Raw genomic sequence first — 58,828 nt, 5'->3', positions numbered from 1 at the left:
CAGCTTTCATCTCTTCCTTCACTTCCGCCAAAGTGTTAGGACTGAAAAACAGGTTTGATTTTTCCAAATTGACAGCTTGACCCGAGGCCTTGCAGTAAGACTTAAGAATTTGGCTCACCACTCTGCAATTTTGACTTGTAGCTTTGAGAAATAGGATGGAGTCATTTGCGAAAAATAGGTGAGTTAGAGTTGGGCCCCTCCTGCCAAAACTTAGACCTTGAAGGAAACCTCTCGCAGCTGCGTGGTTAAGCATAGAAGATAACACATCACTGACAATTATGAATAAATATGGAGATATAGGGTCCCCCTGGCGAATTCCCCTCGATGGCTTGAAGCCACCCCTGCCCTTCCATTGATTATCACAGAGAATTCCACTAAAGAGACACAGTTCATCACCTTTTGCACCCAAGCCTCTGCAAAACCCATTTTCAATAACACTGCTTGGAGGATATCCCACTCAATTCTATCGTAAGCTTTGTTCATATCCAGCTTCAGCCCCATTTCAAAAATGCTAGTAGCTCTTCTAATCTTCAGAGAGTGGAAGGCCTCATGTGCAATAAAAATATTATCTTGAATCTACCTTCTAGGTATAAACGCACATTGTTGGGGAGAAATGATTGCATTTAAGTGGGGTTGAAGGCGATTAGTGAGAATCTTCGAGATTACCTTGTAAGAATAGTTGCACAGTGCAATAGGGCGGAATTGAGTGACCAACTCCGGACTCAGCACCTTTGGAATAAGAGCAATCTATGTTACATTCATAGCAGAAATATTTTCGTTCTCTGAGAAAAATCTTTTAACCATCCCACACATATCCTCACCAATAATGCTCCAATACTTTTGATAAAAGATACCAGAGAAACCGTCAGGCCCTGGGGACTTTAGGGTCCCCATTTGAAAAACAGCATGTCTAACCTCCTCATAATCTATTGGGGCATCAAGCTTGAATTAATATCCTCAGTGATTATTGGAGAGACAAAAGAATGCATCCCATTGGTGTTACCTTTTTTGCATTGGGATCTATATATAATCATTATATTGATTTGAGACTTATGAAAGAATGTACAAATCTGGATGGATAGCACAGCATGTGGGGGATGTATTCAATTATTCTTGCTAATGTATATTTTTTTCGAACATTCTTGCTAATATTTATGTCTATGTGTAGCTGAAAATTATCATATAGAAAACTTAATATAACAAAAGTTTTCGGTCATGGAATTGCTTGATTTTCCTTTAATTTGTGATGAATTAGTAAAATAAGAAACCGGAAAAGTACGAACAAAATACGTACGTGTTTTATTCAGCAAAATTTTGACAAAATACAAATGAAAAGTTCGGCCACTATATAATATATATTTTTTCATTTCTTTACTTCAATAATATGTGAAAAATATGTGAATTCTGTATGTATTATTGACAATTTTGTAAAAAATACGTGTATTAAATGTGAAGAATACATACATACATGTATAATACGTTGTATTGTATGTTTGATTTTAAAAATGTATATTTTATTGAGTCTTTAAGATGTGTACGGAAAATAACAGTATTTTAGAAATATAAGTATGTATGAGTATAATACAAGTTTAAATGAAAAATGCTACCTAGTTATGAGTAGGGGTGGGCATTTAAACCGTAAAACCGAAGAACCGAGCCGAACCAAACCGGAAAAAACCGAAAAAAAACCGTGTTGACCAAAACCGGACCGAGTTGACCAAAAACCAGACCGGACCGGTTCAAACCGGTTCCAGTTCCGGTTTGCTGTTTTAAAAAACCGGATTAGACCGGACTGGACCGGTTATTTATTAAATATATCATTTTTAAAAATTAATTATTTAAATATGCCATATTATGATTAGTTGGTGCACCGATTCTACATAATTTATATAGAAAGGGCTGCACATAACCTCACCCCATTTATCTTTTAGTTGCTAACCCTAACTCAGATCTCTCCTCATCTCTTCTCCCCTTCATTATTTTCTCAGCCGCCCTTTCTCTATTCCCTCTTCCTCCTCTCTCTCTCTCTCTCTCTCTCTCTCTCTCTCTCCCTCTGTGACGACAACGCTCAACTAGGCAAAGCTCAAGGTACCTATTTTCCTTGTTCGGTAGTTTACAATTTTAGATTTATGTGGATTTTTGGACTTGGAATTGGTTTTGGTGAAATGGGTTGTTTTTATTTGTGTAGGGAGAGCTTGTGCGTGCTTTAGGAGGCGCTGTAGCATCCACTTTTCTTTTGCTCCAAAGGGCCATGACCTAGGTTTCCTTTCTCTCTTTTACTACTAAAGCTGCAAACTTTGAATTGTTTTTTGGTTAATTTTGACCGGTGATATGTGTAAATTCTTTATTTTAATAGGCACTTTTTATATTCATGAAAGATCTGCAATTTAGTGAATTGCTTGTTGTTGTTGATGACGTCTTCTTTCTTTGTGGTTGTAAAGCATATCATAGGCCATGTTGGTTGTCCATACCTTTTTGACTTTCTCAACATATTTCTCTTATGTTTAGCTCAAAGAGATTCATGTGCTGGTGGAACCCAGAACAAGCAAGAGGAAGAGAAAGAAATTACAGGTTTATTGGATGGAAGTGGGGAATATATTAGTACTCTAGTATGTGAAGATAATAAAGGAGACATGATGCTTGTTAGGATGTCCCATGGCAGTGAGCATCGATCTTATCATTGTGTATTTGATGCAAGACTTAGATTATTATTCTCCTTCTCTTTCTTTATGCATAGAAATCATATATAGTTATGTTTTTGTTTATGTAACAATTCCCACAACGATTACCACAACACTTGTTATTTGTTTATGTTTTCTCTTGTCATCTGTTATTTGTTTTTGTTTGCCTTTTTGCTCATGAATTCTCTTTTTCTACATGCAGGGGCTGGGAGAGGATCTTAATAGAGAAGGCTTGAAGAAAATGCCTCTTCGTGTTGCCAAGAGACCTCCGAGAAGGAGCAAGGGGAAGATGGAGCATTTTTTTTTTTCACTGGAAGATGGAATAGTTTGAATGTTATTTATGTAATTTTATTTGCTATATGTGTTTTTCTTTTGTTATTGGGTTGTAATTTTAAATTTAATGTTTGCTAAATTTTGTTTGGGACAATTGGAAGGGAATTAGGCTAATTGTGAATTTGTAAGCCCAAAAATTTTTAAAAATTCAATTGGGCTTAAATCTCTTTAAAATTCCAAAAAAAAAAAAAGGGCTCAAGAGCCGGTCCAAATTGGAAAACCGGAAACCGAACTGGATATAAATAGGTTCGGGTTGGTCCGGTTCTATAAGGTGTTTTAATGAAAAACTGGACCGGACCGGACTGGATGAACAGTACCAGTTTCGGTTTCGGGTTTAAGAGAGAACCGGGCCGAATCGGACCGTGCCCACCCCTAGTTATGAGTCATGACTAACGTTTTAGCTTGCAGTTAGATATGATATGCATATTTCAAACGTGCTAAAATGTGAACAATGATATGGTCTATAATCTATATGCATTGTGAAGGCTAAATAAAGTAAAAGACTAGTTATTTATATGTATACCTTGTGAGGCTAAATAAAAAATGTAGAGGGGAATGTGCTCAAGTCTATAAAGGAGTCATCAAGGGAGGTAACCCAATTTTTGTGATTGGAGACCCCATGAAGAAAGTTCAATATGGTAGAAACCATTCATACTGTGTGGCTTATATATAGCACTTATATTATTATGCAGATATCATTGAGATATTCTTCCGCTCATCCTTAGGACGTAAGCGCTATTTTCTGTGATGTTAGGAAGGGTCTTAAATGTAAATGAGTTTTATCTTATTATTAAAATGTTTTAAAATATTTTTTATATTTAATTTTGATTTTGAAATTTTTTTAATAGTTAAAATTACTAAAATACCCATGCTATGTCATCAAGTTAACGGTTTTACTGACCAATTTGACGGAATGGGGAAATGGGGGATGCGGAAATAAAAAATAGGATATATTGACTCAGTTTGAAATATAGGGGGTAAAGTAGGATTTTCGGTGAAGTACAAGGGACACATTGATAATTAAGCCTTTAAATATTTATGGAGGAAAATGGATTTAACCCTAATAATTATTTTTTTGGGTAATATCCGTGCATGTAATGGTAAAGGTACCAATTGGTCCAACAGTGAAAGCCCAAAAACTGAAACAAACCAATTTGTTAAAATAGTTTTATGGCCCATTTCTATTCCATGGGCTCTATCCAGATTAAAACGGAATAGTTATAATAAGCAACTCTGCTTTTTCTTGTAAGAAATTGTTTGTTTTCTTTTCGTGCGTAAGACTTACGAGCGGGAACTGAGTAACTCTGCGTTAGAGCTACGACGGGGAAGAGAAAACATGCCCTCCCTCACGCATCCCCCTCCTCTATTTATTTGCTCCTCTCCGTTTTCTTCAAGCAATCAGCTCCTCCTACTTCTCGTTCAGTTTCTTCTCCTTCCTTCTGCTCAGATAACTCTCTCTCTCTCTCTCTCTCTCTCTCTCTCTCTCTCTCTCTCTGTTTCGGATTTTACTTGTATGGTGAATGCTCACTGTTTCTTTATCTTTTGAAAGTCGACAACGAGCCATTGTCACTATACCACGCTTGCTTGAGTGCAACTTCAATGTCGAAGTTCATGGCTGCTCCAAATGCAAATTTAAATTCAAATTCAAATCCAAATCCAAATCCAAACAACTCCTTTGAGGTAAATTCATTGTCGATTTTTCTTTGCCTTCATGTATTTATTTTCTGAGTTAATTTAATTTGATTTTGTGTGTTTTTTAGGTCGCTCAACCTCCAAACGACTCCATATCAAGCCTAAGTTTCAGTCCCAAGAGCAACATTCTGGTCGCCACCTCCTGGGACAACCAGGTTCATGTTCTTTTTCTTTTCTTTCGTTTTTTTTTTTTGGTTTTATCAGTTATAAAACCTTAGGTTTTGTTTGTTTGCTAAGAAATTTATTTGTAGAGATTTTGATTGAATTTCTGTGACCATCTTATTGAACTTGTGGTTTATGGACAACCCAGAATATAAGTCAATATGCTATGAGGTTAATATAAATTTTTTTGGTATAATCTGCTTATGTAATTTATGTTAACTGAAATAAGATAAACAAGGGGCATTTATAATTTCTTTTCTTTTCCGTTTTCTTTCTTTCGCAACCAAACAGTGTATTGTTAGGATTTACTAATGACTGGTGGTGTTCCCTTGTTTAGGTGCGATGCTGGGAGATACACCAGAGCGGAACAAATCTTGTCAGTCAGCCCAAGGCAGCGATATCCCATGACCATCCGGTAACATATCTTATTGCTCATTGTTTAGGCCAACTTGCTTTGTTTTCGATTCTCAAGCTTGATTTTGAACCTCTTTTACAATTATGGATATATGCACAGACTGGCTTACAATGAGTCAATTATAACTTCCTATCACAGCGATGGTGCGAGTTAGAAATCCCTGTTCAGAATTTAAATTCTAGATCACCTGTCTTTACTTGTAGAAGGACAGAATAATAATAGTAATTATGGTAGGTGTGCGACCTGTTTGCAAGATCTTAGGTTTCCAATGAAGATGTCAAGGACAATTGCATGTGCAATTGTTATATGGTGCTGATTTCAAAACAAGTAAATTTAGTAGTATTTTTATGCAATATTATTTGAAAAGATAGAGGGTTTTTTTGGAGTAATGAATGAACATGTGCATTTAATTTTAGACTACATGGGATCAATGTATGTCCTTTGAGGAAATTCTGTGATATCACTTGCAACTTTTCTTTCTTTCTTCTTTCTTGTAAGCTGGTCAGAAGTTTATAATATGATTCATGACTTTGTATATAATATACTCCATCTATGTAGGTTTTGTGCTCAACTTGGAAAGAGGATGGAACAACTGTGTTCTCTGGAGGTTGCGACAAGCAAGTGAAGATGTGGGCTTTGGGTGGCCAACCAGTAACGGTTGCCATGCATGATGCACCCATTAAAGAGATTGCTTGGATCCCTGAGATGAGCCTCTTAGTCACAGGAAGCTTGGACAAGACTATGAAGTAAGTAAGACATAGCCTTTGTTCTTATGTGTTTTGAGCTATCTGAAATTTATACACCAGAAATTTGTGTGGTATTCTTTCTAAAATAATTCTTTTAAGGTTATGTGAGAATGTTGTGCTTTGCTATTGCCAGTTTGGCACCCTTTTTGCTCATATATTTTCTTCTTTGTTACAGAATGTTCTCATTCATCTGAGAACTAAGTTTCTTGTAGTTGTTGATGTGTTGTATTGTTTTTCTACCTTAACTTATTTCATAAATTACTAAAGCTTTGTCATCTTGCCTTGATACCAAATTTTCTGTTTTTTTTATTTATGATCTTCTCTGCCTATCTTTAGGTATTGGGATGTGAGGCAGCCAAATCCAGTGCATACACAACAACTACCTGAGCGCTGTTATGCTCTATCAGTGAGATACCCTCTAATGGTTGTTGGCACTGCAGACAGAAATCTGATTGTTTTTAACTTGCAGAACCCACAGGTAAATTTTATTTTTAGGAGTTATCAGATTAGATTTATTTTATCAATTTCATGCAAGAAAATCACATTAAAAAGAAAATCAGGCTTACTTATTTAGTAACTTTGTTCACTCCTAGTTTCAAAAATTAACATTTATATAGGCTGTTTTTTATATTATAAAAAATTTGGCGGTACTATGATGATAAGCTTCTCTAGTTTTTTAGTTTTCAATTCCAGTAAATCACTTTTCCACAATAAATTGCAACGGTGCTGGGATATATTATCTGTGTGATTTGATTACCTCCATGAGTGTTCTCTGTTTTGCTTCTAAATTTAATTATTTCCAATCACCAACAGACTGAATTCAAGAGAATTCTTTCGTCCCTAAAGTATCAAACAAGGTGTGTTGCTGCATTTCCTGATCAGCAAGGATTCTTGGTAAGTATTTTCTCTTGTGCTCGTAGTTTTCTGTTTGGGTTCTCTCTGAAAATGTAGTTCTCCTCTTTTTTAAATAGCTTGCTTAGAATGACAAACTATAATATGGTATTCTTGCATAATTATTTCCACCAAACATGAATTCATGGTGTGCTTTCTTGTTTATGACTAGCAATTGATTAATGTGATAATTTCTGGAGAGTGGAGACACAAGTAAATCTTAGTTATCTAGGGGATATAAAAAATACAAAGTGGTGACCAGTTTATTTAAATATTGTAATTTCTCAAAATGAGATTAAGAAGAAAAAAAAGAGAGGTTTAAACGTTTGTTGATTGTTGATATGCCTCTTTGTCATCAGTTCTTCCATTTGCCACTGTACTTTCTTTTCTTGACTTGTGTGATTGTTGATCATGATGTAAGATCATTAATACTCAGTCTTTGCTTCATAATTATTATATTCTCTGAATAGTTAACTAATTATGATTCTGACATTATGATGTAACCAGGTTGGCTCTATTGAAGGGAGGGTTGGTGTACAACATCTGGATGAAAAACAAAATGATAAAAACTTTACCTTTAAGTGCCATAGAGAGGGCACCAGGATATACTCAGTCAACTCTCTGAACTTCCATCCAGTATGATTTTCCTTTGTCTTTTTCCTTTTTCATATCGATATTTTTTTTCTTCTGGATAATGCACTAAGGGGCTAAATAATGTTTGTATTTCTTCTGGTTGATTACCTTAAACTTAAGAAACCTCTTCATTAATTTAGTGTTCTCATATTTCAGTATCCTAGTTAAGAAAAAATCGCTGAGATTGTTTTGAACCTTGTCATCCATAGACTATGATGTTTTTGTAGAAGTATGGTATTAGTATCATGGGTTCAGTCCTCACCTTAAGATTACACGATTTGGATATTATTCTATCTATCGTTCAGGTTTCAGATTTTTGATATCAGTGGATTTATTGGCATATGCACGAATTTTAGAGTTTCCTTTAAATATATTTCAGTTGATTTTGTTCTATTATATGAGGTAATGAGTCGTGTTGGAAATTGCCACCCCTACTTTGAGTGCATTTGGATCAACTTTGTTTTACCCAGAATTATGACTGGGAATGCCTAATTTTGATATTTTCTATGATCAGTCCAAACTCTTTTTTGTAGCATTCATTATGGTTCTTGTTAGGTTGTTCAAAGAAATGATGGATAAATCTGTGTTTTCATGTTCTGTTACTATTATTTGTAATTTTAAAGCTTATTTGAGTCCCTTGTCTCAGGTGCATCACACATTTACTACTGCTGGTTCTGATGGTTCTTTCACTTTTTGGGATAAGGATAGCAAACAGAGACTAAAGGTTTCTCCCACATCTATTTTCTATTTCTTTTCTCTTTGTATTATGTGCTTCTTAACTGTTATTTCTGTTCTGATAAGTAAAAGTTGCTGCTAAGCTGGCAGGCTTACTTTGTTGTCTTTAATTCTGCAGAATCCATATTCTTTTTCTGGCATGTCCTTGCCAATTCTCCTACTCTCTCCTTGTTTATATGTTCAGTCTATGACTGATCCTCTGTATTTATATGCGTATAGGTGTCTGATACAGCTTTTTTCTGATTTTTCAGGAAATGTCAAGGTGCAATCAACCTATACCTTGCAGTACGTTCAACAATGATGGTTCCATATTTGCATATGCGGTAATTCGCTTTCTTCATGATTGCACAACCAATATGAAGACACTCTCTCTCTCTCTCTCTCTCTCTGTGTACTCACACGCACCACCTGCGCACATAAATTCACAGCACTCACACATACCAAGGGAGACCAATCTATAGCAGTGTTTTCACAACACTAACGCATAAATTCACAATACTCTCACACACACCACCTTGCGTCATGACTTCATTGATCTATAGTGATATTCTGAGGGTTCTCTTATATACTTGATGCTTAAATTTCCACTAAATTAGTGTCATGCTCTACTTAAGATCATTCTGGACTGTTAATATCATTGATTCATGTGACTGAGTCATCGTGTAATGTAAATTTAGAAAAAAGGAAATACCATCCTAACTTTTCTGGGTTTCCTCTTTCAAATCTGAGTTCGGAAATGACTTCTTGTGCACATGTATACAATTCATGTTCATCAACTGGTTTAAAGTGGTAAAAGTAGTTATGTTAGATTACATTTTGGGAAACAGAGTACGGCTAGCTAAACCTTTATGAGGAGAGGTCATTCAACTGTACACTATTATGGAATTCTTTTATTATTTGGTTACAAAGGAGACCAGAGGGAGGTTTAAACTTTTTGCTTGATTCTGGGGGTAAATGTCCACTACCACTGGAGCTACAACCCCCCACGTCTATATATAACTTTATAGTAAACCATCCTTGAATATTTAGATTGTCGTTGTACCAAAATTTCAGGCAATGCTTTTTGTGGATGCATTTTTATATTAGTTCTTGCGATGATGATCAACCTTTCTGCAATCTCAATTTGTACCTCCAATAAACCTTAGCTCTCGCCTTTGATTAATGTGTTTTTTTTCTCTTGTTGTGTGCCATTGTACAATGATGTTTCTTTCTGTACACAAGTGACTAAGTGGTAGAGTAACTAAATGCCCCGCATTGCACCTTTAAATTGATGGTTATGCTTTCTGTACAAGCCAATATGACTTGAAAACTGATTGCACAAGACTCAAACAAACTCTCCCTCCAGATATTTTCTTGTCATAATTTTAAATTGCAGATCTTTTCCAAACTTGTGTTTGCAGGTTTGCTATGATTGGGGCAAGGGTGCAGAAAAACATAATCCAGCTACCGCAAAGAACTACATTTTCCTCCATGTGCCACAGGTATATTCAGACAACACATTTCAACAATTTTGTTCATGATTGCCTGAAAATACTGAAGACTGCACGTTTATATGTTTCTTTGGTTGCAGGAAGCCGAGGTTAAAAGGAAACCACGAGTCAACACTGGTGGAAAAAGGTGAAGCTGGTCAACCAGCCGTGTCGGTTATGAGCTATTTCTGTACATGGAAGTTTTTAGTTACCGACGTTTGATCAAGGCTAGCCCTTCTGACAGCTCTTAAGAGGATATCCTACAGATTTTATGTAGAGAGAAGAAGACAGTGTATGTGAGTGGTGTTTTTCCTATGTGTAAGAGAGAGAGTTCAGCTAGTAGAGTTCGTTCTTTTAAGTCATTCTCTATTGATTATAGAGATTAGTGCTTGTAATCCCATTTAGAGATATTTAGTTATATGCCCATTCTTAGCACTAGTGATAGCAGAAGATCCGGATCCAATACCCTACACCATTTAATTTTTGTAAACAACCCCGAAAATGACAGCTGGCCTTATTGAATTTAATTTTGATTATTAAATTACTTTGATGCCATTTTGAGTGTTTTGGTTTTTTTTTTATATGATTATGGGGTTGGGCTTGTTTTAAGAAATTAATGGAATTTTGTAATTTATAAGAAGTTCGAATTTCTTTGTTATGTTGTAAATGAACTTTGGGTGTGTTTTTAAAGTTCATTTCATGTAGTTTTTTTTTTATAATTTGGATATGTGTAATAGTGAATCTCCCTTTTCTTTAGTAGAAGAAATTTCAAAATTTGTCCCGTGGTTTTTCCCTTCACGTTGAAGGGTTTTCCACGTTAAATCTTATGTATTTAAGCTCTCTATTTTTCTTATTGTATTTTTCTTATTTTTCTTATTGTATCTAAGCCCCTGCATGATCCATGCGGTTGAAGACGATCTTCCAAGAAAGGCTAAAATTGGTTCTTTTTTCGGGGAAGAAGTAAATTAAAAGCAGCCACTCTTTGCTGAATTCAACCAGCCTTTATTGGTCACTTACCAATTATTTATCGGATTTCGAAAAAAGAACCAGATTAACTTAGTAGATCGATAACAATATATATTTGTGATGAATTTGATATCTAAATATAGTTAATTCAATTATGTTTTTTTTTCCTTCTCATTCTGAGAAGATATAGATGGTCCTTCTCTTCAAAATTCAGTAGATTGTAGCAGATAGTCTAAATCTCTTTAGAAATAATAAAAAATAAATAAATAAAAGTTGACTATCTTCTGATCGACCTAATAGCTTTTTAAGTCGGCTTTCATATAATTACAAAGAGTAGGGTACATCTGCAATATCCAAAATTATGATCTTAAGTCTAAATTGGGCCAGCAAACACTCCAAGCTTTTGCTCTTCATCCCACTTCTCAATCTGCAATGCAACCAACCGAGAAGGCAAGGCAATATCAAATTGTAAGAATGCAAAGAGATTCCCACAGAAAAATAAAAGACTATATATGTAAATTTAATGATTGACAAAAAAAAAAGATGTAAATTTAATGGCTATGGATCTTTAGGTTTAGAATTATTTACCCATTCAACAGGACATAACCTCCTGTAATTCTTTTCAAACCTCTCGCATTTAGGTGCCTTACCCTCCTCCTTGATACACCTGAATTTGACGTTCTATAAACCATTAGAGATCTGAAAAGGGTAGCAACCACCATGTTGCATTTTTTTAATACAAGCGATATTGAGAGAGAAATCAAACTTAGGACCTCTCATGCAAAGGTAAATGCTCTTAACCACTTGAGCTAGAAGCCCCTGATTACCACTAAATTAAAATAAGTAGTTCACATATATATATATGATTTCTTTTTCTGGAATGGTAATGGAAATTCATTGCGTTTTACATCTTCAAGTGTTGGGAGCAGCCAAGGAGGAGGCAAGTAAATCCCAATCACACATGAAACACTAGTTTAGAGGCAAAGTCGGCCACCAAATGAGCAGCCAAAGAACCGAGGGGCAAGCGATGCCAATCCCAATCACATCTTTTTCAAGTTGTTCATTGATCTGTTTAGACAACCGAAATAATCGACCCGCGGCCGAATAGATTTTGGAGGTCAACATGATCACTTAATTATTGATAACCATATTTGCAAGATTCCACTAGTAGATGACAGACGTCAAGATTTATTTATTCATTTTGAGTACGTAAAAACGATTAGGGAGGTGGTTTATACAAATATTCATTGGGTGTCTGGCGTTTCGAACCTCGGCCCACATAAGTGGAGGTAGCTAGAGCTCAACCAATTGAGCTATACCCATTAGGAAAGTGAAGATTCAATTATTTAGCGCCATGTGTAGAGGTTAATTACTAGTAATAACTTGGGACAAGAACAATATGAGTGAATATGATCAAGATATGTAGTGATAGGGTTATTTTACTCACTTGTAGTACTGCAGGTAACTTGCATAGCAATGCCTCGCAGGTGGGTTATCTTCAACCTGCAGATTATCAACATCCTTAAACATGTTTTTAAGAAATATATGTTGTCACATTCGCAATAGTTATTATCACTCCAAACGAAGCTTCAGGCACAAATTATAACAAAAAATGTAGGCACCTAATCGTGGAAGCGTCTTTTAAAATCAATGATCGGTCAAGACTCATGATATATCATATATGTCCTGTAGTTTTTCTGTTTTGCTATTTAATTACATCATTTTTCACACACAAACACACACACACACACACACACACATATATATATATATATATATATATATTTCTTCTCCTACGGACGTTCGAACATAATTACCGGATGCATGCACATGTATAAATATATGAAGAAATTAAGGAGGAGAAAGAGAGACCCTGATTTCGGCTGCAGCAGGGTCCTTGGGTTTGGGTTTAGGAGGGGCTGAATTGATGGAGCCGTATTCATGAGCAGGCCTAGGAGCTTGCTCTCCTCTTGCAACCTTGTTCACATCTCTGGCTCTCATCTCGTTATGTGGATCTACTTGGGAAGCCGCCGACATCTCTCTCTCTCTCTCTCTCTCTCTCTCTCTCCCTCTCCCTCTCTCTTGATGATGCTCTGCTCTGGAATTTGCCCAGAACACGGATTTATATATATATATATATATATATGCTTTTATGTGTCTATTATAGCAGCTACGTTTATGTGTTTTTATTCTATTTTCCTGTGCAAAGCCACGTTGCAACGACAGAAGACACTTGTTGATTGCCAAGGTAATGATCTGTCCCTGTGTGGTAGACCATGCAATTCTCGTATTTTTTATTATTTGTCTTTTTCTTGTTTAATTAGACCCAACGGCTACGCTAAAGTGTTTATGACGTACAAAATAAATGAATAATTACTTAATTATATCACTTTAAATTTGTGATAACCACATTAGCACAAGTCCTATGGATCTTACAAGCCACATTAGGGTTTAGTATGAAAGGTAACTTCTTTTTCTGTCATTTTAGGTTGCTTAGGCTTTCACACTCGTAGCTTAAAAATGTGGAATTTTAAAGACCAAAGCCAAAACCTAAAATGCTCAATTCTTTGTATATTCATTTCATTGAAATATTGGACAATGAAATTTGATATTGTTGTACCTTAAGGAGATCATCTTTTAAGTATTTAAAATGACAAACCCCTTATGGTGATACCTGACTTTCTTAAGGCCGATTGAATGAGTCCAAGAACCTCTTAAAGCAAAAAGTCCAAAAAAATGGATAAAATTGAAGTAAAGAAGGCCCACAAGATGAACTGGCACAAATACTAGGCTGACAAGCCCATGGAACGAACAACCAAAGGTCTTAACCGACATTGGCTATTGCCCAAGAAATGAGCAAACCCTATAAATTGAGCGACTTAGTACTAACCGTCCACCTTGAAATAGCCTGTCAACATATATACGCTAGGGGTGGGCATAATTTCAGGTCAACCCAACAGAACTGCCCAACCCAATCATAGTGGGTTGCGTTTGCCTAAAAATGAACAAGTCTTGGGTTCAAAATCATAACCTGCTATGTACAGATTTGGTTATGGGTTGGAACTAAAACTTAAAAATATGCTTAATTTACCCGACTGAATTGTCAAATCCGATCACAAAAAGCTTGAGTTGGATTGGCCTAATAATGAACATGTCTTGGGTCCAAGAAATCATAAACCGCTATATATCAAGTTTGGTTATGGGTTGGGACTAAAACCGACCCAACCTAACTCATACCCACCCCTAATATACGCCACTAATCCTACATCGAAGAAAACCAAAAGTGGAAAGAATCACCCCTATAAAAGCACTATTGTACTTGTGCTTGAAAGGTACACTAAATGCATCTTTCTCACAATGGGGGCTAAAAATGGTGGATAGAGACCCATTTAGAGTTCAGATGGAATATTCTAGAATTGAAAGGTATCTTTCCCAAAATGGGGGCTTTATAGGTATTTTTTTATTGCATATATTGTATTGTATTGCATAGACATCAAGTTATTTTTATTCATTTTGTGCATTAGTGGGCTGCACGTACATTTAATTGAGGAGAGTAAAAAAGAGATCACATGGGTCAGCATTAGGGCTGGGCACGGTCCGGTTCGGCCCAATTTTGAGTCCAAATTGGAACTGAAACTGGTACTGTGCATACAGTCCGGTCCGGTCTGATTTTTATACAAACTGATAGTAGAACCAAACCAGACCAGATTGGTTACAGTCCAGTTCGGTTCCCGGTTCTCAACGGTTTGGGCTTGCTGGAAGGCCCATTTAAGTTTTTTGGGTTTTTAAACTTTAAAACAACCTGAATTTTTAAATTGTTGGGCTTACATAATAATTGGCCCAATTTTTACACCACAATTGGCCCAAATACTGAAACTTTTAACAAAACAAAGACATAAAATGATAAGTTCAGCAGTAATCAAGTCTGCCAAATTAAACTACAACAAAGTTGAGCAGCAAATTAAATTACACAAAGTTGAGCAGCAAATTAAATTACACAAAACAAATACACAATTGGCTCCATTATGTCATCCATTATCAAGTTGCCAAAAATTTGAGCAGCAAATCTCATATCACAAGGTTTACCAAGCTTTGCTCTAGTTGGATGAACTGCATTCATTCAAACAAAATCTTAAATTAACACAATTATTTTCTTGTTTTACATACCTCAAGACAGAAAATTAACACAATTAGTTGGATGAGCAGCAAATTACATACCTCAAGACAGAAACCACACTCAAACAACCATGTAGTCTCATTGGAAAGTTGCATGAGTTGAATTGGTTGGTGTGCATGGCCTCCTAAGATCTAGAAAATATAAACATAAAAATATAAATCATATATCCACCATTAAATCACATTAAAAAAAATAGAAAAATATATCATTAAATCACAAAAAGAGAAAGAAAAATAATACCTGTCTCAATTGATTCATAAAACTCCATCTCTTGAATGCTTGGCTCATACTCTAAAGAAGAGATGTCATCGGACTTTAACCAATTTTGGGCACAAATTGAGGCCTCCACAATGGTAGGAGTCAATGAAGTACGAAAGGAATTAACTACTCGACCACCCGTGCTAAAGCATGATTCCGAAGCTACGGTTGATACCGGGATGGCAAGCACATCTTTTGCAATAAGTGTCAAACCCAGATATTTAACCCCATTCAATTTCCACCACCTCAAAATATCAAAGTCAGGGACCACATTTTCAATAGGATCGGTTATGTACCTATCAATTTCATGTGACAATATCACAGTATCACTTGCTTTAGATTCTTTTATCCAATTTTCCACCAATTGCCTTCTTTTCCTTCCCCCTTGGTGCATGCTAGTGGTCATGCTAGTGGTCATGCTAGTGGTACTAGTATAGTATTACTAGTTTCATGAGTTTCACTAGTAGCACTAGAATCACAACTTTGATTAGGTGGTGGTGGTGGTATAACATATTCTTCATACCGACTCTTTAAGACAAACTCCAAGTTACCCAACTTATATCGAGGATCAAGTACAAGTGCTACCAACAAAAGTTGGTTCACTTTATCAATGTTACCCCAATACTTCTCAAACTTTTTCTTCTTGCTTTGTGCCATCTCATTCAATACCAAGGAAGTGTGGGTTTCGGTTAAAATCATATCCTCTCCTATGAACAAATCATCAATTTCACCTTCCATGGCAATCAAGTCATGAAAGGTGGTGTGGGAAGCCGGATGTAAGGAAAGACTCATCTTCAAAGTGGCCTCATAGAAAACCTTTAGAAAGTTGACAAAGATAAGAGCATTACTCCAATCTTCATCATTTGGTGGCCCCACCCTCTTTTTAGGCCTATGAGAAGGAATCACCTCCCCATCTTCCACCAACGGTTCTTCTTCACCAAACCATGACATATATGGGCCATCATCATCTTCACCCATTCTCACAAAGGCTTTTTCAAACCTCAAAGCGGAATCCAACATCATATATGTAGAATTCCACCTAGTTGGCACATCCAACACCACAAGCCCTTTGCAATCGATTTGCTCCTTCTTGACACAAGCCTTGAATTCCTCTAACCTTTGTGGAGAGGATCTTACATACTTAACCGCATTCCTAATACACAATATGCTTTTGTCCAATCTTTTCAAGCCATCTCTCACAATCAAGTTCACTATATGAGCACAACACCTAACATGCAAATACTTTCCCCCCAACACAACCTTACCATTTCTCCAATGAATCATCTTCGACTTCAAGTACTTGAAGAAGCATTATCGGCTGTGATTGTTAGTATCCTTGTCAAACCCCAATCAAACAAACAAGTCTCAAGAAGCTTACCAATTGAGTTCCCTTTGTGATTAGAAATCACACAAAAAACTCTTTTGTGCAAGTTCCACTCACTATCTATAAAGTGTGCCATAATCACCATGTAGTTGATGTTTTGAACGCTTGTCCAAGTGTCCGTTGTAAGACATACCCTATGTGGTGCTAAATCTTCTTTCAATTTTTCTTTCATGGCATAATACATGGTCATAAAATGCCTCACAAGTGTCCTACGAGATGGCACTTGGAAATAAGGATTCAAGGAATCACAAAACTTCCTAAACCCCTTACCTTCAACCACGCTAAAAGGTAACTCATCCATGACTACCCATTCCACACAACATCTTAACCAATCCTCTTTAGTATGACCCATTGATGTAAGACCAAGTGCTTGGTCGAAAGACAACGTCTTTTGCCTTTTATCCTTACTAACCCTCTGGGGGTATTTCTTGCATTGAAACTCAATATGCTTCCTCAAAGTTGAGGTCCCATTTAGTGAGGGGTCAGCAACATAATTAACAAAGCAATACTTGCACCTAGCTCTCTTTTTAGAGATTGAAGATTTGCTCCCATCTTCCTTGACAAACTCTACTACATCCTCATACTTATCATAGTGATCCCATACATCCGATTTCTGAGGAATTGGTTTTCTCACCAATGGAGGTAACCCACTCGATTGAAGTGGTGTTTGGGCTTGAGGTTGATTTTGAGATGGTGTTTGGACTTGAGGTTGAGTTTCAGTTGATATTTGGCATTGAGGTATGAGATTAGGTGATGTTGTTGATATAGTAGGTGACGGTGATGAAGCGGATGCGGAAGAAGAAGTCGGATTATCACCACAAGTCGGATTATCAATAAACGCGTCCATTTATCACTTAAAAACTGACATTAATCAACGAAAACATAAACTAATGAATACAAATAGCCATAAGTAAATCATCCATAATAACAACATAAACTAAAAATTAAAAAACAGCCCACCTAAATAAAAATAAAATAAAAACAGCATTTGATAATCTAATAAAGGCCTATATTGCTAAGTATGATTATTTGGTGGAATTTTTTTATAAAAAAAAAACAGCAATTGATAATCTAATAAAGTCCTATATTACTAAGTATGATTATTTGGTGGAATTAAAAAAAAAAAAAGCAATTGATAATCTAATAAAGTCCTATAAGCATCTGAAAGTTATCAGAAAGTTCAAGGTCAAATAGCTGAACTCTACAAGTAGGCAAGCTAGTAATCAGATTCAAAGCTCCAATTATATATGTATACTTAGCAACAGGGCAAGGTTTGAACACTTGTCAATATGTATGCAATGAACTCGTCAATATGACAACCCAAATCACAGCATGAGAACAAAAAAAGCATCAATATGTTCCCACTTACAAGCTTATATTCAGTTCATATACAGCAGAAGTAACATTTAGCTATCTTTCATGTACAGCAGAAGTAACAAAAAGAAACTCATGAGAAAAATATTTCCTTCTTCCAACACTGTTTCGTCACTTGCAAGATGGGAGAAATGGCATACAGTGTTGTTCACAAAAATGCAAGTTGGAAAGGCTACCCCTCGTTCAATCTTCTTCTTCATATTTTTTTAACATATTACCAGTTTGCCTAAATAAATATAAAAACAACACGACCCATAAATCATCGCATTAAAGGGGCAAATCAACACAGCCATAAGTAATAAATTCTTGTGAAAATAAACAAATTTTCAATGCCAACGAGAAAAAATTAATTCATGGGATACTTACTCTCTAATGTATGAATCACCTTTCTCACAAAGGTCCACAATCTTAGCTTTCAGTTTGCATTCGGATATTACCAATTAGAGAGCCTCTGCAAAAATTTCCCAAATGTAATCAATATAGTCAGCCATAAAAGTAAATTAATATTCAAAAGTGTAATATGTATGTATTTGCGACTGTTATAAATGAGAGAAAAAGCGAGGAAGGAGGCTACTTGATTACACAATAAATCCAATTCTGGACCCCCAAAACAAAACAACGCAACCCTAATTTTAAAAATCCCCAATTGAGATGAGATGAGATGAGATTTAACTTACCACCAGACAGAGGCGCCGACGACGAGAAGAACGGCTGTGACGTCGACGACCAATGGATGTGAGAGGAGGAGCAATGACTGAGGAGAGTGGAGGAAGAATTGGAGGCGCTGTTGTCGATGGCTGACACAGAGTTTGAAAGGGAGGAGAAAAAATGTATCGCTAGAGAAAGAAAGCCCTGAGTGTTGAGCTGTTAACACGGGCTGAAATCGAGTGCATAAGTTCTATTTTAACTCTTTGCAACCTCCAATTATATGACACCATTTGTATTATATAAATAAATTAATATATATTTAATTATGCCCAGTTCGGTTCGGCGCAGTCCGATTTTTAGAGTTGAAGAACCGAAACTGGAACTGGACAGCATCGGTCCGGTTCGGTTTTTTGCATTGGTGTTGACTTTTTGGTCAACATGGGTTTTTTTCGGTTTTTTTCAGCCTGGTTTGGTTCGGTTGTCCGGTTCTTCGGTCCATATGCCCACCCATAGTCAGCATTTGGCAGCAACTAGGGCCCAATCTGTCTCTATGGTTCTATCAAGATCTTTATATATGGGGCAAGCTTCGGTTGGGCTGGATTTAGAGACCCAAATGCATCCCATTAGTGTTGCCTTTTTTGCATTGGGATCTATATATAGGCCCCATGGTGGTTGAGTCCTTTTTAGAGACCCCAATTGGGGAAACCCTAACTTCACCTACTTATAGCCCTTGTACTATTCAGCTCTTAACTAATAATTCGACTAAGATATCGGAGAGTGGTAGGCCGGTATCACACCTATGCCATTTTCAGATGACCTTTTATTTCTATTATGTGGGGTGCCCACTAAGGCCCGTTTGTAATTGCATTTTTTGGCCAAAAGCCTGCTTCACTTTAAAGTTAAACAGTTTAAGGTGTTTGGTAAAAATAAAATATTTTGATTAGTTTAAAAGCAGTGGCCTTTTGACAGCAGCTTTTAAAAGTAGGTTGTGGATTGCTTTTCAAAGCTGCTTTCAAAAGAAGTAGAGATGAGCCTTTAATGAATTTTTTTAATTCCCAAAATACCATCATTCACTTTAAAAAATGACACTACCTCCACATCCACACCACCTCCATAACCAACACCACCACCACCACCACCACCACCACCACGACGTTGCCATTGCCACCACCACCTCCACCTCCACCTCCACAACCGCCATCCTCACCACCACCAACTCCACCTTCATCACCACCACCACCTTCACCTCCATCTCTTTCACCACCACATGATTAGCGCATAACACTTCAACATCATGTCTATTTTAGTCATTATTCACAGTTACAACAGTTTTATATTAAAATTTACCAAACGGTTTTGACACTGCGTTTTGTACTAACAGCACTTTAAAAATATTGTTTACCAAACATGGAGCTACTTTAATTTACAGCTAATTATTTTCAAAGCACAGTAGAATCAACTTTTTTTTTTTTTAAGTGATAGCAATCCCAAATTGGGCCTAAGTAGAAGCCCAACTCCGCCACTTTGATTTGGTGAAAAAAAAAAAAAAAGAAGGCTGAAATGATCTCAAATACACCAACACACTTGGACTTGGGTTGACTTTTTGACCATATTAGTTGAGCGAAATTGAGCACCAACACTAAAGAAACATGTCAAAGATATTCATTTCTAAATTTCGGGCTGGATTGTAACCTAATAGAATTAGAAGATTATGCGGGGTCAACGGGGTTTAGCTTAATGAAAAAGACTTTAATTTATAAATTAATGGTCTCAGGTTTAAACCAAACGAGCCCTAAATGCATATTTACAAAAACCAAATTCACATTTCATAATTGGTTCACCATCATGAAGAGATATTATTGAAACCAAACTTTGACAAAAGGATTTTCTCAAGACAATAATTTTGCCAAAATTTGATTCTAACTGAAACAAAAATACATTTTTTTTAATCACTATTAACAAAGATGATTAAAATTTTATTAAATATTAATTATGATTGTTATTTTGTATATTTGTAATAAACATAACAACACAATTGATAATGTTTAACTTTTCTCTATAAAAAAAATAACAATTATTGATTAACTATAACATAACAAGCCATACTTATTTTTAGTGAAACGTTATAAACAAAATTATTAATGTAAAAAAGAAAAAGAAAAAGAAAAACAAAAAACTTAGCATAGCCAACCCATGGTGGGTCTTGGGTGCACAACCTTTTTAACACCCGTCCAAAGAAAGACCAAAACCAGGCCAGCCTAAACGTCGGAGAGTTGGACAATAATGAAGGGAAAAAAGGCCACCTATTTCACTCATTTTGCCGTATTGGGCTGGTTTGGCTCAAACTTTTCTTTGTGAGACTCTTCATTCCCTTTCAAGTTCAACTCAAAATATCACTTTTGTGCTTAAGTGGTGCTGCATGACTCAATTCAGTTAAAGTTTGGCATTTTTTGTGCTTAAGTGGTGTCGCAATTCAAGTTTTGTATCTATAACTAATTATATGTGTAGAAATTCCAAAGTTCAAACAAATTGAGCAATTTTTTTAAATTTTTTTTACATATGGCCAAAAGTGTAATAGATAGGGGGGGCTAAACACACCACGTGAGAAAGCTTCAAGCAGGGACGGAGCCACATATAGGCGTAGGATCTCCTTGGCCCTTCAAATTATATATTTTTCTAATGTATTTGTAATATTTTGGACAATATTGAAACCAAAATTCATGTAATGGTACCTCAATTAAAAAATTTGAACTTCTTAACCTTTTTGGCTCCTCTGCCAACTTTTTTTGATCGAAAAGAAATAAATTTCATTAACATGAAGCATTGGTTACAATAAAGTCATCAATAATATAATTAATTAGTCACTCAGCGCCTTCTTCTAACCAATAATAAAGACCTTATTGATTATGATTGTGATTGATACGATATTTATTGGAGAATCGACAATTTGTTCCTTAATCACTTCATATATATATAAAATTAATTTTCTCTAATTGGAAATATATTAATTTTGTGCCACCAGCCACCAGGTAAAGCGAGTTTGATGAAGCCAGCCTGTTATTGAATATTAAAAACCCATGGAATTATCACAAACACCACTATCTCTTTATCATCTTCAAAAGTCACATTATGATCATCTTTTTTTCTTTTCTTTTCCCACTAAATAAATTCACATGCATCCATCCTTGATCCTTTGCGTGTCGACGCTCACTTGCTAATTATAATATAGCAGTCAAGTCACGTATCTTCACAACCAAAAACCAAATCGAAACAGAAAACAAAAAGAACAGCATGTCTCATTTCACTTTCTATAAAGACCCATCATCATATAAAGATTCCTCGACACCTTTCAATCAAATTAATATCTATAATAATAATCTGTTACAAATCTCCTATTCTATCGGCTACGTTGTTAAACTATTAATTATTAAATTTAATAGGAATATATTCTCTTTATCATTAATTTGGTAAGAGAATGTTACTTTATCAAATCTTGAATATTAAGAATTATGAGATTCAGTTTGACATGTAACGTTGTCAAATTATGAATTTGAACCGATCGCTCAAATAAGTTGTGGTGTAGGGCGCTCGCATATAAGTATATATAAACAAGGCTCCCTCTATAAAGTTAGTCTCGTATTCATTAGTTTCTCAAAAGGCCCTTTTTGTGGAAAGAAGGGAAGGAAAAAATGATGCGTTTCTCTTCATTTTCCAAGATTGTCATCACTTTTCTGTTTCTGTTTCATAGCACAACTATGGGTTCTAACGATCTCATCCAACTCTCTTGCAAGAAGGCTTCACAAGGAGATCCAAATTTGAGCTACAAGTTTTGTGTTTCAAGCCTTGAGGCCAACGCCAAAGGCCATAGCTTAGACCTTCAAGAACTAGTCGTCATCTCACTCAACCTCACCATAGCCAATGCCACAAACATCAACTCCACCATTTCAAGGCTTTTGAAGGACAAAGCATTTGACAAATTTGCAAAGGAATGCTTGCGAGACTGCTCCGAGCTCTATGCTGACGCCATTCCTACCCTACGAGAAGCTCTTTGTGCTTTTCAGTCCAAGGATTTTGCTAAGGCCAATATAGAAGTGAGTTCTGCAATGGATGCTTCTTCTACATGTGAAGATGGCTTCAAGGAGAAGAAAGGTGAAGTGATTCCATTGAGAAAGGAGAATGATGTTTTCTTTCAACTGAACGCCATTTCTCTTGCTTTTATCAACACTTTGGCTTCAAATATATAGACGTTCTTTAGACTTAACTAAGCAGTATATATATTTCCACAAGAAATAAGCCAATAAGCTCGGCAGCCAGTAATTGTTCTTTGTATATATATGCGCTAATAAGCTCGGCAGCCAGTAATTGTTCTGTGTTTGTAAATTGTAAGTGCTTTTGGTAATGACAATTTGTTTTCCCAACTAACATGACATTGTATGCACATCATCGAATCGGCGGGATTTTTCAACGTAATCATGTAGCGTGCAAATCAAACGCAACGCCGGTTAGATTAGGTAACAAAAGTTCAGAGACCAACCAACTCTTGATCTAGTGATTTTGGTACGTTCTGAGGAGCTTTTGGCTTTTTGTTTCTTAGAACCTATGGTGAGTAGCGGAAGGTTTGATAAAATCTGTTCAATTAAGGAAAATAATTACTAAGCAAGGCTAATTGAGAAGACTCTCACCCTCACAATTCAATGCTTAATTCACTGAAACTAAAACAGGAACAACCTTATCACCATGGCTGGTCCAAGTTGCAAAGAAGATAAACAAGATGAAGCTAACCCAACAATAATATGAACTTCAACTTAACAGCCTAAATAATTGCCAAAGCACAGGTTCATCAGGAGACAACCCTTTCCAATGGACCAAAACTTTCTTCCCTTCGCTTCCGAATCGACGATCAAGAAGAGCTTGTGGCTTAAGATAAAGTGTATCATCAGATTTTCTTCCGATCTTAAATAAGCTCGTCCTGTTCCGATTACTTTTTTTTAATCGTTAGTGGAGGGATATTCAAACTTAGAACCTCTTCCAACATTCCCTCGTTCAATTAATTAAGTTTTGTAATAGGTCGAACATGTTATTGTTCAATATCTGAGCATGAGATCATGAGCTTATGGAGAAAAGAAATAAGCCACAAAGGTCTTCCCTTATCTACGGTATCTTATCCTCCTCCTAACAAAAGATTTGCCAATTTCCAACCAACGTTGTTTGTAACTCCCACGCTTAGATTGATGTTCAAAACGGTCCATTTATGTTTAATTAGCCAAAATATTCACACCTCCTCAGATCAGAAATGATTCGAATAAACAGTTTGAACAAACAATTTTGGCTAATTTATGCACATCTCTATCGAATTATCACTCCAACCCTAGACAGATGAACAAGTTGAAAGAGACATGTAACCCATTGTTGAGAAACTTGTCCATTCATAACAGGCTTAATGTAAATTGAAGACAAATAGCTCGCGTCGCCAAATGGCGATTCTGTTTTTAACAAATTTCACATGATAGCAATGCGAAAAATCTCGCTTCAAGTAATTTGAAATTACAAAAGCATGCCTCGTTCATATCTTCTTGTTGCAACTAACCCTAAATACAAAACATCAACTCTACATGTCAAGGTAGGGTAGGAAGTTCCACCTTGTCAAAGGAGAAGAAACTCGCTGATCCATAATCCACATGACAAAATTTTAAAGGAATGCTCCCACACTGTCTCTCGAGAGCTTCAAGGTCTAGTTTGGATGGCGGACGAGACCTAATCAAGAAAATTTAGAGTTGATAATTAAAGAAAGAGCAATCACAACTAATTACAAATAAAATAAATTTAGTTAAATTCTCAGAATTCACAAAACATAACTACCTAGTAAAACAAAGCACAAAACATGGATCTCCAGGAGAAGACTTCTTGAAGTTTTTGTTTGGGGCATAAACATCAAAAACCGGTCTTGCTTCATTACTCTGCATCTCATTGAACAATCCATTGGAAGAACTAGTGTCATTGGTTTCGAAGTCCACCGCCTCATCAATTTTAGGACAACCTTGAGAAGAAACAAATTCACACTTACTCTTCACGCCAATTGTAGACCAGGGGATACCATGCTGCCCAACAATGTACCCAAGGGATTTGAGTATCCTATACGCTTGAAATTCCTCCCAATACCACCTATTATTTTCATCTGAAATCTTCATATACATATCCTCCAAGGAAGTGCTAGTACCACTATCATCCAAGAGACGCAAATGCCCTTTTTCAACTAAAAACCTTCAATACAATTGTTAATGTTAATGAACAATTTCATCTCCACTTGATAAGAAAGAGAAAAATTTCATGATGATGAATACTATCAGACTTTGCTTTTATACAAAGCATCAATTATTTTACAATTCAAGTTTTGTTTATAGTGCACACCAATTTTAGCTCACATTAAAATTGACTTCATAATAGAGTTTTTGTGGAGCTCCACACAAACTTGTTCATGCAAGTACCAGACATTTTTATATTTAAATTATTGATAATGAAGTAATGAACAACATATAAAACAACTAATAGGTCATGTATTCTTTGAAAAGCAAAGCCTTCAGCTACAAACAGAAGATTCAAAACTTCAGGCTAATTGAGGGGAAAAAGCTTAGATGTGTGGATGGTAAGATAGTGAAATGAAGTGAATCAAAATTTATTAATTCGAATTCTTTACTGTTAAGTCTACCCATATCTTACAAGAAGTTTGAGATTTTAAAAATTTGCAATCTAAAATCACAAACACTATGAGTGCAAGAATCACAATTGAGTATATGTTTCACTTACAAAACTTCATAAATAGAGCAATAGAGCTTGTTGCCGCTCCGGATAACTCCTATGTTCTTCCAATTTGTACCCTCAAGAACAATGACCTCAGCCATGCCCATCTCATGATTCCAATGTGCTTTGGATATGCAAGACCTAAAAAAGAGCCCAAAAGTTCAACTTAAGACCTATATAGAAAACATCCTGAAACATTATTTACTTGCAGCTTGGATGCAGACTCTTCGGTATCACCAACAATCTTTTCATCATTAGCAGCCTCAATTCTATTCAGAGTCAGACAGGATCCACAAGCACATATCTCCCCTTGCCCCATCTAAAACACAGCCGTATGAGTTCCAAACGAATATCGGAGAAAACAAGATGTTAAAAACAAAAACCCAGAAAACAAAATAAAACCTTTTTTTACACAGAAAAAGTTTTCATGTTTCAACCTATTTGATTGAAACTTACTGAACCCATGTTTGGACGCATTTAGATGTTCCCTTTAATATATTTTTAAACTTGTGTGAATTTGGTTGTATTCGTTTGTGAGTGATTCTGGATAGGCCAAAATCACTTTTATAGATAATCAGTTCTCCCAAACGAGCCCGAAGTGTAGGATTTGATTTTCAGCACACAGAACAGATTATGATTTGTTTCATGAACAATGCCAAGTTGCCAACAATATATGAATTCATGAATAAAGTCTAATGAGACTCACTCAATACGAAATTCTGCATTGCACACTTATATATTTCCCTACTATGGCATTGGCATCCATGATTTTAAACTCACCATTAAACCCGCACTTACAAAAACTACAAGGAGATATAAAAAATTAAAAAACATAAGAAATAAATATAAAAAAAAAACCATAGAAAAATTACCAGAAAATTGCACGCCTGTTCCTTCAAATCCTCAGAGTTGAGCACACTCATCCTAGCCGCTAGGGCCTCAACCACCTGATTATTATTGCCGCTGCCGCACGCCCCAGCTGCCTGGGGATTCGGGGCGCTTCCTGGGTCAGCCCATACGGGTGGCGCATCGGACTGGTGACCCGACCCGACTCCTCCACTACGGTCGTCCTCGGCGCCTTGAGTGTTGAATTTGAGGAAGGTGAAGGCGTCGTCGTCGGTGCCCATGTTCGGCTGCGACGTCGTTTCAGAGAGACTATTTAGTGTTTGGTTAACAGAGAAAAAAAAAACAATTATTGTGAATAAGTGCTTTGAGAGAGAGAAAGCAAATAGGCAAAAGCCGTTGAGGAGGCGCTGGGCACTGGGGTTCAATGAAATTTACAAACTTCCGAAAATACCCCAATATGTTTTCTTTCACGCTCTCCCTTCTACTTCCCGCGCCATCTCTTCACAGAGCTCACTCTTCTCCTTGTCTTCCATTCTTCCCTTTTTTTTTTTTTTTTTTCTTTTTTTTTTTTCCTTGTTGGATCAATTAAAGCGGATTCCTGAGAAGCCACAAGACTCAGGTAAGAGGGCATATTATGTTTATTTTTCAATTTCGTTCTTCCCTCTTTCTCTTTAATTTCTAGGGTTTTAACTCTCAATTGTTGTTGCTGTTGGTTTTCTATATTGGGTAGTTTCCATAGATAGTCACTGAATTGCTCATGATAAGATTTATTTTTATTCTGGTCTGTTAATTTAGGGGATTTACATCATGGGTAGCTTTGGTTACTTAGAAATTTATACAACCATATCTTCTTCAAGGGTTTTGTTAGAAGTTTCTGGTTGTGTTTGCTCGTCCCTTGGGGACCTTTGTCTGGTATTGAGACAGAATATTATTCTAAAAGGTTGTTTGCTCAATGTTTGGTGTTTTGGCTCGTGATCTCCTCTGTACTTGCATCAGCTGCATGTGAAGGTTCAGTAAATGATGGCACATCTGCACATATGAATTTCAATCGTATGTGCATCAGCTCCATTGTTATATGGCATTGTTTTAGTACTCTGACTGTCAATCATACTATAAACTAAATATATTAGAAACATGCATTTATTAGTCATTTATTATGTAGCTTTGTTCATAAGGACAATTTGAATTGCATCTTACAGTTTTCATCTTTCATTTTTTCTAGAAAGTGGAATAGATTCAATAGAGACATATTTGCATATGGTTAGTAGTTTATATAGTTTGTATATCTGCATATGTTTTCTGTCTCATGGGGCTGAGTTGCATCTTACAGTTCACCTATCATATTAGACATTTTTGCATTAGTGTGCTTGAAGTGTTTTTGAAATCCTTCACATATCAATTTGTGCAGGAATTCTAATCGCTATGATATGGCAAAAATTCAGAGTTTCATGATTTTTTTTGTTAATGTGTGTGTGTTGGGCGGGTAATTGTTGCTCTCTTACGATATCTTGTTTTTCCCTTTGTTTTGTTTGTTTAGGGTAGCCTGATGGATGATTATCAGGAAATGGAAAGGTTTGGTATAGAGAAGGATTATGAGGACAGTCAATGGATTCGTGGCGAGTTCTATTATCGCAAGCTCAAGGATAAGCGCGTCCAGACCAAAGACGATGTACTCTATGGCATATTCTCTGCTGATTCCGACGATGATGAAGACAATGAGGGCTCCAGAAAACGCAGGAAAGACCAAAAGGTCGACCTCACCAAGCCCGTCAATTTTGTCTCCACTGGCATTGTCTTGCCCAACCAGGAGATGGACAAAAATTTAAAGCAGCAAAATGATGACCTCAGTGCTAGCGGCGTTGGCACTAGTGGCCTTGGCTTTGGTGCCGCTACGGGTTCAGGTTTGGGTTTTAATAATTTGAATTCCGGTTTGGGTTTGAATAATTTGAATTTTGATTGCACTGGGGGAGAGGAGGAAGATGAGGAAAACGAAACCAATTTTCTGCCGACGGCATTTGGGAAGAAAATAAAGGAGGGAGCAGAGAGGAGACTGAAGGAGAGGGAAAAGCTCAAATTGCTCAAGCAGACTACTAGTCAATCTCGAAGTCATAGAGATTCTGAGGAATCTCAGTTTGGACTAGGAGGAGCAAGGGGGGGCGACGGGGATGGGGGCCTTCGAGAAACACACCAAGGGCATTGGGATGAAGATGCTTAAGAACATGGGATACAAAGGAGGTGGGCTTGGCAAGAATGAGCAAGGGATTCTCGATCCTATTGAAGCTAAGTTGAGGCCAAAAAATATGGGTATGGGTTTTAATGATTACAAAGAGACGGAAATCAAGCAGTCTAGCTTGCAAGAATTGGAAGCTGAAAAGCCGAACAAGCCTTTGCCCACTGCTAGTGCCACCAACACCACCAAAAAGAGGCTTTCCTGGAAAAAGGCCGTGGCCAACAGGGCTAACAAGGATCAGTATGTCTCTGCCAAGGAGTTGTTAGCCAAGAAGCAGGAAGAGAGTACTGAGGTCTTTGTGCACAAGGTAGTTGATATGCGTGGACCCCAGGTTCGAGTCTTGACCAATTTGGAGAATTTGAATGCCAAAGAGAAAGCCAGGGAAGAGGATGTTCCCATGCCTGAGCTACAACATAACTTGAGGTTGATTCTGGACTTAGCTGAGCTCGATATCCAAAAGATTGATAGGGATCTGAGGAATGAGAGGGACACGGCGATCAGCTTGAACCAGGAGAAAGAGAGGCTGGCAACGGAGGTGGCCAGACAGAAGCAACACTTGGATAACTTGGAGGATATTATGAGTGTGTTGGACCGACTGGGAGACGAGAATGTCATGGGAACATTGACGCTGGAGTCACTGGCAAAGGGCTTTGGTGACCTGCAGAAGAGATACGCTGACGACTATAAAATATGTAACTTGTCGTGCATTGCCTGTTCTTTTGCTCTGCCTCTGTTTATCAGGATGTTTCAAGGTTGGGATCCTCTTAGGAACCCCTCGCATGGATTGAATGTGGTATCCTCATGGAAGCATTTGCTTCATGGAGAGGGGGAGTGAGAACGGTACCTTGATATCTTTGATAATACAATGTCGCCTTATACCCAGTTGGTTTCTGAGGTTGTGGTACCCGCAGTGAGGATTGCTGGCATCAATACATGGCAAGCCAAGGACCCTGAATCCATGCTTCGCTTTTTGGAGTATTGGGAGAAATTGATACCCTCTTCCGTCCTTCGTGCCATACTGGATATGGTAGTCTTTCCCAAATTGAAGGACGCAGTTGACTTGTGGGAACCTCACCGTGACACTGTTCCCATCCATGTGTGGGTGCATCCATGGCTACCACTCTTGGGATACAAGTTGGAGGAGTTGTATCACACAATACGCTTCAAGTTGAGTAATGTTCTCGGTGCATGGGACCCCAGTGATGCCTCTGCCTATGCCATACTTTCGCCGTGGAAGAAGGTGTTTGATTCAGCCAGTTGGGAACAGCTCATGCATAGATTTATAGTACCCAAGTTGCAGCTTGTCCTACAAGACTTCCAAGTGAACCCTGCAAATCAGAGACTTGATCAGTTTAATTGGGTGATGAGTTGGGCTTCTGCTATTCCAATTCATCTAATGGTAGATATGATGGAGAAGTTTTTCTTCACCAAGTGGCTACAGGTTTTGTATCACTGGTTATGTTCGAACCCTAATTTTGAAGAGGTTTTGAATTGGTATAAAGGTTGGAAGGAACTCATTCCTGAGGAGCTTCATGCAAATGAAAGTATCCGGTATCAGTTTAATTGTGGTCTTGACATGATGAATCGGGCTGTTGAGGGTATGGAGGTGATCCAACCTGGTTTGAAGGAGAATATTAGCTACCTTAGGGTGCTTGAGCAAAGGCAATTTGAGGCACAACAGAAAGCAGCAGCAGCACAAGCAAACTTGGGTGGCACTGCTCACATGGATGGCATTGGTAATGAGATGAGCTTGAAAGATGTTATCGAAGCCCATGCGCAGCAGCATGGTCTGCTATTTAGGCCTAAACCCGGGCGGATGCATAATGGTCACCAGATATATGGCTTTGGTAATGTAAGCATAATAGTTGACTCTCTAAATCAAAAGGTATATGCCCAAACAGAGGAAAGCTGGTCTCTTGTATCCCTTGAAAGGTTGCTTGACATGCACAATAGTTCTCTTACAAGAAGACGCTGAGTTTTAGAAAGGCCTTTAAGAGTTGAAGGGATGTGTGGTGACTCTGTGCTGAGAATGGAGCTGGTGGATTAGGTTGTATGTGCAGTAGGCGTTGGTCATGGATTGAGGACTTAAAATATTAGCTTGTTCATTATTTTTCAGCCTGTCTTTGCCAGCCAGAATATCTTTTGTAAGGACTGATACTGCAAACTCTAACTTTGTCATTCATTAGCTTAGTTTTGCATTTGAATTTACTCCAGTAACTAGATTGTATAAATACATCTTTCAATTCTTTTGGGCTTCTTGTATAAGTATTGCTCTTTTTATTCCTAAATTTATTTTACAGTACAAGTTAGGATTTTGACATTTGGAGTTCTCTGTCTTGGCTGTTGATGAGTAAAAATGTAACTGGGTTTTGGATGAAGCTGGAGAAACAATTTATGAAGACTTCATATTGCTTTCCAAAAGCTAATTGATGAACTTGTAACGTTCAGCATACTAAGAGGTTTGTAATTTCTTCTTTGTTTACTTGTATGATAGGCGTTATCTTTGACAACTCGGAATCGCCTTTTTGAGCTTTAAGCAGATGTATATAGTTGAAGGGCTACTCAAATTTAAGGTTAAACCTGCGCATGAACTCTGTTCCACACCTTAGATGTTCCTAGAATTGTATGAATATTTCTTCATTTCAGATTCTAATCGTATTGGTCCAGAGATATAGGTGATTGTTGGCTTACGGTTATCTGATTGTAGTTAGAAGGGGGTATAATTATTGAGTGATATCAAATGATTGCCTTTAGAAATAAGGGATGAAATAAAGAAAATGAAGTCGTCGTACGTTGATTTGTCTTTTGTAGTGAAGATATGTATTGTCTTTCATGTTTTTGTACACTTCTAATTTCTCGGACTCTTCACAATATCATATTCAATGCATTTTCGGATGTCTATTTATAGGCAGAATTTTTAATGTCGTATTCGTGAAATTTTTTCAAATATATAAGCGATATTGAAGAAGAGGATTCAATTTTTCATGTAAAATTATTGCATACCATTCCTATGAGCGATAGTGAGTCAATTTATTTCTCAATTACATCCAAATTTATTTATATTACAACGTAATTTTGGGGGGGGGGAGCTGGGGGTGGGGTGGTGTTTGAGTTTTTATTCAAAGTAGCGATGACCAAATTTGTCAGCTCAATTATAAAAAATAAATAATAAAAGATAAAAAGAAACCATCTTATTTGGGCTCATCCCGGATTTATGCTTTGCGTAACATGTCTTTTTTCTCAAACCATAGTATAGAAAAATTTAGCACAAGAAGAAAAAAAAAAAAAAAAAAAAGGCAATATATGTTGCATTCTAGGAAGCTTCCTCTAAAATCCCCTTGCATAGCAAAATTCATATTTAGAACCATTCCCTATCTCACTTGCTATCTACCAAGAAAACCAAGGGGAAAAAAATGTATCACATTTCTTTCTTTTTAATCTGCTGCTGCATGTTTTTCCTTGTAATTCCTCATTCAAAATTGTCCACCATTGCTGCAACGTCTGTTGATATAATCGACCAAACCTGCAAAAAATGCGCAGATGAATTCGACGTCATTAGCTACATGGTTTGCGCAACCTCTCTCCAAGCCGTGCCTGTCAGCCATGTGACTAATCTTCAAGGACTAGCATTGATAGCAATGGAGCTAGCACTAGGAAATGCAACCAACACACTGTCCACCATAGAGAAGCTGTCGAGTAACAAAAGTTTTGATCCTTTTGCTCTGGTTTGCTTGAAGGACTGCTTGCAGCTATATTCGGATGCGATCACAACACTGAGGGATGCTGTTGGAGCATTTCTGAGGGAGGATTACGGCACGGCAAATATCTGGGTGAGTGCAGTTAAGGAAGCACCAACTACATGTGAAGAAGGGTTTAAGGAGAAGGAAGGTGAAGTGTCTCCATTGAAAAATGAGAATTACAATCTTTTTCAATTATGTGATATTGCACTATGCATAAGCCACTTGCTTAAGTACTCAGGGTCTACATTCTTGACAGGATGCTCTGCAACTTAATTAGTCTTTGTGTTGATTATCAATGTCCCTTGTTGAATAAGAGCTGCTGCTCTGCAATTATTTGAATTTTCTTTGCATATATGATTGCTTGCAGCTGAAGAAAAATATGATCCACTTTCCCTGTCAATATAACAGGGACAGGGAGAATGCGCCAAAAGAACAGAATTTGTAACTCTGATATGACCCTAAAGATCCAATTAACAGCAACATTTCTCTGCAAAATCAACTGTAACTTTTCTTTTCCCTTCAAGATGTGTGAATCTAACCATTCATCATTCAGCAAACTAACATGGCCACAAGACAAATTTTTGACATGAAAAAGACTTGTCTGAAAGGTCATGACCAGTAGGGCCCATGCTTCATCATATGAGTAATTTAATTTATATGGGGACAAATCTAATTTTCTACTAGAGATATATACCAGTAGGGCCTATGTGCTGCGAAGCTTCAATGCAGTTTCCTTTCTAATGTCAAGCTCCCATGTTGTAATTGTCCTGTAAAGTAGTAGATGGCTTGATCAGTGGCACGGCATCCATGTGAGTCGTGACTTCCCAAGTGCCCAAGTACAGGGGATCACAAGACAACACCATCCGCTGTTCCAATTCCACATTGATACATACTTGTGCACAGAAAGAAAAGAAGAAAGGGTGATAAATGTTTCCCTTGATGGATCATTTTCACGCAAACCAAATACCTCCGAGAAGTGAATCTAGTTCCCCAATACCACAAGTTTGCGAAGTGATCGAATCATAATTTTTTTTGTATAATTATGATATTCTTCAGAAATACATCAAAATGCTAGTTTACTCTAAGATCATTTTATAAAAGTTAAGGGCTTTCCGATCCCACCATGCCCGCAATGGGTGAGCAGAGCTTTAGTCTTCAACTCATCCAACCCCCTGCCGCATAGAGTGCATCTTCAAGCTCGTCAAGCCACTGCCTCACTGTTGGGTTCCTGATTCGCTTCTCCAAAGCTGCATTGAGCACTGCATTGAGTGAGAACAATTTTAGTTCTTCAGCAGTCCATCAGTGAATTTCTGTCCTTGAATGAAGTCAACAACCAGATGAGTAGCAATTGCACAATTACTACTTCATGTGATTAGGAAAAGGTGAACTTTGCAGAAAGAGGGCATTATCTATCTGGACTAGGACAGATGGGAATCAAACTTCAAACATAAATGAGTATTTAACTAAATAATGAAAGGATAATCTAGCTCAAATACTTGCGTGCCCCAAACAAGGAAACAATCCAGCAAGTAATATTATTTGAGCAAACCCTGCAATTCCTAAAATCACCAAGTAAACAGAGACAGAGAGGCCCCTGACATCGACACTCAGTCTATAGCATTGGCAGCACCCATAATCATGGGGCACAAGTAAGCACATCTCTTTACCAATTGGTCTGGTAATAACAGCTACTCCAGTAACCAGAGCAGAGATCATTAATTCAGTAATGACAAGTGATGAAATGAAATCCAAGAATCGTGAAGACAGAGAACAATTGTTGTGCAAACAAAGATAAGATAAACTATGATGATCAGAGAAACATATAACCTTTGGCCAGCAAAACATCAGTAAAATAACATTACTTGGAGAAGCTGAAAAGGGGCCTGGAATTTTTAAGCCAATTTCGGGCATAGAAAGTACCACACAATCAGAAAACAGACTTCAAAAACAGTAATGATAGCGTTATTTTTCATGATTAAGCTGTACATGGAGATACAATGACACCAACATTATCTGAGCAATAACTTACAGCTTTGGACTAACAACAGCCCCTCTAACTATCACTCACAAAAATTATATAAATGCTACCTTTCTACATATTCACCCCAAAAGATTGCTCAAAGTACAATCCTGCAACATGCTAAGTGTTTTTATACAAATTCAGATGTCACCTAACAAACCAGAAATTGAACCAAAAAAATTCCCTCAGCCAGAGGTCTCTTAAGATAAGATAAAATGGAACAAAGCACAGAAATCTAAAAACCTTTTCTTTATTTAGGTTTTCACTAAACAATAGATGAGCCCCAAAGCAGAACATCCTTTGCTGTGGATGCCAGTCAGATAAAATGTCTATAAAAAGTTTGAAACTCCTAATAACTGCATGTGGCTTATCCGTGCTTTCACTTAACAAGGCGCTGCCTGTGACTCGGCATGTGAGAGGGGATGTATAAACAAGACTGCGCGCACTGTTGCATGAAATCAAAAGGTCATTTAAAAAATATCTCATAACTTCCTGGACAAAATAACATGATTTTGCCAGATTTTGGAATTACCCTAAACTAGTTTGCTCCTTGACAACTTCAACGATATGCATATACAACTATAAAACATATTTTCAATTTTTCATAGGCAATACAACTTTAAAAGACAATTTCATTTGGTTCTCAAAAGGATTAAAAACCGAAAACACTAACAAAAGAAAATGGGAATCTAGATTTTTACAATTAATGGTGATTTGTAATTATATTTATAAAAAAGATTCAAGCAGGGTACTTCCAGTTTCAAAAGGTGTTCGTAGCTGTATTTTATCTCTTTCGTTTCTTAACAACAAGGTGAGGATCGTAGGTCCCATTTTTTTTTGGGTTGGTGGATTGTTGGTCCATTATGTAAACAACTACAACTCCAACATTGGAAAATAATGTAAGATATGAAACATGCTTGTCTAACATTATTGAAAATTGAAAAAATTTCGATAATTAAAAAAAAATTGCTGTTGACAAAAGCAAAATAGATCAGAAAGAATATAACTAACCAAATATCATTGCCTTGTTGACAACATACAGCTAACATTTCTATAACTTGCCAGCATGTGTGCCAGTAAAAAGCCATCATAATGACGTGCCACATGAATAACTTCAGCAAAATACTGTGCCTGTAAAATTTTTACATTTGTGATACACTAAACCGTTCACCATTTTCCTCTTCTTCTTTAGTCCTGTGCTCAAGTTTATCCTGGTTCGACCCCAGCAGCAATAGTTGATCTCTTTCAGTATTAATGCTACCACTATTGACCAAGGAAAGTTGATCCATCATGACAGCATTCCTTTTGTAGTTCCAAACAAGCATTGAAATGTAATCCTGAGGTGAAACAAGACCTTGATCCATGATGCAACTACGCTGCTCCTCTATAGTTTTTGGATCATCAAGCCTTATATATTCGAGCAATGCCTTCTCATGATCGGGTCTCCAGTTATTTGGCAAAGGGCTGTAATCAGTCTCAGGTACAAGAGACATCCTGGTATACTGCAGCCCATCAATTGACTCAACAAGACCCATCCTCAACAAATTATGGTACTCAGGTGACTGCCCCTTCTTCTCCTTCAAAGGACGACTCAAATTCCTAGAACCTATCTTGTACACCTTTGCACGTGAACGGAGCTTGTATTTTGCTGCATAGAGCTTTGCAAGTGAACCCCTTAATATGTAAGAGCAAAAGTTCACAATTTTTTTCCGATTATCTGCATACTTATACCACTCAACCATTGTGGACAGAAACTTGTTCATTTGTGCATTAGTATGAGCTTGGGTGGCATGAAACATTCTGAAACAAGGCTGTGGGTCTGGATCCCTATCCCCCTTCAGAAAGCTCAACTTCCTAAATTGCTTGATGCACTGTTTCAAGCTTGCTGTAACTGATAAAAGAGTGCCTACGCCCTTCTCACTAATGATTTTCCCACCAGTAGCAGTGTAACGAAGCGTTGGGTACACAACTCTGCGACACAACACATGATCTAGAAACATTATACCCTTTGTTATGTGTTCTATAGGGAGGCTCTCATTATCAAGCTTGAGCATATACTTCTGATCACAAAACTCAATCAACTGTTTTCTCAATGTAGCTGCATCTGCTCGAGGTCCTCTGATACCAATCAAAATATGACCACCATATCGTATGTAATCCATCTTTCTGGTCTTATCTGGGCCACTTGTTGGCACAAATTCAGGCCAAGACGTATTTCCCTGTTCTGCTTCACCTTCCGGGCTATTCCATATGACATCACTCTTTGACGGATGATAAAAGTCCTTGATCTTTCCCTCCATCCAGCGGTCCAACTCATCTAGACAAACATTAGCCAAAAGGGGACTAAGTATCCCACAATGACCCCAAGAAGGAAGCTTCACTGCCTCCTCAGGTGCAAACCCAAAAAAGGTCTCCAACCAATATGGGTCTGGCTTGGGTTCATCCTCTGCCAACACCCTCTTCTTCTGATATTTCCTCTTCTTTTTCTTCTTCTCCACCCCATCATCCTTAGTCGTGATCACCGGTGTAACCAAGGCCGCCTTCAACAAATCAATCACCTTCTTATCCCTCACATCCCTGATCAAAGCATTTATCACCATCCCCACCTTCGTCCCATCCAAGATGGTACTCAAATCGCCTTTTATATACCACAAGTACCCTGCGAAACTCCTCCTAATCACCCTCAACGCAGTATGTGCGGTTCTCCCAGGCCTAAACGCAAATGACTTTTGCGAGAACCGAGACTCATATATCGGCTCCAAAATCATAAGCAGCACTTCCTGAACTAACCTATCTTGAAATGGGGTTGGCTGTGTGGTCGTCAAGATGGCCTTAATTTTCCTCTTTGACAATGACTGGTAATCGGTCTTATCCTTGGGTGATTTTATATAGAATTCTAGTCTAGCCCCCCACCTAAACCTACTGTCAAGAACAGCATTACGAAGTGCTAACAAGTCCTCAAGAGCTGCCCTCTGTATTGCACTGCGAGGCATATACGCACCCATCTCATCAGCACAAACCTTCTGGTACGCCAATACCCACAACTCCAACCGCCGAAGATAAGAGGACAAATTGGTCGCAATCCTATCAGGTTCTCGAAAATTCTCAATCCACATTTGGGATATAACCGAGACCCCATCTTCTTTGATCAAGTTGGAGGGGTCTTCAGGATCAGGTGGCCGCCGGCTCACCGGAGAGTATGAAAGAAAGCGAAAAAAGGCAAACCCACCGGCCCTAGGATTTGAGGGGTTGAAATGGGAGCAGAGGAAGAAGGTGGTGGTGTGCTTGGTGGTGGTGTTGAGGATAGAATTGGAATTTTTGAGAAGTTTGTGGGTGAAAATGGAAAGGCGGCGATGCATTTTGGGATTGGGAGCTCAAAGGGTTTAGGTCATTTTCTGGGTTTGATTTTCATCAACTAACTACAGAGCAATAGCAGGGATTGAATAAAACATATTGATAGAGAGAGAGAAATTTGAGAGCTCACTTGAATAGTTTATTCTGAACTTCAACAGCTTAACGTCGTCGTTTCGGAGCAAGGAGCAGTGCAACAGAGGTTGAAGACAACAAGGAGCCAAAACCTTGGCTTAAACCCTCCGTCTATGTGCAGTGCAGACCTGCAATTTCTTCTTTTATTTTGACTGTAGTTGTGACCCTTTTTTTTCTTTTGGTCAGAATTGTGACCCTTTAAGTTCTGGTATTTATAATTTGTCCTACCAACTTATCAAACATGCGGAAGTCGGATATTTTAGAGTTATTTACACAGAGAGGAAGCTCGGAATCCATTTCATCAGGTTATCGGTTTTTTCACAAAATCCTTTGAGGTTCATAAACATAACTTGAGGTTTAAATTGTTTTTACAAAATTCATTTTCATTGATTTCTCATCCAAAGATATAAGATTTTATATAATCCAAAAGCTACATTTGAGATTAGATTGCACATACATTTTATTGGGGTTAATTTTCTCATTTGTATAAGTTTTTTTATATTATAAAATCATCAATTTTTGGACAAATAATCAACGGAAATGGGTTTTGTAAAAACAATTTGAAACCTCAAAGGTGTTCTTGTAATTTTTGAAACCTTAGGAGTATTGTGAGAGCACCAAAAATCTCAAGAGGTGTTAGTGCAAATAACTCGATATTTTTAGGTCTAATTTTCAAACCCATATGTTTATTTTTAAAATTTTTAATTAAAATATTAGTTTCTTATATTAAATTGTTATCTATTATCAATTGACCATGGCATTTTATGGGTTGAATGCTTCACTTTTTCATCTTTTGCCTATAGGGGAGGATCCATGACATAAAGTTTGAATGAGTTTCTATTTGTTAATACCACTTTGCAAAACCCAAGGGAAGGTGTCGTATAGTAGTGTAGCTCGGAAGTCCGAGTGTCGTATCCACAGAGAGCGGTGTAAAGATAACAGAGGTGAAAAAGAACGATTATGATTGAAAAGTAGATTTATGCAAGATTTGATTTCAAGAAAATTCAATTGATTAAAATACTAAGGCATTGGGTTTCCACTTTTAACATAAGCATGCAACTCTTAATAATTTGATCCACAAAATATTTTCCATTGTAGTTGTTCAAAATAATTAAAGCTCTTTTTAATTTCCTTTAGAAGTATTCTAAGCATAACTTGTAACATTGGCAACAAACTATCAAAAAATAATCTTCATCAAAATTCTATTAATCTTTAGTAATTCTCTTCTCTTTTAAAAGCATGAAAGTTTTTACTACACAATGGGAAAAACATGATTGAACCCATGAAATAGATTATCAAACATTCATCAATTAATTACAAAGAAAACTACAAATTCCATTTGAACAAAAACTACAAATTCACATTAAAGCTTAAGTTTGGATCAAACTAATAAAAATTACACACTTATATTAAAAGCTTTCTCCCTAGCCTTAGCTAGGGAGTTAGTTCCCCATAGTAAAATAAAACTAAAAACAGAAATTAAAACTTAGAAAGATGGAGGGAAGAGAGAAAGCTCAAGAGTTGTGGAGCTTGGGTGTGTTTGAAGGCTTGTAGAGCTTCCTATTTATAGCCTTAAATCTCAACAACAACAATCACTATGGAAATATTAAAATCTGAAATTCTTATCCCTTTCAATGCAAAACCGTAGCCCATCTCTTCATTGTTTCTTCTTTGGCATGGGTGTCATTGTTCGGTTCATTTTTACACATGATTTTTCATGTTATTCTCCCACTATTTTGAGTTAGTTCTTGACATTTTATAGCTTTTTACTTCCTTTTTGTGTTTTGTTAGATTTTACCTTGGTTGGAATGAAAATGAGCTAAAAGTGCATTATTGGTTATAAACTTTGTTTTTGTTCATTTTCGTAGGTCAACTTCTTGGCCTGGGATCAACATGCTCTGGTGCTCGGATGAGGTCATGATCTTCATGAGACTTGTTCCAATGGATGTTAACTACAACATATCCAAATTTGAGCTCCATTGGACAAGTATTGCCTATCCAACCAATCCAGCATGTTACCACAGCTCTGGAAATCCGGAATTGGCCAGCTTTTACCTCCATTGTGTTATCTTGATTATTCTTGTTACCATAGCACTTGGTAACAAGAATTTACCTTAGTAGATGAGAAATTTTCTGAAGCATTTGGCATCTTTGTGAGGACAAGGCTTCATCATTTGCAAGGGGACAAGAAGACAATGGGTGAAGACTTTGCATTAGAATACTAAAAGTAAAAGCTGGAAAGGAGGAGAGAGGGAAGCAAAAGGGAATTGCAATCTGAAGTTGGGGAGCCTTTTGAACGTGGGGAAGGAAGTCATGGAGGGATTACACAGAGGAGAGCAGATTTTGGAGAGCTTGGAGCTTGGAGAAGGCCAAGGTGCAGCCAAGCTAAGTGGAGAAGAAAGCTTCCACCATTGATGACCTTGAAGCTTTCATCATTTTCTCAAAATCTGTAAACTCTTTCTAATTTTATTTTGAGTTTGTATTTGGAATGAGTATGAGCAACTAAACTCCATAGCTAGGGCTTAGGTTGAAGCCCTAAACATGATTGCCTTATTGTTTTGATGCTTGAGTGTATGAATTTCTAGATATTGTTGATGAATTCCAATTCACCAAATTAATCTATCCTTGATGTGTGTTTTTCCTTGGTTGGCCATCTTTGAAAGCATGCTTCTTGAGATTGTTGGGATTATGTGTATCTTCATGTTATCCTAAGCAATAAATGGATGAAGTAAGAATCATCCATGTGATTTGGTTTCTTGAATACCTAATGTAAACACCATGCTATTAGGATTCTTGTGATGTTCATATTCTCTTTGAACTTAATGGGTTCTCCTTGTAATTGAATCGAAGTACGAACCATACCTAGGTTCGGTTATGGGGAGGGCACAAGTATTGTAGCACGAACCATGCACTTTACGTATATTAGAGAGAATCAATGCGTCTTGAGCCACGACCCATGGTCTTGATTGCGAACATCTTCATCAACAAGTTTAGAGTTCATCACTTGAGTATCCATGAACATAGGTAGAATTGTTTAGGGTGGATTCCGAAACCCTAGTGTTTGTTACTTGGTACTTTCACATTTTGATAATTCATCTCTGCCATTCTCATTTAAATTCAAAGTCCATTTACTTTCATGCAATAGAATTAGGTCACTTGAACCAAACCAAAACCCCCCCCCCCCCCCAATGTGTGTGTGAGTTGTGTGTTTGTTACATTATGTGTCTTGTTTACTGAATTCTGTTTATTTTCGTAACTGTTTTGGACTTTTGGTCCGCGTTGTGTTCTTGCATTTTCTGTGCTGAATCCAACCGTATAAAGAACGTGAATTTTGGACGTACGGTTGGAAAGTTATAGGCAAAACACTGGACAGAGGTCGAAACTGAAAAACAGAGAAAACGAATCTGCCCAAAAACGACCGGTCGCTTTTACCTGACGACCGGTCGCTTTTCACGTCAAAATTTGAGTTTCGACTCTGCCCAAAAACGACCGGTCGCTTCTGCCTCACGACCGGTCGCTTTAGCACTGTTCATAGGTGATAAAAGGGTGATAAAAAGTGCTGTTTGTGTTTTTCTTTAGTTTTCTTGTGTTGTTTTATTTCTTTTACACTTCTTTACTCATTTCTAGTTTCCCTCTTTCATTTGTGCATTTGTGGTGTGTTAATTAAGTGTTCTCTTTGTACTCAAATTAGAACTTATAGGAAGCCGACAAGTTCTTCGTGGGATCGACCCTGTACTTACATAATCTATACTTCAATAGATTCGTGCACTTGCGGGTATTTTTAATTGGTTGTTTGCACATTAATTTGTGTCCTTTTAGGAATGCAACAATCATCCCTCTTTCTTTTCTTTATGTTTCTCTGCTCATTACTTGTAGGCATATTGGCATTTGGATTTCATATCTTGTGTCAGCCAACAACATGCTTTATACTTCTTTTGCTGTGGTAAATCATGTGACTTTGCTGCTGGACACATGGTTGCTGTCCAAAGTTGCATGATTTACCACAGCAAAAGAAGTATAAAGCATGTTGTTGGCTGACACAAGATATGAAATTCAAATGCCAATATGCCTACAAGTAATGAGCAGAGAAACATAAAGAAAAGAAAGAGGAATGGCACCCATGCCAAAGAAGAAACAATGAAGAGATGGGCTACGGTTTTGCATTGAAAGGGATAAGAATTTCAGATTTTAATATTTATATATATATATATATATAGGGAGAGTATAGATGAGTCTGAATGGGTTTCTAAAAAGGTTTTTAAAATAGGGAAATTGACCTAAATACTCACTAATCATAAACCTTAATCAATAATAGTCACTTTATAAAACTTAGGGCTCGTTTGGGAGTGATTCTGGATATGCTAGAATCATTTCTACAGAGAACCACCTCTCATGTGCTTCTATATAAATACTTTAAGTGATTTTAATGATTCTTAGCAGAAGCACTTCCCATGTGCTTCTCTATAAAATCACTTAAAACCACTTAAAGTGATTATTTGGAGAAGTGATTCTCCACATAAGTGATTTTTGGCCTATCCAAAATCACTCCCAAACGAGTCCTTAATCACAAATACTCAATTTCTGGATATGCTAGAATCATTTCTACAGAGAACCACCTCTCATGTGCTTCTATATAAATACTTTAAGTGATTTTAATGATTCTTAGTAGAAGCACTTCCCATGTGCTTCTCTATAAAATCACTTAAAACCACTTAAAGTGATTATTTGGAGAAGTGATTCTCCACATAAGTGATTTTTGGCCTATCCAAAATCACTCCCAAACGAGTCCTTAATCACAAATACTCAATTTCTAACCTGAAAATACCAAATTGCCCTCCATATAAATACTTCAATATTCACCCTTTATTCCCCTTGAAAAATTCATTGTCTGAAACTATCCCAGCTCTTCTTTCCTCTATCACACCCGATGAAAGAAAACACAGAGAATCTAACCAAGCTATTCGAAGAGCATCTAAATTAATTGTCTTAATCTGAATCTAACTCTCCTAGCCCATCTCTCCTCTATCTTACTCATCGATTTACTAATGCATAACAAGTGATTTCTTGGGATGACTTGCCTCTCCAGCAGGATGTGTCCTACATTGAAGAACCAGTTTTGATTTTGCCCTATGAAACAAAGCAAATGTAATACTCTGAAAAATTCAAGGTGAATTTTTGTATTTCAGTAAAAACAAAAAAAAATTATGGTGAAGAATATTGGATTAAGTGTGTTTAATTTCAAGTTGGACAAAATGCCCTTATGTAACATTTTGTGAATTTTATAGAGGACATTTAAGGAATTGAAGTGAGACCATTATGATTCTCAGGTTAAACGATAGCATTCGACTTAGTGAATGCGTAGAAAATCGTTTCTGAATTTTTGGCCAAAATAACTAAAATACCCCTACGTGTGGAATTTTTTATCTCCTCATCTTCATTTTCATCTTCTACAACCACAACATCATTTAAAAGATTAGAACCAACTTTGTTATCAACTATCTTACCTGATCTAAGCACATGAATGGCCTTGACTTAGTGGTTTTTTGGATTGATCACGGTTTGGCTTGGCCATCTTTGAGTTTCCAATTTGGAGATGGAGGCTTGTGTAGTTTGCTGGAAATTAGATTGGTTGATTGCCATTTGCTATATCCTCCAATGATGATGATTCTTATTGGCCTTTGGAATCAAGGAGGATTGGCTTGATTCTGGATATTCCTCCATGAAAAGTTTGGATGATTCCCCAAACCTGGATTATAACTTTGAGAGTATGGATCATTTATTGGACCTTGGTTGTAGGACATGACCAAGTTAGCTTGCTCTTGCACAAATTCTAGATATGCAGCTCCCAGTGAACAAGCTATGGTAACATGGTCATGAGTTTCACAGATCGTACACACTTCCTTCGGAGGGTTGCTTGAATTCATTGAAAGAAGAGTATCTAGTTTTTGTCCTAATTTTGAAATCTGCACACTAGAAGCATCATTAGAATTACAAAATAACACGTTTACCTCTTGTATTAGTGTGTTGGGTATCCATTACTATTTCCTCAAAGAGTTCACACGTCTCTTCGGGAGTCATGGTTTCTCGTATAGATGGCTAGTGTTTAGGCTGGGGCCTGAGCTCGTATATGATCTTGCGATAAGGCTATCTCCGGTATAAGATCTGCAAACTTAGAACACTATCAAGATAAGAGCGAACTGGGGCTGATCCCAATTGAGCCCTCTCCGATGATTAAGTCAGAAACACGCTTGAGCTAAGGAGAATAGATGTAGGGTTTTCACAATGAGAGTATTTATTACCTTTGTCCAGAGATTGGTGAAGGGTATTTATAGGAGGGAGATGGCCCTCCATATCTTTAATGAAAGAGATATTTATCCTCTGGATTGGACTATATTTAATGTTATGTTTCTGATGAACCTACTTCCTTGACAGGGGCCAGGGAGCGAAGTGACAGGTGAACAATGATGGGAAGTGCATTTAAGAATCCCTTCCCATTGCCAGCCTGCCCGTCCGGAGATGAAAGAATAAGGTGACACCTGGTTAATGATGGGATGTGCATGAACCGACCCTCTCCTTCTGTCAGGCTATCTCATTAATGCTCTTCTGGTGTAGGGCATATGGGGCATAGTAGTCGGGTCGGTGGATATACTTCCAATCACTAGTCCAAATCCTGCTCCGCCACTTTCTACTTGAGGAGCCTATCGTTGATGACAAGGTTTGTTTATGTGTTCGGGTCGAGCGACTTGATCCCTCAAGGCTACGTGGCGTTCTCTGGCAAGCTCGGCTCACACTGATGGTAGAGTCCATCAACACATCTGATCATCAAGTACTGGAGTTGGCATCTTGAAGCTTGTATATATGGGGATGTTTGTTTTTGAATAGGGATGATGTATCCCTTTGTTTTACAGTGTTGTTATTTTGGAGGTCTTTTCTGGTGTAATAAGAGTAAGACCCGGCTATGTATATATATGTAATGTAATGGCATTCGCCTGCTTTTGGACTTTAAACTTCTCTTTCATGTTCAGTGCACTAACTAGTAGTTGATTTAGTTAGCTGAACTCCAGCTTTGTCTCAACATTGATACAAAGAGATCAGATTCTGCTTTCTTCTTCTCTAAAGTTCCCTCTAGCTGTCTTTTCACCTAAAAGTAATGATGGCGTGACTTGAGAACGACAATTCTCGAGCAACTAGTTCTGTGAGAGAAATTTCCACAAAATGCTGTTTCGTTTGGTCAGAAACTTGTGTTCTCTTGTTTTGGAAATCATTCAATTCTCCCACTTGAGTAAACCTACCACTCAACTCATTTAGAAATCACATCACATCAGTCTGTCATAGAGTTGAAAGAGAACCCATTGAGAACTTGTGACAACTGGGCTGAACCACACTAAATTACAAATGAGAAAAAAATTATAAATGTGGTTTTCTAAAATGTGTTTCTATTAAATTTTGACGTTCGGATTTATATGCGACCATATTTGACCCTGTGAAGAAGAGATGCATAGTAGAGATGAGTTTTTGGTTTTTGGTTTTTGGTTTTTTTTTTCTATTTATATGGAAAGAGTATTACAAAGTAAAACCTCTAGGGCATGGAAGCTCAAAGAGGTTAAAATAGAAAGGAGATACAATTGAGAGAGGCAAATCTTGCTCGCAAACAACATAAACAGAGAGATGACTTGGTCAAGATAATATGCCCCATTTTTTTATACTCAAGTTTAATCATTTTCTCCCCTTGCAGTAAAATAATTTAAAATATCGTTTAGATTGCTTTTTCAGAGATCGACAGATTGAACAATTTTCTCTTCACAGAAAATGTAGGGTTGTAAATTGTTGGATTGTATATATATAGGAAGTAGGTCTTCTTCTGTGTAAGTTTACGACAGGTTTTCGACCAAAAAAAAAAAAGGTTTGTGGCAGGGCAGGCCATGTTGCATATTTTACGGCATTTCTGATTTTTGATTTTTGCATATTTTATGCCATGTTGCAAACTTCAATTCCATTTCTGATTTTTTCTTTCTTTTGAAGTGTCTTACCGTGAAAAACAAAAGGAAAGAAGAAAAACATTATCAAGTGGGGCCGGAGTTGGGCCCATTGAATACATGATTCTGCTTTTTCAATCAAGCCCAAAATTAAGGTCCAGTAAGACCATCTCCAATCCATGAGGGGCTAAACTCAAATTTTCCCCCTCCAAAAAGTGACTATTTGGGTTTGCCCGAACTCAAATTGTTTTTTCTCCCAACCCTCCGGACTCAAATTTTAAGTCCACAACTTTATTAAATTGTTTAAGAATGGTTTAAGTCTAATTTTTTTTTATTTATGGATAACTTTTCTTCATTCAATCTTTTTAAATAACTTCATAATTAAATTTTTTGAACAATTTGACCTAAAAAAAATTGAAATTCCACAAATATAATTTGACCTATATTAATTTAAAATATTGTTTTGACCATTGGATTAGATAGTTGATTTAAGTTACATTTAGAATATAAAAACAAAAACAAAAAAACCAAATAGCAACAGCAGCTTGACAAGTGGCGGGACAAGCAGACAAACTTGAACAGCACAGCAGGTCAGCTGGGGCCCATGTCAGATTTTGTGCACATGGGGCTGTTTTAGGTGCAGTGGGCTCCATTGAATAGTGTTGGGCCCAGGCAATACTTGGACCAATATTTGGGTTTTCCCAAATTTTGGGTCCTTCATTTTGTTGGGTTGGGGGAGGTTTGGGGCAATATTTTGAGTTTGGGTCTTTGCATTGGAGATGGCCTAAGGACGCAAGGGTAGTTAATAAAAAGAGCACCAACTTACAGAGCACATATATTTTCATCTTCTCCACTCCAGAGAGCCCTACTCTACATCTACCGTCTAAGCCTAAAAAGCTGCACTTAGGTCTCCTCTTGGTAACTCTTACAAAACTTTGTCCATCTCTTAATTTTCTCATGTTTTTGTTTGTTTGGAAAAAATATGTAATATATATATATATATGGACCAATTTTTTTTTCTTCTTATTTATTTATTTATTTTTGTATTGGAAGGTCCATGCAAAGTATTTAGAAGATTGTATTTTGAGTTAAATTTTCCAGTTTCTAAATAGAAAAAGGGGGAATATATATTTATGATTATTCGTTTTTGATACTTTTTTCTTTAGTTTTATTATATATAAAAATCAGTCCCGTTCTCCTGACCCTTGTGGTCCAAGGAGTTTGTGGTCACTCACCCTTGGATCTAATCTAAAGGTGTAGAAAAAATTAATTTAAAAAACCATATAAATATTTATATTATTTTAACTTACCCAAAATACGTTTTCTGAAAAGAAAAAAAGAAAAAAAGAATACACCTCTTGCTTTTTTGTTCTGTCGCTCAAGAAGCTTGTAGCCGCTGCCCTCCTCCTCAGATTCTGCCATCGCAGTGGAGGGAGGTGCGGCTTCAATTACACAACCTAGCGTCGCCGATTCCAACAAGTGTGACCAACGTGTCATTGAACATCCACGAAACTCTCATACATATTCATCTTTAGTGTTCAGATACTATTTTCCTCGGTTACAGATAGTAAACCACAATAGATTTTCTTCTACTGTTGTAGTTTTCTTCTGGGTTTGATTGCAATGGCGTGCAGCAGTGTTCAAGATTGATTGTCCTTTGTTTTCATCGATGGGAATAAATCTCATGGTTTTACAGCTTTCTCTTCTGACAATCATCAAAAGATGAACTCAGCAATCAATTTATCGATTTGGGTACGAGAGATACGGCCTCAGAGACCGCCCAAGCCTGTGACGATACAACCATCATACATTATCATGTAGGCTTTTGATCAAAGCTAATTTTCCACAGTTGAGCTGCTGTTATATTCTTTTGTTTTTTGTTTAGGTTGGAGGAATTGTTTATTTTGTTCAAAATGATCATTTTCTTTTCATTAATTTTTTAGGGTCTGAAATTGCTCAAGGCATCATTGGAGTCTAACGCAGTTCTCACCAATGTCTTCCTTGGGAAGAAAGAGGAGTAAACATGTCAACTTTGCGCCTGATCAATTCTGGAAATGGAATTTTGGAGCATGTTTAACTGTTGTGCGTCTGAGTTGGGACTAGGGATTCATATAGAGTGTCTTACACTGTTATATATAGTATAGCCGCTCGGCTATACGTTTTAAATATAATATATTAAAAGCGTATAGCCGCACGGCTATGCTATACACTGTTTTTAAATTTTTTTTTAGAAGTGAAAAGTATGGCCGCGCGGCTATACTCTGTTTTCTAATTTTTTTTAAGAAGTAAAAAGTATGGCCGCGCGGCTAAACTGTTTAAATATAATATATTAGAAGAGTATAGCTCGACGGCTATACTCCCTTTTTAAAATTTTTTTTCCTGAAATTAATAGTATAGCCGCTAAAGCCATCAAACGTTGTTTCCTGAAATTCATTTCTCCTTAATTGAAACGAGTCTTCATATTTATTTGGATATTGCTTTCTGATACATAAATTCACATTGTACCAAATCCATCAAACGTTGTTCCATGCAGCTGGTTCTTGATCTTTGCCAGGGTTGGGCTTGGTGGAGTGAAGCATGAAGTTGCATGCTGCAACAGCCTCTGCAACTGTGAGATAAATCTATCCTTGACATGTTTTCTCAATCAACTCTGACTTGTTCATCTTCTTCATCACCTCGCTTCCCGGGTTCGCCAGTACAAGCTAAACACAGATGGGAACAAAATTACAGAGTTATATAAACAGATGAAATAAAAATTTGGAAGGAAATATTTGATAAATTGAAAGAGACTGTTGCAGATTTTTGAACCTGGAGCCCCCTTCTGTCAACAAGCTTTTTGACCTTTTCAAACATGCTTATCCCACTTGTGTCTATGTTACCAACAGCTGCCAATTAAACCAGAAAACAAATTAATTTCAGGGTAAAAAATGTCACATTAATTTTCTTTATATACATATGTACTATTTGTTTCCAGGTTACCAGTCATATACATATTGTAAGCTACTTTCCCCTGCAGATTTGATCCTATCTTCCTCATCATTTATCCACCTTGTAATCCTGAAAACAAGTAGGACATTGGGTCAACTTCCAGATTATTATTTTTAAATTTGATTATAACATGCAAGAGTGTGTTCAGGTTTAATTAATTAGTACCTTTCTCTTAAGTAGTTGGTATTTGCAAAGTAAATGGGAGCATCAATCTCAAGTATGAGAATTCCAGGAACATTGCTTGCATTGGGATATTGATCAACATTTCTGTAAACCATGGAATTCGGAAGGTTTCCTTGAACAAAAGTCCTTGGCCTTGCCAGAAACAAAAGTACCCTGATCACAGATATTGCAACCTACACACAAGAAAAAAGAAAAATTAGTTCTAATAAGTAATGTTAAGTTGTTGATATGGTGTTATTGTCACACACAATAATTTTTTACTGGTGTGACATATAGTTGTATGTACCACTAAGACTAGGCTGATTTCAACGCTGCCAAAAGCGACCCCGATACAGGCACTCATGCACACAACAAAGTCAAACATGTCAACCTTCCAGAGGTGAATTGCAGCTTCATAATCTATGAGGCCGAGCATGGCGGCTATTATAATAGCAGACAGCACAACCAGGGGAGTGTAATGGAACAGAGGGGTGAGGAACAACAATGTGAACATAACTGCAATTGCCATGACAACATTTGACATTGCCGTCTTGCATCCTGCATTGTAGTTAACTGCTGATCTGGGAAATGGCCCTGAAAATTGATGAAAAAATTTCGCTTAATTAGCAACATGAAACGAATCTAATTAAGATTAAACCCCTTAATTTAATTAGTATTAAATGTGTACAATGAGTGATTAACATGTGGTGAGGTAGCAAGAAGTGCAAGAACCAGCAACGTTCATCATCCCAATGGCAATCATTTCTTTGTTCCCATCAATGTGGTCATTCTTGAACATGGAAAAGCTTCTCCCTACTGCTATTCCTTCCTGCACATAGCAATTAGGAAAACCCACAATCCATTAATTGTTATAATTAAGAACGGTTTGCAATACAACATGTTCTTTCTCGTGATCAACTGGCCTAAAAAATATCAGTAACTAAAGAATTATGTTAATTACTTACTGCGAGAGCTATGACTCCAGTTTTGAAAGCTGTTGTCAGATAAGGAGACACAAACAGAAGGTCTCCAAAGGACATTGGATTAAGCCCCTTCTTCAGCTTTCCTATCTGACAATATATATCCACCAGAAAATTCAGGCCTTAATTAAAAAAAATTGTCATTATAGGTAAAAACCAAAATACAAAATACAAAAAGCTTTTACAGGCTAAAATCTCTATTGCTCCCTCTAGCCACATCTTTCTTTTTTCAGGATGCAAAACACATAATCAAAAGCCAGTTTTCTTATAGCGGCCATCAGATATTGAAGCGAGTTCATAATTTAGCTAAAGTCAAATAAAAAAATGGACCCGCCTAGACCCGCCTAGGCGGCAACCTAGAGCGTAGGCCGATTTTTCCAACAGCCTAACTGAACAAAAGCATAGTTTATAGGTTTTGAGCTCTAATTATGAACATCATTACCGAATTTAACATTACAGAACAAAATCCACCACCTGTTTTAGTTTATAGGTCTGTGTACATAGATTTTCCAAAATAAACAAAATATAAAGATAATTTAGTTAAAACTACAAGTCATTTGAATGCATTCCACTAAAAAGCAGGAAGCAGAGTAATTGGAGACTGAGCTTAGTGAAAAGAAAAACCTTGGGTTGAAGAAACTATCCCACCAGTCAGAGTCTGTGGCTTTAAGCTCGACTGGAACCAAACTTAAGTTTTTCTTCAATTTCCTAACTTTCTTGCTTTTCTTTGAATTCTTGGGAGGCTCCATGAGAGCTCAAATGAGGAATTGCCCACCCCTTTTTTGGGCTTGAACTTGAAGACTTTGATGTGAAGTATGATTCAGTGAAGCGAGCCAGGCAGAGAGGGGAATGTAAAGCCTGTATAGCTTTTTTTGGCCCTTTTTTTTATTTTTTTTCAAAATAAATAGTATAGCCGATCGGCTATACTATTTAAATATTATATTTTATATTTAAATGGTATAGCCGTCCGGCTATACTCTTTTTTTTCCCCTGAAATTAACAGTATAGCCAACCGGCTATACCTGGGTTTTTTTTTCTATTTTTTTTAAAAATAAATCGTATAGCCGGCTATACTCTTTTTAACATTTTTTTCAATTAATAGTATAGCCGACCGGCTAGACTCCATTTTTTAAAAAAAATTTCCTAAAATTAATAGTCTAGCCGACCGGCTATACTCCATTTTTTAAAGTTTATTCCAATTATAGTATAGCCGCGCGGCTATACTGTTAAATACAATATATTAAAAAAGCGCTGTGTTTTTCCAATTTTTTTTTAAATAAATAGCATGGCTATACTCCGTTTTAAATTTTTCCTAAATTAATAGTATAGCCGCGCGGCTATACGCCGTTTTTTTAAAATTTTTATTCCAATTAATAGTATAGCAGCGCGGCTATATGTATAAATACAATATATTAAAATAGTATATCCGTGCGGCTATACTCGGTTCATCCGGTGGTGGAGGAGGGTATGTGAAAGATGTTGTTACATACATGATAATGGATAATCTGGAAGTGAAGCCTATGTCTACCATATCGTGATGCTGAACAAGTTCAATGTTAAGGAAGTTGGTTCCCTTGAAGAGAGGATCGTTCATCTAAGCATGGATGAGGTTTGCGTTCTTTTTGTTTTTGTTTTGGTTGGAGGTATTTTTATCTTATTGAAAATGATGATTTTCTTTTCATGAATTCTTAGGGTCTAAAATTGCTGAAGGCATCATTGGAATCCAATGCAGTTCTCACCAATGTGTTCCTTTGTGGGCAGTTAACACCATATCCTTTTCACCCCATTGAAGTTCCTTTGTGGATGATTTCAAGGCTTACACTGAAATCTGTTTTAGAACATTCGGAGATCGGGTAAAAAATTGGATCGCAATCAACAAGCCGTTAATCATTGCCAAATTGGGATATGACCTTGGAATTTATGCTCCGGGAAGGCTTTCTGTTCCAGTAGGGTTTCCATGCAGGTAAGGCAATTCAGTCACTGAACCTTACATTGTGAGCCATAGCCTTCTCCTAGGAGTCCTAGCCCATGCCACAGTTGTTGAGCTTTACAGAGAAACAAGGTGGACAAATTGGAATTAGTCTTATTGGCGAATATGTGGAGCATTACTCAGAATCAACAGAAGACAGAGCTGGAGTAAAGAGAAATTTGATGGTACACGGAGCCATTGGTATATGGAGATTAACCAAAGGGCATGAGACATTTGGTCAAGGATGTCACATCCCGGATCGGCTCTGTCATAGCACGATATTGTCCGCTTTGGGCCCCTCTCTCTGCCCTCACGTTTTTGTTTTTGGGAGCTCACGAGCAACTTCCTAGTGGGTCACCCATCCTGGGATTGCTTTAGCCCACAACTCGCTTAACTTTGGAGTTCCCATGACTCCGAAGCCAGTGAGCTCCCAAAAGGCCTCGTGCTAGATGGATGCGAGCATGTACATATAAGGCACATCACCCCCTCTCCGTTGGTCGATGTGGGATCTTTACAATCCACCCCCCTTATGGGCCCGACGTCCTCGTCTGCACACTCGCACCACACGGCAGAGTGGCTCTGATACCAAATTGTCACATCCCGGATCGGCTTTGCCGTAGCACAATATTGTCCGCTTCGGGCCCCCCTCTCTGCCCTCACGGTTTTGTTTTTGGGAGCTCACGAGCAAAGTGGGTCACCCATCCTGGAATTGCTCTAGCCCCCAACTCGCTTAACTTCGGAGTTCCCATGACTCCGAAGCCAGTGAGCTCCCAAAAGGCCTCATGCTAGATGGATGCGAGCATGTACATATAAGGCACATCACCCCCTCTCCGTTGGTCGATGTGGGATCTTACAAAGGAAAGGCTGCCCATTTTCACCAAGGAAGAGAGGAGATTGTTGAAGGATTCCTTTGATTTTGTTGGCATCAACAATTACACCTAAAGATATGGTAAAAACGACCCTGCAAGTCCAGAGAAGCCAATCTGCTACTGAAACGATCCTTTAGCTCCAAAGAAGCCTCAAGATATGTCTATACCTTACAATTTGGGCTTTTACTACATCAATTACAAAAACAATCTCAAGCGTATTCCCAAAGAGTTTGCTAAGTGGTTCTCTAAATTCCTAAAAGGGTGAGAGAAATAGAGATCAAGCTCTAGATGCATGTTGATGATGACCAAGTTCCAATGTTGAGTTTCATTGGCACAATGCCCTGTACCATGATACACAATGTTGAGGTTCACTGCAATAAAGGCAACGTTTGAGTGCTTCAATTATCAATCTATAATTAGGCAATACGAAACAAATATTGGCATCTGCTGGTAGACAATAAGCTATGTCTTCTTCATCACTAGTTTAATATGGCAGCAACCTCCAACCCTAGTGTGAGCTTGAAGCTCCTAATAGACACTAGCCACAAAGTTTTGTTTGCTGAAGTGAGCAAAGAAATTGTTGATTGTTTCTTAACTATTCTGTCTTTGCATGTTGGCACCATCATTAGCGCTCCTCTCCAAGAACTGCATGGTTGGCTGCTTAGGCCAACTTTATAAGATTTGCAGCCCAATTTTGGCAAGGACAAGTTGCTCAAACCCAATTCATCATTTGCTGACCAATAATAACTCCAATGCCAAACAGTTCTACATTTATAATTCTTTACTTAGTTACCAACTACAAAAATCTCTCTTTCTATTGCTATCTCTACGTATATATGCCGTTGCATTGCACCTCTTGGTATTAGTAGGTATTTTATGACTCTCTACGACAAAATTCTTGACTTCACCTATGTAGGTGTCTAAGGTTTGAAACTTCAGACTAAATTACTGATCTGAGACTAAAGTTAGAGTTAGTTGATTAAATTACAATTTGTGTCACATTATCTTTGTATTAAATTAAAAACATTGGTATGTGTCCTTGCTTGGGTTTACCTCATGACCCAGTCAAAAAAACAAAAAAGATTCCTTTACTTTGATAGGCACTACGGGGCCGAAAAGATCAAAATAAAACAGAAGGGAACATTTCAAAGGCATCCCATTCTCCCACAACTTAAACGGAGTAAGCTTGTGCCCCAAGTTGGCAAGAGCATTAACCGTAAAAGTAGCCTCCTTAAACACATGCTTACAAGCCATTTTCCCACAAATGGAACAAAACAAGATAATGTCCTGAATAAGCTGCCTGGTTTACACAGTCAATAATAAAGCTTAGAATCACCTTTAATCATTCCTATTCGCCAATCTTTATGAATAGCATAGGCCAAACCACCTCAAAAAGCAAGGCACTCGAACACAATGATAGTAACTTCTCCAATAAGCGCTATTACCTTCAACCACTACTTTTTGCCAACCCACGGGCTATTGCCACCAGTAGGGGTGGGCATCAATCTGACTGAACTGAGGAAATTGGCCGAACCAAACCATAATTATCGGTTTGGTTTGGTTTTGACCAAGAAAAAGTCAAATGGTTTAAAAGCCGAAACGAACTGTATATGGTTTGGTTTGGTTTGGTTTGGTTTTGAGCTTTTGTAAACCAACCTAAACCAAGCCGGATTGTTTATGTGTATATTTATTTATTTATATTTTATTTTACATGTGTAATACTCTAATTAGTTAATAACTATATATGAATATTTGAATTGAGCTATATTAGTTAGTGAAATATAAAGTTTTATGACATTTTGAGTTCTAGGATGGTCTCGTACTCTAGAAAATGATTTATATATGAAGTAAGTTGTGAATTTATTGGTTATAATTGGGCTAACAATGTTGAAAAAATGCAAAAAGAAAGAGAATTGGGCTTAGGCCCAAATCGGCTGAACCAAACCAAACAAAACTAAACCAAACCGTCTAAAATTGGTTTGATTTAGTTCGGTTTCTTTTATAATTTTTATCCAAATCGAACTGAACTGAACCGTTATATTGTAATTGGTTCGACCGTAATTTTGAGGTGAAACCGATCCAATCCAGACCGCGTCCACCCCTTGCCACTAGTGCTAATGGTCCTTTAAAGGAGTTGCCAGCATTTATAGTACATTGAAGAAGAAGAAAACTCCGAAAAAGAAAAAGTAGAAAACTGACCATTGAGTTTTCAATCAATGATGTGTCTAGTCTAGTGTCTTTTTCAATTCATTCACTACTTACTTACCATATGTCATCTTTTCCCTTCAATTTCTTCAAGTGAAATTGATTGGTAATGTCACTAAGATATATTTTATTTATGAATTGATTGGTAAAGTCACTAAGATATATTTGAAGTATCTAATATTAATTATTATTATACAAGCACGAGACAGATAAAGAGATTATTGTAATTAAATTAAAGTACTGGATGATATACTAAAGAAATTAGGGGTTTAAAGATTTTTTTTCTTTCTTTTTGGGGTTTTCTTTCCTGCACGAAACCAGTTTTATGGTTTTTTTGGGGCTTTTTCTTCTTCCACAGCTCTTTCATTGTTGTGGCTTGCATTGTCTTGCCATTGAATATTTTCAGTCAAGCCTAAAATTAAGGTAAGTCAATCCTTTTTTTAGGTTACTCTCGGGAACACATCCAGTGAAGACGGAATAGGGTATGATATTCATGTATTGTCTGAATTCAATTTCCGAATTTTTTTTGGTTAATCGCTAAGGAGGAGGAGGAGGATAATATTTGAGTGGTTTTCACAAGGTGTCAACAGGGTGGTTCGAACCCATGCGTTCTATGAAAGAAAGACTTTCATGCAACGGAGATAGCAAAGTAATGAAACGTTTTCTGTAGGGCCTCTCCAATTGAAATGGATGATATTCACCTAAACTCACACACACATGTTAGGACTCGAATCCAAGACCATTTATGGAGAAACTTGACTCCAAACCACTACACTCTTCGGATCCTTAGCAACTAAGTATTAAACTAGTGGATTCTTATTAGCAACTAAGAAAATTTTATTAAGTTTGTGAGTGATAAGCACATAATTATTACAATTTCTATCCCTAAATATATATTTGTTAGTGCATTAATTTATGTTATTTTGAGCTTTTAGGCTAAAGTTCGATTTTTATAAGTTTAGACATTATGCTAATAAAAATATTGGAAATTAAATAACTACTTTCTCTTAGTAGGTTCTTGGTCAGATTGGCAACAAGCAAGAACAAGGAAAGAAGAATGGTGGAGACTAGATGGCGTTGAACATATGGAAGTTGGGATTAAACAAATAAATGATTGAAGAAGTGGTAATGACATTGATATAAATAAAACAAAATGCATAAGGCACAAAGGAAAGAGAAGGAATTTAATTGTCAAAAAGATGAGATGTGCCACCCAGCAGATAAAAAGAAGTTCAGCAAAGCCAAAGAAATAGAAGAAAATGAGAGAGAAACCGTGGGGATTGGCTTCCAAGGGATGAATCATTGTTAGTGGTCAGTCAACTTAAAATAAACTATACATCTTTACTTCCTTATGGTGCTGCACTCAACCAAAAGAAATGGAATTGAATAACAAAAGCAATGGAAGTGGTACGTGTGCATCAATTGATGATAAGATCAGAGATGGGCTGGCGGCAATGAGCAATTCCAATCATCCATAAATAAGAGGTCTTTGCTGCAGCTTCAGGGACCAAGCTCCTCAAACTCTATGAGCTCTCTCCTTCCTCCATTTCTTTTATAGTCTTAATTTATGTTTTAGTTTTTATGGGGAACTAACTCCCTAGCTAAGGCTAGGGAGAAAGCTTTTAATATAAGTGTGTAATTTTTATTAGTTTGATCCAAACTTAAGCTTTAATGTGATTTTGTAGTTTTTGTTCAAATGGAATTTGTAGTTTTCTTTTTAATTAATTGATGAATGTTTGATATTCTATTTCATGGGTTCAATCATGTTTTTCCCATTGTGTAGTAAAAACTTTCATGCTTTTAAAAGAGAAGAGAATTACTAAAGATTAATAGAATTTTGATGAAGATTATTTTTTGATAGTTTGTTGCCAATGGTACAAGTTATGCTTAGAATACTTCTAAAGGAAATTAAAAAGGGCTTTAATTATTTTGAACAACTACAAAGGAAAATATTTTGTGGATCAAATTATTAAGAGTTGCATGCTTATGTTAAAAGTGGAAACCCAATGCCTTAGTGTTTTAATCAATTGATTTTTCTTGAAATCAAATCTTGCATAAATCTACTTTTCAATCATAATTGTTCTTTTTCAGCTCTGTTATCTTTACACCGCTCTCTGTGGATACGACACTCGGACTTCCAAGCTACACTGCTCCTTGGGTTTTAGAAAGTGGTCCGAACAGTGAGCACTGAAATGTATATGTCTATGTAGTACTAGTGTTTTTATAAAGTAATAAAGAAAAGGAGAGGAAAGAGAAAAAGGAAAGGTTCTTCTTTCTCGGTGGAGGACAAATTTGATGGACATAAGTGTCTTATGCTAAATTGTTTCGTCTTGGTTTAGGTAAGAGGTGTAATTTGAGCGCTTGTGCTTCCCTTACATTTGTAAACTGATAGGTAACAACCTAACACCTCAATATTTTCCATCAATGCTTCACCGAAAAAAATATTTTCGATCAATGGCAACCTCCAACTCCAACTCCAACACCACAAGTGTGAGCATGAAGCTACTGGTCGACTCAACTCGTGGCAAAGTTTTGTTTGCAGAAGCGAGCAAGGATGTCGTCGATTTTCTCTTCACTCTCCTGTCTCTGCCTGTAGGGACTGTGATCAAACTCCTCTCCAAAGACGGCATGGTTGGTAGCTTGGGAAAGCTTTATGAGAGTGTTGAAAATCTGGATGACACATACTTGCAACCCAATCTTGACAAGGACATGTTGCTGGAACCAAAGGCAACAGTTGCTGGTGCCAATATCCTTCCTTTGCTGACCAATAACGTTGACTCGAATGCTAAAAAGTTCTACATGTGTTCATATTGCAGTAGCAGAAGTATTTCCGATGTGCATGGAACCCCTTGCCCAAATTGCAGTCGTGGCATGAACAGTGAGATGACTTATGTTTCTCCAGCACCTACCGTGGCAAGACCCAGCGAGGGAGGGTATGTCAAGGGAGTAGTGACATACATGGTCATGGATGACTTGGAGGTGACGCCAATGTCCACCATTTCAAGCATAGCTATGCTGAACAAGTTCAATGTGAAGGAGGTTGGTGCTCTTGAAGAGAAAGTGGTAAATCTTGGCATGGAAGAGGTTTGAATTATTCCAAACTTATTTCCCATATTTCTACATGCTTTTGACTTTTTAATTTTAGGCCAACTTGCAAGTTGCATCCCCCTTTTAAGTCATAGATATTTTTTTTTGTCTGAAGTTACAATAGATTTTGAGTCATGTTACTTCCCGCATGTCATAATGTTATTTTCTTTACTTCTATTTTCATTAAAAATGTTTCTTCCTTCTTATTAAAAATGTTTCTTCCTTCTTATTCGTGTCTGTTTATTTTGAAACTTATTATTTTACGTTGTATGTTTTATATAAATTTTTTTTTCTGTTGGTAGGGTTTAAAGCTGCTGAAGGCATCGTTGGAGACCAGTACAGTTCTTACAAAAGTGTTCCTGGGTAATAAGAAGGCATAAAACGTTTCTGCATTATGAACTCATCAGTTTCGTATTTCTTTATGATACATGTAACGTTATTCGGGATTTAAGGATATGTAATAATAAGCTTTTCTGAAGTCGGTTTGTTTGTTTGTTTGTTTGTTTTTTCCCGAGGATCAATGTTTTCTTCTGTCTGTTTCAATTAAGAAACTGTTTGCTTTAATTTTAATTAATTTGCTAGCGCATGCATGCCTATACCCCAAGCTTCGAGAAATGATATTCTGCAACATTTATTAGTAAATGATGGGATGAATCCATGAATATTGCTTTTCTAATGAAGCCCAAATTGAGGTCCATAAAAGACGCAAGGGAAGTTAATAAAAACAGAGCACCCACTTACCGATCACATATTTTCATCTTCTCCACTCCAAAACACCCAACTCTGCACCTAAAGTTGCACTTCCTTGTAACTCTTTCAAAAACCCAAGACACCAATTGGTGGTGCGCTAATGTTCCTGATCATCTGCTGAACAATGATGAATCATTGGCTAAAAAGGTCTACGTGTG

General features: G+C 37.1%; 7 protein-coding genes, 2 long non-coding RNA genes and 2 pseudogenes across 14 annotated transcripts; 6 read left to right on the top strand and 5 right to left on the bottom strand.

Annotated features, from left to right (window-relative positions):
• The first annotated feature begins 1,925 nt into the window (after positions 1–1,925).
• Positions 1,926–3,135, top strand: LOC110756274 (uncharacterized). 2 transcript variants are annotated; one of them, XR_015835806.1, is made up of 4 exons: positions 1,926–2,088; positions 2,189–2,260; positions 2,509–2,661; positions 2,884–3,135. It is a non-coding gene; the product is annotated as an uncharacterized LOC110756274 (long non-coding RNA). The 2 variants fall into 2 exon arrangements; XR_002526651.2 differs by lacking the exon at positions 2,509–2,661.
• A 1,142-nt stretch (positions 3,136–4,277) lies between these two features.
• On the top strand, positions 4,278–10,312 carry LOC110756294 (protein RAE1-like). Of its 2 annotated transcripts, XM_088253114.1 has the most exons (12): positions 4,278–4,461; positions 4,564–4,694; positions 4,775–4,861; positions 5,206–5,283; positions 5,842–6,029; positions 6,366–6,507; positions 6,843–6,923; positions 7,428–7,556; positions 8,200–8,277; positions 8,540–8,611; positions 9,689–9,769; positions 9,859–10,312. In XM_088253114.1, the coding sequence occupies exons 2-12, from the start codon at positions 4,614–4,616 to the stop codon at positions 9,907–9,909; spliced, it is 1,068 nt and encodes a 355-aa protein (XP_088109240.1). In that variant the 5' UTR covers positions 4,278–4,461; positions 4,564–4,613; the 3' UTR covers positions 9,910–10,312. The 2 variants fall into 2 exon arrangements, with proteins under 2 accessions (XP_088109240.1, XP_088109239.1); XM_088253113.1 differs by having other exon boundaries at positions 4,278–4,694.
• Positions 10,313–10,962: 650 nt separating this feature from the next.
• LOC148294433 (cytochrome c oxidase subunit 6b-3-like) lies at positions 10,963–12,833 on the bottom strand. Its single transcript, XM_088253867.1, has 4 exons — positions 12,596–12,833; positions 12,171–12,226; positions 11,312–11,390; positions 10,963–11,150 (listed from the first exon to the last, which is right to left on the bottom strand). The coding sequence occupies exons 1-4, from the start codon at positions 12,758–12,760 to the stop codon at positions 11,097–11,099; spliced, it is 354 nt and encodes a 117-aa protein (XP_088109993.1). The 5' UTR covers positions 12,761–12,833; the 3' UTR covers positions 10,963–11,096.
• Positions 12,834–14,675: 1,842 nt separating this feature from the next.
• On the bottom strand, positions 14,676–15,295 carry LOC148294432 (uncharacterized). Its single transcript, XR_015835749.1, has 3 exons — positions 15,141–15,295; positions 14,942–15,031; positions 14,676–14,833 (listed from the first exon to the last, which is right to left on the bottom strand). It is a non-coding gene; the product is annotated as an uncharacterized LOC148294432 (long non-coding RNA).
• Positions 15,296–22,178: 6,883 nt separating this feature from the next.
• On the top strand, positions 22,179–22,986 carry LOC110766138 (putative invertase inhibitor). Its single transcript, XM_021969401.2, has one exon. The coding sequence runs from the start codon at positions 22,254–22,256 to the stop codon at positions 22,806–22,808; it is 555 nt and encodes a 184-aa protein (XP_021825093.1). The 5' UTR covers positions 22,179–22,253; the 3' UTR covers positions 22,809–22,986.
• Positions 22,987–23,947: 961 nt separating this feature from the next.
• On the bottom strand, positions 23,948–26,589 carry LOC110766143 (uncharacterized). Its single transcript, XM_021969410.2, has 5 exons — positions 26,235–26,589; positions 25,587–25,681; positions 25,369–25,503; positions 24,424–24,825; positions 23,948–24,318 (listed from the first exon to the last, which is right to left on the bottom strand). The coding sequence occupies exons 1-5, from the start codon at positions 26,487–26,489 to the stop codon at positions 24,180–24,182; spliced, it is 1,026 nt and encodes a 341-aa protein (XP_021825102.1). The 5' UTR covers positions 26,490–26,589; the 3' UTR covers positions 23,948–24,179.
• LOC110766141 (septin and tuftelin-interacting protein 1 homolog 1 pseudogene) lies at positions 26,583–30,754 on the top strand (annotated as a pseudogene). The gene is made up of 2 exons (XR_015835967.1): positions 26,583–26,827; positions 27,746–30,754. The product of XR_015835967.1 is annotated as a septin and tuftelin-interacting protein 1 homolog 1 pseudogene (transcript).
• A 1,097-nt stretch (positions 30,755–31,851) lies between these two features.
• LOC110766144 (putative invertase inhibitor pseudogene) lies at positions 31,852–32,451 on the top strand (annotated as a pseudogene).
• On the bottom strand, positions 31,885–37,853 carry LOC110766142 (Intron maturase, type II family protein). Of its 2 annotated transcripts, none has more exons than XM_021969407.2 (2): positions 35,210–37,853; positions 31,885–33,437 (listed from the first exon to the last, which is right to left on the bottom strand). In XM_021969407.2, the coding sequence occupies exon 1, from the start codon at positions 37,555–37,557 to the stop codon at positions 35,341–35,343; it is 2,217 nt and encodes a 738-aa protein (XP_021825099.1). In that variant the 5' UTR covers positions 37,558–37,853; the 3' UTR covers positions 31,885–33,437; positions 35,210–35,340. The 2 variants fall into 2 exon arrangements, with proteins under 2 accessions (XP_021825099.1, XP_021825098.1); XM_021969406.2 differs by lacking the exon at positions 31,885–33,437 and adding an exon at positions 33,453–34,643.
• Positions 37,854–48,045: 10,192 nt separating this feature from the next.
• On the bottom strand, positions 48,046–50,618 carry LOC148294431 (sulfate transporter 3.1-like). 2 transcript variants are annotated; one of them, XM_088253527.1, is made up of 8 exons: positions 50,415–50,618; positions 49,776–49,880; positions 49,513–49,639; positions 49,118–49,404; positions 48,814–49,004; positions 48,640–48,717; positions 48,469–48,545; positions 48,046–48,362 (listed from the first exon to the last, which is right to left on the bottom strand). In XM_088253527.1, the coding sequence occupies exons 2-7, from the start codon at positions 49,848–49,850 to the stop codon at positions 48,536–48,538; spliced, it is 768 nt and encodes a 255-aa protein (XP_088109653.1). In that variant the 5' UTR covers positions 49,851–49,880; positions 50,415–50,618; the 3' UTR covers positions 48,046–48,362; positions 48,469–48,535. The 2 variants fall into 2 exon arrangements, with proteins under 2 accessions (XP_088109653.1, XP_088109654.1); XM_088253528.1 differs by having other exon boundaries at positions 48,651–48,717.
• Positions 50,619–56,342: 5,724 nt separating this feature from the next.
• Positions 56,343–58,481, top strand: LOC110766159 (uncharacterized). Its single transcript, XM_021969443.2, has 2 exons — positions 56,343–57,917; positions 58,223–58,481. The coding sequence occupies exons 1-2, from the start codon at positions 57,258–57,260 to the stop codon at positions 58,298–58,300; spliced, it is 738 nt and encodes a 245-aa protein (XP_021825135.2). The 5' UTR covers positions 56,343–57,257; the 3' UTR covers positions 58,301–58,481.
• The last annotated feature ends 347 nt before the right edge of the window (positions 58,482–58,828 follow it).

This window comes from Prunus avium, chromosome 5 (genome assembly GCF_965620075.1).
Source record: "Prunus avium chromosome 5, drPruAviu1.hap1.1, whole genome shotgun sequence".
Taxonomy (NCBI): Eukaryota; Viridiplantae; Streptophyta; class Magnoliopsida; order Rosales; family Rosaceae; genus Prunus; species Prunus avium.
This window is presented reverse-complemented; position numbering and strand designations above follow the sequence as displayed.

Excerpts from the sequence above, each read along its gene's own strand:
- LOC110756294 (XM_088253114.1), top strand. The coding sequence starts at position 4,614 with ATGTCGAAGTTCATGGCTGCTCCAAATGCAAATTTAAATTCAAATTCA. Across the intron at positions 6,508-6,842 it reads TTAACTTGCAGAACCCACAG|ACTGAATTCAAGAGAATTCT; the intron begins GTAAATTTTATT and ends AATCACCAACAG. Across the intron at positions 7,557-8,199 it reads ACTCTCTGAACTTCCATCCA|GTGCATCACACATTTACTAC; the intron begins GTATGATTTTCC and ends CCCTTGTCTCAG.
- LOC148294433 (XM_088253867.1), bottom strand. The coding sequence starts at position 12,760 with ATGTCGGCGGCTTCCCAAGTAGATCCACATAACGAGATGAGAGCCAGA. Across the intron at positions 12,227-12,595 it reads CTGCTGCAGCCGAAATCAGG|GTTGAAGATAACCCACCTGC; the intron begins GTCTCTCTTTCT and ends GATAATCTGCAG. Across the intron at positions 11,151-11,311 it reads GGTTATGTCCTGTTGAATGG|ATTGAGAAGTGGGATGAAGA; the intron begins GTAAATAATTCT and ends GTTGCATTGCAG.
- LOC110766138 (XM_021969401.2), top strand. The coding sequence starts at position 22,254 with ATGATGCGTTTCTCTTCATTTTCCAAGATTGTCATCACTTTTCTGTTT.
- LOC110766143 (XM_021969410.2), bottom strand. The coding sequence starts at position 26,489 with ATGGGCACCGACGACGACGCCTTCACCTTCCTCAAATTCAACACTCAA. Across the intron at positions 25,682-26,234 it reads AACAGGCGTGCAATTTTCTG|ATGGGGCAAGGGGAGATATG; the intron begins GTAATTTTTCTA and ends GCTGTGTTTTAG. Across the intron at positions 24,826-25,368 it reads TGCTCTATTTATGAAGTTTT|GTTTTTAGTTGAAAAAGGGC; the intron begins GTAAGTGAAACA and ends ATTGTATTGAAG.
- LOC110766142 (XM_021969407.2), bottom strand. The coding sequence starts at position 37,557 with ATGCATCGCCGCCTTTCCATTTTCACCCACAAACTTCTCAAAAATTCC.
- LOC148294431 (XM_088253527.1), bottom strand. The coding sequence starts at position 49,850 with ATGTCCTTTGGAGACCTTCTGTTTGTGTCTCCTTATCTGACAACAGCT. Across the intron at positions 49,405-49,512 it reads TTCTTGCTACCTCACCACAT|GGCCATTTCCCAGATCAGCA; the intron begins GTTAATCACTCA and ends ATCAATTTTCAG. Across the intron at positions 49,005-49,117 it reads AAATCAGCCTAGTCTTAGTG|GTTGCAATATCTGTGATCAG; the intron begins GTACATACAACT and ends TCTTGTGTGTAG.
- LOC110766159 (XM_021969443.2), top strand. The coding sequence starts at position 57,258 with ATGCTTCACCGAAAAAAATATTTTCGATCAATGGCAACCTCCAACTCC. Across the intron at positions 57,918-58,222 it reads TAAATCTTGGCATGGAAGAG|GGTTTAAAGCTGCTGAAGGC; the intron begins GTTTGAATTATT and ends TTCTGTTGGTAG.